Source organism: Heloderma suspectum, chromosome 6 (genome assembly GCF_057233095.1).
Source record: "Heloderma suspectum isolate Gila_16-S chromosome 6, 16-S_ref, whole genome shotgun sequence".
Lineage (NCBI taxonomy): Eukaryota > Metazoa > Chordata > Lepidosauria > Squamata > Helodermatidae > Heloderma > Heloderma suspectum.
This window is the reverse complement of record NC_139463.1, coordinates 59619524-59691074: the sequence shown is the minus strand read 5'-3', so window position 1 is coordinate 59691074 and position 71551 is coordinate 59619524. Positions and strand designations below refer to the sequence as shown.

At 49.1% G+C, this 71551-nt stretch overlaps 1 protein-coding gene and 1 pseudogene across 1 annotated transcript; both read left to right on the top strand.

Moving 5' to 3' along the window:
- The first annotated feature begins 3493 nt into the window (after positions 1–3493).
- Positions 3494–13083, top strand: LOC146340961 (vomeronasal type-2 receptor 26-like; annotated as a pseudogene).
- Positions 13084–20517: 7434 nt separating this feature from the next.
- LOC146340960 (vomeronasal type-2 receptor 26-like) lies at positions 20518–52860 on the top strand. Its single transcript, XM_084807287.1, has 6 exons — positions 20518–20681; positions 33420–33484; positions 39172–39358; positions 41062–41255; positions 50323–51192; positions 52727–52860. Exons 1-6 carry the CDS (start codon positions 20518–20520, stop codon positions 52858–52860), a joined length of 1614 nt encoding a protein of 537 aa, XP_084663413.1.
- Positions 52861–71551: the final 18691 nt, after the last annotated feature.

The window sequence follows — 71551 nt, the reverse complement described above, 5'->3', positions numbered from 1 at the left end:
GTACCTTTTTCCATTTTTAAACGGGTCGCAGATCATGAGCTATCAAATTACCCCGCTGTGTCCCACTTGAGTTCCCTCCGTGAAAAGAGGAAAAGCGGCAAAAAGAGGAGCGAGATCAATGAATGATAATGGAAGACTGACACTGGGAGAAGCACGTGTAAAGGGGGCCAGTTGTGATCCTGCATTTCACACGGAAGCAGATAACCCCGTTTTAAATGCAGGATGTTAGGCTGGTGTAGAGATGCCCTCAGAGTCTGTCACTAATGTACTCTATGTATGTGTGCTTTGCTTGACAAACTCCCTTGATGGTTCTTTACTGGCTATTCCCCCCCCCTCAGCCGAAGGGAGTTAAACGGAAAATGGAGCTCCAAATTGCCTACATGCTATTTCTTGTGGGCCAGTAACTTGAACAGGCAGCTGAAGTAGGCACAAGAAAATTTTACTAATGCACTTGACAATCTTTTAACAGGGAGGGAAAAGATCAGTCCCAAGCCAGCAATATGTCAACTGAACGATCATACATAAACTGTCAAAAGAATCTAGCAGATGAACTGTTCAGCTAACCCAGAAACTTCCATTCGGCCTGCAAGAGAAACAGACATGCATTTAAGCTTAGAAACACAGCTCCCATACTATGGTCGCTCCAAGCATCACTGAGCACGACTCTGCCACACCCAGCTCCTCCCTTTCCCCAGTCACCTATCTGGGCTAATGAACTTTGGCACAAGCTCAGACTCCATCTTGGATTTCGCTCCTCAGCTCCACACAGGCCCAAGGCCGGAACGTGACAACTCAAGCCCGATCTCAGAGCTTGTCTGCCCCACAGAGAAGCAGTTAAAACTCCCTCTCCCCTCCACTTTGCAAAGGGAGCTCAGCGCTGTGGGGCTGTGGCTATTTTGCCACTCTGGAATTGTGGAAATGACAGTAATTTCTGATGAACCCCCGTGGATTTCCGGCCACCCAATCAAGAACAAAGACATCCAGGATAAAACATGCTTCACATAAATATGTCCTGGGCCCTTCCATGTGGGGTGGGGCGGTGTCTGATGACTTGAGGGCTGATTATTTCTGGCTACACTTGAATTCCCTTGCTGGGGCCTGTATATTCAGCTCTTCTTCAAGGTCTGTCTGGTCGCTGACCTAGGAGGGAAGGTCTCTCTGTGCTGCAGATGATCTTGCTGCTGCTGCAGCTGCTGCTGCTGCTCTGGATGGTGCCTCAGGCCACCCAGAGGACAGTGAGAACCACCTGCCTCTTGACCAGGCCTAAGGAACTGCAAGCCTATCACAGCCCCGGAGACCTCATTGTCGGTGGGAATTTACCGGTTGGCATGAATTATTATAAAGAGACTCAGGACTTTAGCGGTTTAGCACCACCAGAACTCCGCAATTCTGGTTTGTAAGTGTCCACAAAAGGGATCTGGGACAGATGTTTGCTGGCTTTGCTTGCAGGTGAGAGGGCGCCTTCCAGGCTGTTCCTAATTTGGCCTCAACCTGTAATGAGAAGCAGAGACCTGGGGGTCCTTCTCCGGCTGCATGGCAACATAGGAAGCTGCAGTATACCGAGTCAGACCCTTGGTCCATCTAGCCCGGTATTGTCAGCACTGACTGGCAGCAGCGGCTCTCCAGGGTTTCAGTCAGGACGTTTTCCTGCCTTTTCTGGAGAAGCCAGGCATTGAACCTGGGGCCTCCTGCATGCAAAGGATGCAAAGTATGTGTTCTGTGGCTCTGAGCTACGTATGGCCCCATTCCAAGCCAGAGTGTAATTCCTCTTTCCTTCTGTGGCAAGAATCAATGGTTCAGTGCTTGTGACACAGAAATTCTGGGAACTATAATGTCCAGAGACTGGGGGAGCCAAGCTCTGCTGTTGCATCTACTGCTGCAAGATGAAATATGTGGAAAGAGGTGTGTGTGTGTGTGTGTGTGTGTAAGGCAGAGAAGGGGCACCTGGAAGCTGGGATTTGTGCATTCAACCAATAGGTTGGGAGGACACTTCATACTTTGTTCCACCAACACTGAAGTCACTGGATTGTGTCCTCCTTGTAACTGAGTCTAGAATAAATAATTTTCGGAGTCTTGAGCCAGAAGCTGGCTTTGCAGTCTCCTCCTCTGAATCAAGCTGAGGGTGGGGGTGACCTGGGGAGGGTTGGCCATCATATATCCACTTCCTTGCGAACTGGGAGAACAGGTGACCTGCCCCTAGAGGCTGTTTGGTGCAAGGAGGGAAGGCAGAGCGAAATAATGGTTGGGCTTCATGTTAAGAGTTTCATAATGACCAAGAAATGCCCACCGTTCCAGCCCCCGCAGACTTCATGTAAGACAGGGGTGGGGAAGGTTGATTTCTGGGTGAGCTGAAGTAGATGAGCAAACATTTCAGACTTGCATTTGGGTAATAAGGGCAATAAATGTCTCCCTCCCACCTGATATTAAATTATATTCTATCTTCACTCGCCTCCCAACATATCTCCCATCATTGCAGGATGATATTCAAGCAGTACCAGCAAGTCCTGGCCTTGGCATTCGCCATAAAGGAGATCAACAAGGACACAATTCTCCTCCCCAACCACACGCTTGGCTTTCGCATCTATGACCACAGCAACATCGCAAGATGGATCCACTTGAACAGTCTGTCTCTGCTCTCCACATGGGGGCAAATGTCTCCTAATTATAAATGTGACAGGCAAGATGAGGTGTTCTCTGTTACTGGGGGTCTTGATTCCAAATCCTCAAGGGAGATTGTTTCCTTAATGGGCATCTTCAAGATACCACAGGTAAGGCGATTCAATTGGGGAAAGATGTGGGGGATCTGCAGAATTTAGGAACTCTGAGATGGAGAGGCCAATCTCTGAAACCATTTCCGCCCATGCAGCGGGTGTGTTGCCTTGATTTTGGACGGGAGGAGTAGGAGTCCTCCCCATGATAGCCTTGGTCGTAGCCAGAAATCTCAGGTCTCTATTGTTTGACTAATCCCAATCAGCAATGGGTCTGTTACATAAGAAAAAGCTTTGGATTGGGAGTAAAAAATGGAGTCTTGCAACACCTTAAAGATTCACAAACAAACCTCCTCCTAAAGGAGAAATAAATGAGGACAAGGATATTGCAGAGAAGCTGCATGAATTCTTTTCATCTGTCTTCACTGCAGAAGATATAGGACAGATACCTGTGCCTGAACTGATGTTTTCAAGAAGGGAGTCTGAGGAATTGGGACAAATAGTGGTGACCAGAGATGAAGTTCTCAACCTTATGGATAAATTGAAAGCAAATAAATTCACCGGGCCCAGATGGTATCCATCCTAGAGTTCTCAAAGAATTCAAGTATGAAATTGCTGATCTTCTAGCCAAAATATGCATCATGTCCCTAAGATCAGCCTCTGTACCAGAGGACTGAGAGATGGCCAATGTAACACCAATTTTTAAAAAGGGATCCAGGGGCGATCCGGGAAATATCAAGCCCGCTAGCTTAACATTTATTCTGGGTAAATTGGTTGAAAGCATTATGAAAGAAAAAATTAGCAAGCCTCTAGAAGGACAAGCCTTGCTGGAAGAGAATAAATGCATCTTCTGCAAAGGTAAGTCCTGTCTCGGTAACCTTTTAGAGTTCTTTGAGAGTTTCATTAGACATGTAGACAGGAGTGATCCAGTAGACATTGTCTACATGTACTTCCAAAAAGCTTTTGACACAGCTGCTCACCAAAGATTCCTGAGCAAACTTGGCAGTCATGAAATAAGAGGACAGGTCCTCTTATGGATCAGTAACTGATTAAAGAACAGAAAGCAGCGAGTAAGAATACATGGTAAATTCTGCCAATGGAGGGATGTAAATAGTGGGGTCCCACAAGGTTCTGTACTGGACCAATGCTTTTTGAATTGTTCATAAATGGTCTGGAATGAGGAGTGTGCAGTGAACTGTCCATGTTTGCCGATGACACCGACTTATTTAGGGTGGTTAAAACAAAAAGGGATTGTGAGGAGCTCCAAAAGGATCTCTCCAAACTGGGAGAATGGGCATCCAAATGGCAAATGAGGTTCAGTGTAGGCAAATGCAAAGTGATGCACGTTGGGACAAAAAAGCCCGACTTCAAGTATAACCTGATGGGATATGAGCTAGTGGTGACTGACCAAGAAAACGTTCTTGAGATTGCGGTGGAGAGCATCATGAAAATGTCATCCTGGTGCAACCAGGCAATAAAAGATATTGTAGAGCTGGGAAAAGTGCAGAAAAGGGCAACTAAGATGATCAAGGGGCTGGAGCATCTCCCCCATGAGGGAAGGTTACAACAACTGGGCTGGTTCAGCTTGGAAAAAAACAACAGTAAGGGGAGACATGATAGAGGTGTACAAAATTATGCATGGTGTGGAGAATGTGGATAGGGAGATATTTTTGTGCCTCTCTCAAAATATTAGAACCTGGTATCATCCCATGAAGCTGATTGGTGGAAGACTCAGGACAGAGAAAAGGAAGGCTTTTTTTTCGCAGAGTGCATAGTTAAATTATGGAATTCACTACCACAGCATGTAGTGATGGCCACCAACTTAGATTGCTTTAAAAGGGGGTTAGATGAATTCCTGGAGGAGAAGGCCACCCATGGCTCCTGGTCCTGATTTCCATGTGCTACCTCCAGGATCAGAGGCAGTATGCCTATGTAGACCTATTGCTGGGAAACATGGCCGGCAGGGTGCTGTTGCACTTGTGTCCTCCTGGGGGGTTCCCAGTTGACAGCTGGTTGGCCACTGTGGGAAAAGAATGGTGGGCTAGATGGCCCCTTGGTGTGAGGCAGCATGGCTCTTCTTCTGAACTTGTGTTCTTGAACAAGGTGACACAAGACTCCTTCTTGATTTTGCTGCAGTCGGTTAATGCATTTCATTAAACCCTCCAGTGATTGTGGGAACCTGAACCCACAACAATATAAAATGTGTCAGTGCTTTATGTATTGGGACACATTTCCATATAAAAGAGCTTCTGTTTCAGCCACACAGCATGGGATGAAAACAGAAATTGTTTGGAGTGGAGGAACTTACGAGGTTTCTGATTAAGACCCACTAACATTATGTTACATTTTCAATTTTGTGTGTCCTAATGGATTTTGACACACAATGGAACTGTTTGACCAAACTATCGTATTTGGGTAGGGACCCTAAATCCCCACCACACTTAGAAAGTGTCCTTTTGCTTCAGGATAGTGACATGGTCCTCTTCAGGACAATGGCTAGAAACTGTGCCAAGGTTACCTCCATGGCAGCCCTGACTTTTAGATTGATATTCACAGTAGGGGGGGGGGGCTTAAAGAGAGCTTCATTTCATATTAGACACCTGTGTTTCAAATGGATGTCTTCCTTCTGGATAGCACTTCATGCATCTGACGCTGGCTGTAGCAGTCCATGGAAGGTTATGCCATTAAAAATGTGTCAGTCCTTAAAGGAGCACAAATTCACTGCAGTAGACTAACAAGAATATTGTCTTTCAGCTCGGTTATGGTTTGGTTGACCCTGTTCCGGGAGAAAAAGCAGAATTTCCTTCCTTCTACCGGATTGATACTAATGGAATTGCTCAATATGTGGGCCTTGCCTGCCTGCTCCTGCATTTTCATTGGAACTGGATTGGACTGGTTGCCTTAACTGAGGAGAGTGGAGAAAACTTCATCCAGACACTGACACCAATGCTCAAGCAGAAGGACATCTGTGTAGCCTTCACTGACATGTTTGAGCCAACAAACCCTCTCCTTCTACAACAAGCACTATCTGGATCTATTCCTAGTGCTTGGTTTGAACCCCAAGTGATAATCGTCTTTGGGGACCCCAACGTTTTACACATGTTAAGAGTCTTCTTGGCTATTCATGACAAAAAGACCAAGACCCCATTTAGGAAAGTTTGGATCCTGACAGCCCATTCGGAAACTTCTGATAAAGGCCAAAATTTAAACCAGGCCAAATTCTTCCATGGTGCTTTGCATTTCAGAGTCCAAAGCAGGGATGTGCCAGAATTCACACATTTTCTCTGGGCCTTAAATCCACACCGACCACAAGGAGATGTCTTTCTCCAAAAATGGTGGGAATTCGCATTTGCCTGTCAGTTTCTGAAATCAGGAGAAATCTCTCCGAGGGGAAGGAGGAGCTGTACTGGGGAGAAGAAGGTACGGGATGTGCCGAGCCATATGCTTGAAATGACCATGTCCAGTTACAGTTACAGTATCTACAATGCTGTCTATTCCATTGCACACACGTTACATGCTGTGTCCTCATCTGGATCCAAGCATACATTGAGAGGGGGAGGCAAGAGGCTGCTGAATCTTCAGCCATGGCAGGTAATGTCCTTGTCGAGAGCTGGCAATCTTATGAAAGGTTCCTTGGTGGTTTCTCAGTGGTCTGATCCTGAAGGCAAAGGTTGTGCCTAGGAGAAGGGCTGTTGTTCCAATCTAAAGATCCCAATAGAGACATTCCCCATAGATATTCTTCCATGCCTATCATTTCCCTGAAAGAGCACTGAGGAAAAAGCAGTTGACAGCAATGGTGCTTCTGTGATAATCCTGAATTTAAAACAGTGACTACTGAGGAGGAAGAACCAAGCAAGCTGTCACCCCAAATACATAGTCTTCTTCGCCCCACCCCTCATCTCCCGGAGCAAACAACAGGCCGCTTCTCCCTAGGGATGTACAAAAGTCACTTACCTTTTCGCGGATTGTGTTCATGGTGGGGGGGAGGCGCTCCACCCCTCCCCCTGTAATCCTCGATGGGGGGGAGGTGATCCTGGGGGGGGGAAACAGCATACGCAAATGGCGGCAGCTATGGCGGCCCCCATTTGTGTTCTCTATTTTTCCCATTTTAGCCTACATAAATATTTACGTAGGCTAAAACAGCAGAAAAAAAGGAATGTAAATAGCACCCACTACGCTATTTGCGTTCCCCTTTTTTTCGCCGTAATAGCCTATGTAAATATTTACGTAGACTAAAACGGCGAAAAATAGGGAATGCAAATGGCAGCCACCGTAGCTGCCACCATTTGCGTACGCCGTTCCCCCCCCCCCCAGCCATGATAGGCTATGTAAATACTATCATGGCAAAGACCAGGACGACAATGGCGGCTGTGGCAGCCGGTCGAAAGACTAGCCGCCGCCGCCGGAGATGCTGCCATCCGGAACATCCCCCCCAGGTAAGCTTCATCCCGGGTGGAATCCATGGGGGTAGCATGGGATGGTAGGCCGTTCCACCATGGATTTTGGGGGGCCGAATGCCAGTGCATTTGGCCTCACTGAAATCCATGGCGGAATTCTCCGCCATCCCTACGTCTCCCCCCTCCCTGCCCCATGTTCATTCTTGCCAGGCAGCATGAGATCTCCTCAGGTGTTGTTCGCCTCGATGGCACCACCCTTCTTCCTCTGGCACAAAGGCAAGGATATGAGGGTGTTTTGCAGAAAGGAGACACCAAAGAAGAAAGGCCAAACCACCTGGCGAGTATATTTGAGCAATTGGCCAATGAACCCATCTTAATGCATCTTCAGTGTTGAACTAAGCAATCAAGTAAAGAAAAAAGAAGTTGTCTCCTAACTAGATGGCAGTCACAGAATGTCAGAAGACACCAGAACTCACTCACAATTACCCTGTTTATAATTCTCTCTTCCATTTCAGATTCTTGCCTCTTTGAGGAATGTCCGGTTTAACAACAGTGCTGGAGATGAAGTCTCTTTCTTTAAAAAGGGAGAGAGATATGATATTGTGAACTGGGTTTTCTTCTCAAATATATCTTTTGCTCACATCAAAGTTGGACAGGTGGATCCAGAAGCTCCACCTGACCAGGACTTCACTGTTCACTCTGATGCAATAGTGTGGGCTACAGAGGTGGGTTTGAAGTGAATGTCATGGGGGCAATAAAGACTGTTGTAGTTCTATCACTTGAGCATGAAAGGTGCCTTCCTAGATGAGACCAAAAGCCTACTGAGAGCAGGGAGGGGTCCTTGTCCAGTGAGAAAGATCCATCTTTGCATGCAAAATCCCAGGTAGAGTCCTTGGCATCTCCAGGTATAGCTGGGAAATGGTCCTTGTCTTAAACCTTGGAGAGGCACTTCCATTCAGTACAGACAATACTGGGCTAGGTAGACCAAGGATCTGATGCAGTAGGAGGCAGCTTCATGCTTTTGTTTCTCTATGAGCATATATATTCACATCAGCTTCCATTAGGATGATTCTAAGTAACCTGCAGAAAAGATTCAGACTTTTTAAATTGGTGATCCTATGCATTGTGTAATGGGAAACTCTTGTTGAGTAACTCTGTCGTATTTTTGTGCGACATCCATTGCATGTAAACCCTCAACCATTTCTCTCTTCCCTTTTAGGTTTCTCCATCTGCAAGGTGTGTGGAACGTTGCTCTCCAGGACACCAGAGAAAAGTTCCAGAGGGGAAGGCGGTTTGCTGCTACAGATGAGATCGTTGTCCAGAAGGGACGATTTCCAACCAGACAGGTAGCTCAAGCATTCAGAGCCTTGTCAAAGTGCAGAGCATACTGGGATTAGCATGGGAAGATCATGGGCAAGGAGAAGACATAGCCATTTAACCTATGCATATTTTCCCCATAAGAACCACTGGGGATTGCATAACTCGGTGGTTTACTCTTTTGCAGACTATTCACAATTTCCTGAAGGAACCTATTTAAATAATAAAGGATAATATTATCCTCAGATAGCTGCATTGGCTCACCTTTCCATGCACAGTGTTTTAAACACCATGTTTCCAATCTCCGTTGTTTGGGCATTAGACATGAAGCTGAGCGGTGATCAGTTGTTGTAGCAACTGGAGCATGATACTACAATGTCAAAGAAACTGCTGTTTAATCTATATTGTTTTCTGCAACCTATATCCCAGCCTCTGCACCAACACATCTCCTCTGAAGAAAGTGCCTCATCTGAAGCAAATGACAGAGAGTTATTTATGTATTTATTTTCCCATTCAGAAGGCACTGCAGGTGAGAAGCTGTGGTGATGTTCTTACACTTAACAGTTTTTAAGTTCTGGTTACAGACTTCTGATTTTTCTTCTTGCAGAATATGGAATGTCTGCTAGCATGGGCTATTCTACACAGGTGAAAAGGAGAATCTTGTACCTTTCCTGACTCTGCTCTTATGCAATATGTTGTTGAAATGTAAAGAGAAAATACTAAAAGGGACATTGCATGCTTATATGTACAGTAAGCTAGGGAACTGATATCTCCATCTCCTTCTTTGTGGGCTGCACTGTCCCCACGTAAAGAACATCTATGTCATGTTTGAGATACTTCTGCTCATTCCAGATGCAGATCACTGTGACCCATGCCCAGAAGATCAACATCCAAACAGCAACCAAGACCACTGTTTCCCCAAGAAGATCCACTTCCTTTCCTACCAAGATACACTGGGGTTCATTTTAGCTTCTCTGACTCTCTTCCTCTCTCTGATTACATCTGTAGTGTTGGCCACCTTCATTCTACACCGTGACACGCCCATCGTCAAAGCCAACAATCGAGACCTCACCTATGTCCTTCTCCTTTCTCTCCTGCTCTGTTTCTTCTGCTGCTTTCTGTTCATCGGTCGCCCCACGAAAGTCATGTGTCTTCTACGTCAAACTGCTTTTGGCATCATCTTCTCCGTTGCCATTTCTTCCGTGTTGGCAAAAACTGTCACAGTGGTTCTGGCCTTCATGGCCACCAAGCCAGGAAACATGGCCAGAAAACTCTTGGGGAGACAACTACCAAACTCCATTGTCCTGGCCTGTCCCCTCATCCAAGCAATTATCTGTGCTTTCTGGCTGGTGACCTCTCCCCCATTCCCAGTCTTGGACTTCCATTCCCTGGCTGGAGAAATCATCGTCGAATGTAATTAAGGCTCAGTCATTATGTTTTACACTGTCCTGGGTTACATGGGTTTTCTGGTTGTCGTCAGCTTCATGGTGGCTTTCCTAGCCAGAAAACTGCCTGACGCCTTCAATGAAGCCAAGTTTATCACCTTCAGCATGCTGGTGTTTTGTAGTGTTTGGGTCTCCTTTGTGCCCACCTACCTGAGCACCAAGGGGAAGTCCATGGTGGCTGTGGAGGTCTTCTCCATCTTGGCCTCTGGGGCTGGTCTCCTGGCTTGCATCTTCCTCCCCAAATGCTACATCATAGTGCTGAGGCCCAGTCTCAACTGTAAAGATCATCTAATAAGGAGAAAGACTTAGGGTGCCTATCACTTCGAAACATGCCCTGCTTCTCTAGTTTCCTGTCAAGTACACCAAACAAAGGCCAATAACATTGTTAAATGTGATGAGTTATTCCTTAAACTACGGGGTCCTTTCCACATCGGGCTTTTGCTCTTCCCCATTCAACTGGAAGTGGACTTAAAAGGTTGTCTGTATGGCTTTATATTTCTCCTAGACGTATTTCAATCATATAATTATTTAAAAAATCACACCATCACAGTATCAGGAATCATTATATAGCATGCATTGGATGTACAACAAAAAGTTGCAGTATGGTTCAGGTTAGGTTCACTTCTGAGATACTCTAAATTGCATGGATCTCACTTCCCCTATAAGGAGAACATTCTTCTCTCCTCCATGCAATTCTCAGTCCTTCTCACTGGATTGGTCTTGGGAGGGGAAGTTTTACTTTATTTTATTGGCCACTGTTGAGGCATCTGGAACTTGAGTTCCTTCCAAGAGGAAACATGGCGGGATATAAATGTGATAATAAATAAAAAAGGATAAAATAAATTGTGTTCAAGTTTCAGTGCTTCTCTCAACCTGTTTCCTTCCAGAATGCTCATCCTTCTCTCTTGTTTCTCAGGAGCCCAATTGTGGCTTGGTTGTTGTTGGCACTTGCCCCCTGAGCTCACTATTAGAGGGGTGATACTAGCAGCAAGAATGCATTATGTTCAGTCATGAAGAATGTCAGCGACACCCATATTTGCAGAGTTGGAATGTAAAACATATGAATACGCTGTTGTGGAAAAAAAGGAAAATTGGGTTGAGAGAAGAGACAACAGTATAACAGATTCCTCCAACATTAGGGACCTTTTATTGAACATTAGAAAAATAACAATGCACATCTCTGTTATAGGAGGAACAGTTGTAGCTCCTTTTAGATAAGGTGTCAGGAAAATCAGGGTCCCGTAAGGTTGAATGGAAATCAGGCAGGTGGGTTGTTCTAAGCTTTATAAAATCGAAAAGATTTCACCATCCCTCCTGAAAAATGCAGATGCCAGGAAGACATGTTTGTTTTACATCACCTGAAAATGTTAAGGAGATTGGTGAAATACTGAAGGAGGAAGGGCAGTTAACAGACAAAAGAAGAAAAACCTTGGTCATGCAAGAGTGTTCCTCAAAACCTGTGTTGGCTCCCTTTGGTGCCCGTCATTTGTGAACAAAAGTATAGGCTCCTTATTTTAGAGTCTGATGTTTTCCTATTCCTTTCCACTGTTGTTGATGGAATTGATTTTTAAAATGCCATTTCCTTCCCTTTTAAAAATATTTTTTATATGCATAATGCAAGTCTGTGGGTGTCTCATCATGTGGACCTCGGAATGTGCAGGTGTGGTGAGGAGGGGAATCACTGCCGTGTGGAGGAGAGGCCCAAGCAGCAGCAGAAGTTTAGTGGTGCATTTCTGGGACCTCTGTGTGTGTGTGAACGTGGTCAAGTGGCACAGTTGCTAAAAGGAAAAGGGTTACAACAGAAATTAAAAAGCACTCTCCAGACATTGTAATTTTGCAAGAGCGCATCTAACTAAGAGACACCAGGCAATATTAAAACACCCATATTATGGACAACAATTTATTGCCTCAAGCTCTTCAGAAGCCCATGGTGTGGCTATTGCGAGTGGACAGGGGGAGAAATGACGAGACGACACCAATCAATTTGGGATAAACAGGGCCACATTTATTGATAGATTATAATGTGCGAAGAAAGCAGTGGCGGGCACACCACCAACAAGACCAACATGACAGGTGTAGAGTGAGGCATTCGTTGTCTGTGGCGAGGCGTCTACCCTCGCCCACCAATCGGACATACCCAGTTCTGGGCTGGGAGACCTTCCCCTGTCACCCCCCCTCGAGCCACAGAACCCGAGTAGGCGAGGAGGGTTGGCCTCAAAGGTAAGCCGTATCTCCCAACAGGGGCCACAAAACCCTGAGCTGGAAGCCTTGGGCCTTACCAGTCACCTGAAACGGTGCCTACGAATGCTCACCTGTCCACTCCCCCAGTGGAGAGCCCACCCGGAGCCGCCACAGGAGGGCAACAAGCCTCTGCTTATTCGCTGTCCCCCCACCTGCACAGTAAACACTCCCAAATGCCCCTTCGTAGATCGGCCAAAAAGACATCATTGCCTAGTTCGGTGAGATCAACACTGTCCGCCCTATAGAGTATCCCCCGAACAGGGGAAATGTCGGGGTGGATGATGGTCCGGTCACCCTGTTTGATCAGGAAGTTCCCAGTCTCTCTGTTGACCTTTTTACGGGCCTTATCCATGGCACGAGAATCCAAACCATCCCTCTAGGCCACTCTAGGCAACAAGTTGGACCAGATAATGGTGATTCCCGGCCAGCGACGCCAAATCAGCTGCAAGTCTTCCTGAGCTTGAAGAATCAGGGCCTTGCCTTTCAGCAGGCCTAAATTGTTCCCCCCTAAGTGCAACACTAGAATCTGTGGGGGAATCTTCACCAGCCCTTGCTGGAATAACGTGGGCAGGAGGCGCTCCCAACGCATCCTGCATCTGCCCAACCACTGAATGGTGGCATAGCGGCTGAGCCCTAGCTGGGATCCGCAGCTGGAGGAGGCCCTCCGACCTGCCCCCAAAAAACATACTGTGCCTGCAGATGAGCACCTTCATTGGATCACTCGCACTCCAGTGATCTAGAAGAACAAGAAAAGTAATGAACGGAAATGTCCACACACGCTAAGGGCCCAGCAGTGGCCTCATGTATGCCCAATACGCCTTGGAGCGCCACCTACCGACCGACTGCACCTTGTCTGATGTGAACCCCAGAGACGCAGCGGTGGAGGCAGCCCCAATCCGGAAGGAATGTGTGCTGAAACGAAGAGCACCCAAACCCAGTGCCTTTAATGCTCGCTGTGTGACTGCCCAAAATTGATATTTGGTTAAAGGAGAAGAGTCTGTATGGCAAAAAAGGGGGCTGGGCAGGTTTCCTCAAACCTTCAGAAAGTCCCTCAATGCCGTGACCGGGCAGAGGTCTGGCACGGAGGCTGGAAACAGAGACACGCTGATGCCCCTTCCCCCCTGGTCAGTCTTGGACCTCCTAAGCTGAATACGGGCCCCCTGTTGAGAAAACTGTAAGTAATTAAACTGCAAGGCTCGTCCTGACAGGTCACCCTTAGCGGACACCACCAACTCCAATATCCTGAATGCCCCAAAGAATGCTGTAAGAGCTGCAGCATGAAACAACGAGGCTTCTTGAGGGGATTTGCACAAGGAAGGCCACACATCCTGCAAGCCCATCAATATGTCTGCTGACAGAGGGCGTCTAGGGTCAGGAGGCACCGGGGACCCCCTGGGCCAGCCCTGAAGCATCCGCTGGACCTGGAAGTCCATGGTGTTATCTGCTACACCCTTCATTTTAGACCAGAAGGCAAGTGCAGCAAGCCTACCCCCGATGGTCTGGGCCACTAGGCCCCACCTGTGGGCATGCATGCAAAACTGCAGTAGGTGATCGACCGGTATTAGCCAGCACTGTGGAAGATGTGCAGCCACCTGGAATGAAAAGAACTCCCTATGTGACCTGGCGTAAGCCGCTCTCGTGCTGGGGGCTAAGGACTGTGTAGCGGGCGCCATTTGCCGGGCCATTTGCGTCCCTTTTTGATTCCCCGTTTTAGCCTACATAAATCTTTATGTAGGCTAAAACGGCGAATCAAAAGGGGACGCAAATAGTGCCTGCTACACTATTTGCGTTCCCCTTTATTTTCGCCGTCATAGTCTACGTAAATATTTATGGAGATTCAGATGGCGAAAAAGAAGGAACGCAAATGGCGGCGGCCATAGCCGCCACCATTTGCGTATGCGGGTTTTTGTTTTTTTAAAACCCACCCAGCCATGGTTACGTAGCTTATCACGTCTTTTTCTTTTTTTTAAAACCCACCCAGCCATGATAGGCTACGTAAATCTTTACGTAGTCTATCACATCTTTTTTTTTTTTTTACCAAGACTGGAAATGGTGACTGCAGCAGCCGGTCGGAAGACCAGCTGCCGCCGCCGCAGCTGCTGCCAGAGCCGCTGCTGCCCGGAAGATCCGCCCCAGGTAGGGATGTATGAAAATAACTTACCTGTTTGCGGATTATGCTGATGGTGGGGGGGAGGTGCTCCGTCCCTCCCCCCGGAATCCTGGACGGGGGGAAGGCGCTCTGTTCCTCCCCTCCCGGAATCCTCCTTGGCCGGCTGTGCCCCGCTGCGGCTCTGCGGAGCAGCCAGCCAGGCCCAGCCAAGCCCAGCCAGGCCAGAGCTGTCCGCAGTCGGATTTCCGGCCATGGAGGGCTCTGGGAAAACAAAAAACCCGCATACGCAAATGGCGGTGGCTACGGCTGCCGCCATTTGCGTTCCTTATTTTTGCCCTCTTAATCTACGTAAATATTTACATAGAATAAGATGGCGAAAATAAGGGGAACGCAAATAGCGTAGTGGATGCTATTTGCGTTCCCCTTATTTTCGCTGTCTTAGTCTACGTAATTACTTATGTAAACTAAGATGGCCCAAAATAAGGAACACAAATGGCGGTGGCTGTAGCTGCCGCCATTTGCTTACGCCTTTTTTTTTTACCCAGACGTTTTAGGCTACGTAAAAACTTTTGTAGCCTATCATGTTGGTGTAAAAAAACCCCCAAAACAACAACCTGCAAATGGCGGCGGCAGCAGCCGGTTGGAAGACCAGCCTCCGCAGCCCCTGCCGCTGCCGCCGGAGCCGCCGCTGCCGCTTGGAAGATCCGCCCCAGGTAAGTCTCATCCCGGGGGGATCCGCGGGGGTGGTGGGGGGGTGGCAGGCCGTTCCGCCACAGATTTCGGGGGGCCGAATGCACTGGCATTCGGCCTCCCTGAGATCCGTGGCGGAATTCTCTGCCATCCCTAGCTGGGCTGCCCACAGGTGTGCGGCAACATATATCGGAAAGAGCTCTAAGAAGGTAAGTTCTCTTCCGATGCCTAGGGCTAACCACTCAGCCCGCCAACGTGCGTGGCACCATCGATTGCGAAACACAACCCCAAAGCCGAGGGCCCCAGATGAATCAGAATTAGGGGTGGACGAAAGTCACTTACCTTTTCTCGCAGCTTGTTCGCGGTGGGGGGGAGCGCTTCGCTGCTCCCCCCGCGAAGTTCAGACCAGGAGGGGAGGCTTCCCACCTCGCCCGGCCGAAATTCAGGCCGGGGAGGAGGCGCCTCGCCTCGCCCAGCCGCGAACGCGGAAGTAAAAACAAAAAACAAAAAACACCCCCTGATAGGCTACGTGACGATTCACGTAGCCTATCACGGCTAGATCTGCAAAGTCAGCCGTGATAGGCTACGTCAATCGTCACGTAGCCTATCACGGGTGACTTTAAAAAAAGAAAAAAAAAAGCGCGTACGCGAATGGCGGCCCCCATAGGGAGCCGCCATTCGCGTTCCTTATTTGGTCGCTGTAGTCTACGTAAATGTTTACGTAGACTACGGAGAAAATAAGGGCAACGCAAATAGCATTGCCCTTATTTTCGCCGTAGTCTACGTAAACATTTACGTAGACTACAGCGACCAAATAAGGAACGCGAATGGCGGCTCCCTATGGGGGCCGCCATTATCCGTACACACTTTTTTTTTTTTAAGTCACCCGTGATAGGCTACGTGACAATTGATGTAGCCTATCACGGCTGACTTTGCAAATCTAGCCGTGATAGGCTACGTGAATCATCACGTAGCCTATCAGGGGACGTTTTTTGTTTTTGTTTTTTCTTTTATTGCAATGGCGGGGGGGGCAGCCGGTCGAAAGACCGGCTGCCACTCCCGCCCCGGTCGAACACCCGACGAACCGCCAGCCGGACCCGCCGCCGGGAGGGACATTCAGGGAAGGTAAGTCCCATCCCGGGGGGGGGGGTGCGGAGGATTTCTCCACGAAACTTGTTCGGGGGGCCGAACACGTTGGCGCTCGGCCCCCCGAAGTTTCGGGGAGAAATTCTCCGCCATCCCTAATCAGAATGTATCTGAAGTTCTGCTTCCAATAGCAAGTCCTTCCTCCAGAAGGAAATGCCACTGAATGCATTAAGGAAATGCAGCCACACAGAAAGATAATCTTCCATGGCTGATGATACCGAATGCGATGGTGCGGCAAGCGCAGGCCCCACATAGTGTTACAAAGGTGTTTAAGGAAGGCCCTGCCAGGGGCAACTACCTGACAGGTGAAATTAAGATGCCCAACAACTTCCTGCAATGCCAACAGCTTGACTTCCTTAGAATGAAGCATGTGCTGTATCCTTTCCTTTAGGACCTGTAATTTGTCGGCCGGGAGCCTACATAACTGATTCACAGAGTCCAGTTCTATGCCCAAAAATTTAATAGTGGGGGAAGGGCCCTCGGTTTTCCCCCCCGCCAAAGGTACACCCAGCTCATTTGTGAGGGCAGAAAATTCCTGCATTAGCCGTGCGCACTGGGGGGTGCCGGATGGACCCGCAAATAGGAAATCGTCAAGGTAGTGCTATGGGACCTGGTTTTATCAATCAGAGCCCATTCCAAAAAGGAACTGAACTTCTCAAACATAGCACAGGACACGGAACATCCCATGGGTAGGGCCCTGTCGACATAGAACTGACCAGAAAAACTGAATCCTAAAAGGTCGAAATTGTTGGGGAAAATTGGCAAGAGGCGGAATGTGGATTTAATGTCGCATTTTCCCATGAGGGCCCCAGGGCCCAGTGCCTTCACCATAGATACTGCCGGGTCAAACAGCATGTACTGAACAGAGCACAGGTGCTCAGGAATGGCATCGTTCACAGACTTTCCCCTGGGGAAGGACACATTGTGGATCAACCGGTATTCACCTGCGGCCTTTTTAGGCACAATGCCCAAAGGGGAGACCCTGAGGTTGAAGAAAGGAGGGGAATCGAATGGACCAATGACCCGCCCTGTGACCACTTCCTTATTGATCTTATCCAAGACTAGGTGTTTGAAACCTGCAATAGATTTCTGATTCCGGCAAATTTGGGCCTGGCGTTGGCCCTGAAACGGAATCCTAAAACCCAGGGAAAATCCTTCTTCCAAGTAGCGGGCATCTTCCCGAAGCAGGTAGCTCTTCAAAAGGCGCCATACGGGCTGCGACTTAATTGGACTGGGCCCCTTTTGGCAGAGGTTGTGTGCTGCCCCCGGGCTTCCTACCACCCTGCCATTCCCGATTTGGGCCCCGCTGACCTTTGGCCTTTGGGCAGCCAATGAAGGCGTGTTGTCCCCTGAAAATGGAGCACGCATGGAGAAATCTGCATGGGTTTTTAAAGCAGACGCCCTTGGAGCCAAACTCCCAACAGAGAGCGCGGTGTTGAACCAGCTGTCCTGCCCCAGCCTTAGGGGCTGAGGCGGGCATAGGCTTAGCTAATATGTGCCCACTATCAGATTGCTCGCCAAAACCCGGCCTGGCAGGGGTCATAAACTGCAGCCAAAGATCCTGATCTTTGGCGTCCCAGTGCAACGTGGGGTCAAATGCCGCCCGCATACAGAAGGATTCATCATAGGCCAGTGTTAGATAAAAATAGTCCTTGCTTTCGGTTTAGAAGGAAAGGATGCCAGGCAGGCAGCAGTGGATCCAACACTATTTTATTGAAACGTTTTGCAAAACGGGTGCAGAGCAGTCTGGACCTCGAGACACGTGTGCAAAAGCCTTTTATACCATATTGCTTCTATTGTTCTTACCAGTAACCAATGAAACAGTTAGTACATCGGCTCACCAAGTCAATAGCCAATAAACAGTCAGTATCAGCTTACCAAACTGTTAGTCATGAGCACGTCAGTATGATTTTCTTTTTGCTCTGCCTACATTTTTCGCCACTCGGGCTTTTATGTAACTTGAGATGCCAACAGTTACGGAGTCTCTTTTTCTAACACCAGCCAGGCTCCACCCTCGTATTCGGTGTAGGCCCTATACATAATATCCAAATACTTAATGAGGACCCAACCACGCTCTGGGTGCTTTTGCTGAATGACACCCATATATATTAAGAAGCCGGGAAGCCAATTTGCCCAAGTGCGTGACACCTTACGCCTGACCCTCTCCTGATCCCTATCGCCAGATTTCTCTAGGGATGTCAGAGAATTTCGCCACGAATCTCAGGGAGGCCGAATGCCAGCGCATTCAGCCCCCTGAAATCGGTGGCAGAACGGTGTGCCCCCCCCCCAGGACGGGACTTATCTTCGGCGAATCTTCCTGGTGGCAGCGGCTCCGGCAGCGGTGTGGCGGCGGTGTGGCAGCGGTGTGGCGGCGGTGCGGCAGCGGCGGCTGTGGCAGCTGGTCTTCCGACCGGCTGCCCCTGTCACCATTTCCAGTTAAAAAAACAAACAAACAAACAAAGTGATAGGCTACGTAAATGTTTACTTAGCCTATCACGGCTGATTTTAAAGAAAAAAACACACGTGTGTACGCAAATGGCGGCACCCATGGGCGCCGCCATTTGCGTTCCTTATTTTGGCACGTCTTAGTCTACGTAAACATTTACGTAGACTAAGATGGCAAAAATAAGGGGAACGCAAATAGCGTAGCATCTACGCTATTTGCGTTCCCCTTATTTTCGCTGTCTTAGTCTACGTAAATGTTTACGTAGACTAAGATGTGCCAAAATAAGGAATGCAAATGGCAGCGCCCATGGGCGCCGCCATTTGCGTATGAGCGTTTTTTTTCTTTTAAATCAGCCGTGATAGGCTATGTAAACATTTACGTAGCCTATCATGGCTGACTGCAGGGACGCAAACAGCGGCGGCTATGGCCGCTGCCATTTGCGGAACCGGCCGGCCAGGGTTCGGGGGGGGGAGGGGCGGAGCCCCTCCCCCCCGGCCAGAATTTCAGGAGGAGGGATGGAGCGCCTCCCCCCCACCACGAATGTCACCCTTCAAAAAGGTAAGTGACATTCGTACATCCCTAGATTTCTCCCCTTCCTTTGTTTCAGACTCACGGAATAACAGGGAGAAGATGTCAACGAATTCTCCCCGGAGTATTTCCTCTTTTGTTGCCGGCAATAGGTGATATCCCAGGGGAGTGGATGTACCCCCGGTTGGGATTGCCCTATTCTCTACCTGGGCATAAGGGTCATTGCTGCCCGCCCCAAGCTCCTTAGAGCTCTCGCCTATGGGGCCTTGCCACACAGCTGGGCAGGCAGCCATGGTGGATGGGGCATGCTGAGGAGCCACTCTGTCACTGGCCGAAGGAAGCTCAGCAGCCAGAGGGGCCGTGGGTGCTCCCCCCCATCAACCCCACCTGCGAGGTTTGGAGCAGGGACGGGGGCCCCCTGGGGTTGGGCAGATGCAGGGATGCCCATCGTAATGGTGGCCCCACCTGGTGTGGCATGGCTTAGTGCCGGGAGTGTGTAACCTGGGCCGAAGCAGTGGGGTGGTACACCTGGATGAGGGAACCCTGGGATGCCCCCTACTGGGGTGTGAAAAGGCCAACTCATCTCCACTGAAAAGGGGAACCACCCGTATGGCAGGAACTGGTTACAGCCAGTCAGTGGCACGGACCCCCCAGGTTCCGGAAGCTCACCTGAACCAAGGTTCTTTGCCATGTCAGGGATCTGGCTGCGCTCCAAAACTGCAGGAGCCAGTGAGACGGGTGCCAGCCACCCTTGCACCGGAGGGGGCTGCTCCGAAGATGAGCATGCGAGCGCTGGGGCTGGTGCAGATGCTGTTTGCCCAGTGACGGTGACGACCTCCTTGGAAGCCTCGATTGCTGCCAGCCTCTCTGAAATAGATATTAATAGATCCTTGCAAGCTTGCCCTCTAGTAACCCTTGAAGTCCGGGGAGCCTGCCTGGCAGGGGTGATTAATGCAGGGATCCCTAAGTCCCGCTCAGCACCCTCCAGTCTGGCCAGAATGAGGGCCATGTCCTGATCCTCATCGTCGGATGAGGAAGAGTCGGCCCTACGGAAGTGGCGCTTAGCTGGGGGGCAGGGGGCTTTAGCTGGGGGGCAAGCGGCTTTGCCCTTGCCTTTTTTCCCTGCCAAACCCTTCTTGGGTGGCATCGCTGTGTGTTGGGAGATCTGCCAAATGTCTTTAAATGGAACCCTGAATGAAATGCGCTTACCTATGGATATATTTGGTATGTTTCCAATTTCTATTTCTGTAATTCTTATATATTTATTTATTGGTAATATTATTGTACGTATTAATTTGTGTGTAAATTAATTTGTTTATTTGTTTGTTTGTTTGCTTTGTCTTTAATTACTGTTATTATTATTTATATTAAATCGCACCCTATACTTTCCAGGCGAAGCCTTGTGCCTTACTTGTGCTCCCCTTAAACAACTGCTCCCTTATTTTTTTAAAATTAATTTATTTTCCCCTCCCTCCCCCTTTCTTTCTTTATGAAGCAAAGGGGGTTGAAGGCACAACAGGCCACTAGGGGGTGGCAGAGTGCTAACGAAAGCCCGGGAAAATCTCTGTACTCCGGGGACGAAAGGAAAGAAGCTGCCGATAGTGCGCTGAAGGCAGCCACAGATAAATGGCCTACGGAGGTGAAAAGGAGGAGGTAAGCCCAGGCACCAGAACCCTTTCCCTTCCCTCACCTTAATAACGGCTACCTGGAAGCTCCAGGAAGCCAAACGGAACCCCCCCCACGCCCACGCCCACACACACCCACAAACTGTGAAGGTGTTATGGAGCGCGAAAGGGGCGAAACAGGAGACTTTCCCCTCCTGAAATCAGCTGGGGGGGGCAGAAACGCGGAGGAAACCAGAGCAGGCACCACTGAAGAAAGGGGGAGGGAAGGGTGAAAAGCCTCTCGCTTGCCGGGGAAGGGGCGCAAACCACGCAGCTCAGTGGCTGCCTTGTCCCGGGAATGCCGCCGCTGCCAATCTGCCACTGCGCCGCCGATCCGCTGACTCGTCCTGGGGGTGCTGCCGCCGCGCCGCCGCCTCGTCCCTGGGGTTGCCGCCACCGCTGTGCCACCGCCGCCGAGATCGAGGACGGACGGAGGACACTGCTGATGTGCTGCCACTTGAAAAGGGTGCAAAAATTCCAGCTGCAATAGCCGGAATGAGGAGGCGGCGGGGCAGCGCGGCCTAAATAGTGGCCGGCTTGACCCACCCCTTGGTGATTCCAGGGGCGAAGTCCAGTGGCCTTCACCCTTGTCCCATCCTCCCCCTGCCACCTGCAAGAGCCCCCCCCCATAGCCAGGCAAGCCGGGCGTGGGGTGAGGGCACTTCCTTTTGAAACCTCCCTTCTTCTTTCCATTGAAAGTACTATGGCAGACCCCAGTGGCAGAGACCTATTTATTAGAAGTGCCATAGGAGGTTCATAGTATACATTTGCGACTTTGTACTCCCCAGATTCAAATCAACATAGTTTTTTACATGACACCTTGCAAAAATTAGTTATTTTGACAAGGTGTAACAATTGTAGGGGGGATTTCCACATAGGAAGTGCTCCAACTCCGGACAGAACTTACTTTGGGGATAAGTGCAGGACCACCACTACCTCATCATTTAGTGACCTTTTGGCTAAATTTAGATTAATAGATTCTTGGCCATTTTAAATATAGGATCCTGAGGTATGCATACTTTGCCCCTCGCTATCAAACATACACTAGAATAGACCATCTATTCATTTCTTCAACTCATGCTTCTTCCATCGTAAGCAGAGAGATCTATCAAAAAAGGGTATCAGATCATTCAGCTATAAGTCTAACCATGAGCCGGATTAGAGATAGGAGCTAGTAGGCCCGTGCCCCTATGTACTTAGCGCCCCTATGTACTTAGTGTTTCTGAGTGATTCTGGGGAGGGCCTGCCTGGGCAGCCAAGCCAGGCCAGCAGCCTGTGTTTAGGCCTGCTGAGAAGGATTCCATCTTCCATCCTCCTGGGCTTTCCAGGATCAATCAATGTGCTTTTCAACTCCAAGAATGATATGCCCCTATGTACTTAGTGTTTCGGAGTGCTTCTGGGGAGGGCCTGCCTGGGCAGCCAGGCCAGGCCAGGCCAGCAGCCTGTGTTTAGGCCTGCTGAGAAGGACTCCATCCCCCAGCATCCTGTGTGTACTGTAGGCTTGTGTTTTTCAGGCCGCATGGATGGACTACATCCTCCATCCTGGGCTTTTCAGCCTAATCTGCTGTAATATGCAATATGCCCCTATTTAGTTAGCATTGGATGGCTGGATGGGTGGGGAACTACTTTTACACTGCACTATATCTGAGAATTGTAGGCTGTTCACATGATTGTAGGCTGTTCACATGATTTCAGCTTTGCCACATGCATTTATGTCTCCTTCTGCCCAGAGAAATGAACATGGAGAAAAGAGAAACCTGTGGTCAATCCAGCACTCAAAAGAGGCGTGGACGCCCCACGAGAACATACACCGCTAAGGTTGCATTTCAACAGTATTTTAAGAATGAGATGGAAGAGGAGGAAGCCCAAGGTGTGACCAGCAGCGACAGCAGCCCCAGCCTCAGTCCACCCCGCACCCGTAAGCAGCACCCACCACCAATTACTGCCACAGAAAGTGGCACAGGCACAGCCAGCCACAACTCCAGAGGAAGTGGAAGAAAGTTCATGGATGGTGAGCTGAAGGGCAGTGTCTCCAAAGTGGATGAAAATGTTCCCAAGGAGACTCTACAGCGGCGGAATGAAAGTCAAGATGTCTACGTCATTCCAAAGGATGAATCTGGTAAGACTCTGTCACCACAGGTGCTTGTAAATATCTGGATACAAATAGATATCTCTGAATATTTGAATAGTCCCTACATTAGCCTTCTGCAACCTGCAGCCTTCCAGATGTTTTGGGCTACCACTCCCAGCATTCTTGACCATTGGTCATGCCGGCTGGGCCTGATGGGAGTTGAAGTCCAAAACCTTTGGAGGGAACCATTTGGGGAAGGGATCTTCTTCTTCAACACCACAAAACATACACGACTGTTTTACATTCATTCATATTCATTGCTGTGAACATATTTCATATTATTAAAATGTTATATGGTACTCCAGTACTAAAGAAAACCCCAACTCTTTAAAAGAATTGCAATAATTTCTCAAACAAAACACATTTTTAGTGGGAAAACACTTCAGTGTTTTGTTCTGGCTTTGGAAACAAAGCCATTCATCATAGTTTGCTGTCTTGTTTGGCCTTGATCTCTTTTAACTAGGGCTGCAATGTGAATGGATTAAGCAATTACATTTTGGAGGATGGTTTTTAAAACAGGGCCTGACTAATCAGGCACTGCTCCCGGGGGACCACAAATGCACCCCGGAAAAAGGCAGTGGGATTTGCCAAGTATGTGCTCAGATCCAGCCCTATCATTAGGTAGCAGCGAGGTGTTGGGGCACATGACTGTGGGTGCTCCTCAGACTGCCTTGTACCTCCTCAGCCAGCTTGTTGTCCTCTGGTGTGGTGGAAGAAGCTCCCGCATTGTCACTGTTCAAGTAAGATTCAGCTATCGCTGTATGTGGGATGGAGGGGTGCCATTTTATCCTTTGCCTCAGGAAGCAAAATGCTTTGGGCCAGCCCTGTAGATGCTGAGTCTCACACAGTGGTATAATAGAGCTGATGCAAAGGAGTGGACCTTGCAAGGGAGCCAGATATCTCCTCACCCATGCTTTTCAGACTTTTACCAGTGAGGACATGTTTAGATAATTCTCGTGGAGTTTTTAATTCTGTACAGTACTTTTTTTTTGCACCTTGTCTTATGTGTTGTTTTCTCAGTGCTAGCTAGGGTTGGCGGAGAATTTCTCCCCGAAACTTCGGGGGGCCGAGCGCCAACGTGTTCGGCCCCCCGAACAAGTTTCGGGGAGAAATCCTCCGAACTCCCCCGCCCCCCGCACCCCCCCGGGACGGGACTTACCTTCGCCGAATGTCCCTCCTGGCGGCCGGTCTGGCCAGCGGTTCGGCGGGTGTTCGAGCGGGGCGGGAGCAGCAGCCGGTCTTTCGACCGGCTGCCGCCGCCGCCATTGCAATCAAAGAAAAAAAAACAAAAACGCCCCCTGATAGGCTACGTGACGATTCACGTAGCCTATCACGGCTAGATTTGCAAAGTCAGCCGTGATAGGCTACGTCAATCGTCATGTAGCCTATCACGGGTGACTTTAAAAAAAAAAAAAACTGTGTACGGATAATGGCGGCCCCCATAGGGAGCCGCCATTCCCATTCCTTATTTGGTCGCTGTAGTCTACGTAAACATTTACGTAGACTACGGCGAAAAGAAGGGCAACGCTATTTGCGTTGTAATGGCGGCGGTGGCGGCAGCCGGTCGAAAGACCGGCTGCCACCCCTGCCCCTGATGAAGACCCGACGAACCGCCGCCGGGACCCGCCGCCAGGAGGGACATTCGTGAAAGGTAAGTCCCATCCCGGGGGGGGGGGGTGGCAGGGGGTGGCGGAGAATTTCACCGCCGATTTCGGTGGGCCGAATGCGTTGGCACTCGGCCCCCTGAAGTTTCGGGGAGAAATTCTCCCCCATCCCTAGGAAAAACCCACTGTGTCTGGGCTTGCCGAGGAAGGACTTCCCTGGATTCAAACCACGTGTCTGCCATGTAAATGCTTGAGCACATTTCTCGACGGAGGGAGAAGAGGGTCAAATTCCGCCCTGCAACGGAGGGAGACAAATCTGACCCCACACCCCACTGAGCTCAGAATCAAGGTCCTCTGTTGATTCAGAGCACCCCATTGAGTTCAATGGGGTTTACTTCGAGGTAAGTGTGCCGAGGGTTGCAGACTTACAGCCAGCTCTTATGTCTACTCAGAAGTAAGTCATAGCTTTCCTGGGTCCTGCGAGGAAACAGTATGGCACAAGTTAAGCAAGGAAAACAAGATGGCCCTGCCCCTGCTCCTTTGCAGACGTGCCAGGGAGGGGAGGCGCTCCTTTGATTCAAACCATGTCTTCTGAGTGGCCACCATCTCGGAGGGCAGGGAAGAAGGTGAGGCAGACACCTGCGCAGGGTTGGTGTGTACGTGCACCCAGCCTTTGAATGGACTTGCACTCATGCCTGTGAAAACATCCGTTAGGGATGTACGAATCCCTTACCTGGCTCTCTGCAGGGGCATCCGTGGTGGGGGGGAGGTGCTCCATCCCTCCCCCTGGAATCCTCAATGGGGGGGGAGGCGCTCTGTCCCTCCCCCCAGAATCCTGCTTGGCTGGCTCCGCTCCGCGGCCAAGCCGCAGAGCCACCGGCCGGCTCTGGCCGCCCGCAGCCAGACATCCGGCTGCTGGGCAGCCCTGCAGGGATGCAAATGGCAGCTGTTGTAGCTGCTGCCATTTGCGTCCCTGTATTGAGCTGTGATAGGCTACGTAAATATTTACGTATTGTGCCGGAATACGAAATACGAAATACGAATTGTAATTCCAGTATTGTAGAGCTGGGAAAAGTGCAGAAAAGGGCAATTAAGATGATCAAGGGGCTGGAGCATCTCCCCCTGTCCCCCATGAAGGAAGGATACAACAGCTGGGATTGTTTAGCTTGGAAAAAAGGAGGGTAAGGGGAGACATGATAGAAGTGTACAAAATTATGCATGGTGTGGAGAACATGGAGAGGGAGCTATTTTTCGGCCTCTCTCAAAATATTACAACCTGGGGTCATCCCATGAAGCTGGTTGGTTGGAGACTCAGGACAGAGAAAAGGAAGACCTTTTGGCAGAGTGCGTAGTGAAACTATGAAATTCGCTACCACAACATGTAGTGATGGCCACCAACTTGGATGGCTTTAAAAGGGGGTTAGATGAATTCCTGGAGGAAAAGGCTCTCAATGGCTCATAGTCCTGATGGCTATGTGCTACGTCCAGAACCAGAGGCAGTATGCCTAAGTAGACCTGTTGCTGGGAAACATGGGCGGGACGGTGCTGTTGCACTTCTGACCTCCTGGAGGCTTCCCGGTTGACAGCTAGTTGGCCACTGTGGGAAAGGAATGGTGGGCTTGATGGACCCTTGGTGTGATGCAGCATGGCGCTTCTTCTGTACGTGTGTTCTTGAACAAGGTGACACAAGACTCCTTCTTGATTTTGCTGCAGTCGGTTGATGAATTTAATTAATTCCTCCAGTGATTGTGGGAACCTGAACCCACCATAATATAACATTTGTCAGTGTTGTATGTATTGGGACACATTTCCATATAAAGAGCTTCTGTTTCAGCCACACATCTTGGGATGGAAACGGAAAGTGTTCCGAGTAGAGGAACTTATGGGGTTTCTGATTAAGACCTCCTATCATTATGTCACGTTTTCCATTTTGTGTGTCCTAATGGATTTTGACACACAATGGAACTGTTTGACCAAAGTGTCCTATTGGACGGGGACCCTAAATCCCCACCACACTGACAAAGAGTCCTATTGCTTCAGTATAGTGACATGGGCCTCTTCAGGACAATGGCAAGAAACTGTGCCAAGGTTACCTCCAGGGCAGCCCTGACTTTTGGGTTGATAGCCACAGTGGGGGGGGGGGGCTTAAAGAGAGCTTCATTTCATATTAGATGTCCATATTTCAAATGGATGTCTTCCTTCTGGATAGCACTTCATGCATCTGAAGCTGGCTGTAGCAGTCCATGGAAGATTATGCCATTAAAAATGTGTCAGTCTTGAAAGGAGCACAAAATTCACTGCACTAGACTCACAAGAAAATCCTTCTTTCAGCTCGGTTATGGTTTGGCTGACCCTGTTCAGGGAGAAAAAACAGAGTTTCCTTCCTTTTACCGGATTGATACTAACGAACTTGCTCAATATGTGGGCCTTGTCCAGCTGCTCCTGCATTTCCATTGGAACTGGATTGGGCTGGTTGCCTTAACTGAGGAGAGAGGTGAAAATTTCATCCAGACACTGACACCAATGCTCAAGCAGAAGGACATCTGTGTGGCCTTCACTGACATGTTCGAACCAACAAGCCCTCTCCTTTTACAGCAAGCATATCTTGGATCTATTCCTAGTGCTTGGTTATAATAATCCCCAAGTGATTATTGTCTTTGGGGACACCAACGTTGTACTCATATTAAGAGTGTTCTTGGCTATTCATGAAGAAAAGACCAAGATCCCATTTAGGAAGGTTTGGATCATGACAGCCCATCGGGAAACTTCTGCGGAAAGAAAAAATTTATACAAGGCCAAAGACTTCCATGGTGCTTTGCACTTCAGAGTCCACAGGAAGGATGTGCCAGAATTCACACATTTTCTCTGGGCCTTAAATCCACACCGACCACAAGGAGATGTATTTCTCCAACAATGGTGGGGACTCACATTTAAATGTGACTTTCTGAAACCAGGAGAAATCTCTCCGTGGGGATGGAGGAACTGCACTGGGGAGGAGAAGGTACAGGACCTGCAGAGCCATATCCTTGCAGTGACCATGTCCAGTTACAGCTACAGTATCTACAATGCTGTCTATTCTGTTGCACACACATTACATGCTGTGTCCTCCTCTGGATCCAAACATGCATTGAGAGGGGGAGGCAAGAGGCTGCTGAATCTTCAGCCATGGCAGGTAACGTCCTCGTTGAGAGTTGACAATCTTATAATAGGTTCCTTGGTGGTTTCTCGGTGGTCTGATCCTGGAAGCAAAGGTTGAGCCTAGGAGAAGGGTTGTTTGTCCAATCTAAAGTTCCCAATAGACACATTCCCCATAGATATTCTTTCATGGCCATCGTTTCCCTTAAAGAGCACTAGGAAGTGAATAAAAAGCAGTGGAGACCAATGGTGCTTCTGTGATAATCATGTATTTAAAACTGTGGCTACTGAGGAGGAAGAACCAAGCAAGCTGTCACCCCAAATACATACTATTCTTCTCCCCACCCCTCATCTCCAGGAGCAAAAAACAGGCAGCTTCTCGCCCCCCCCCCTGCCCCATTCATTCTTGCCAGGCAGCATGAGGACATCTCAGGTGTTGTTCGCCTTGATGGCACCACCCTACTACTTCTGGTACACACACAAAGATAGGAGCATGGCTTGTAGCAAGTAGCCACCAAAGAAAAATGGGCAAACCACTGGGCAAGCATATTTGAGCAATTGCCCAATGAAGCCATCTGAATGCACCTTCAGTGTTCATCAAAACAATGCAGTAAATAAAGGAAGAAGTCTCTAACTTGATGGCAGTCACAGAATGTCAGAAGACACCAGAACTCACTCACCATTACCCTGTTTATAATTCTCTCTTCCATTTCAGATTCTTGCCTCTTTGAGGAATGTCTGGTTTAACAACAGTGCTGGAGATGAAGTCTCTTTCTTTAAAAAGGGAGAGAGATACGATATTGTGAATGTGATTTTCTTCCCAAATGAATCTTTAGCTCACACCAAAGTTGGACAGGTGGATCCGGAAGCTCCACCTGACCAGGACTTCACCATTCATGCTGATGCAATCATGTGGGCTACAGAGGTGGGTTTGAAGTGTAACTCATGGGGGCAATACAGAATGCTGCAGTTCTATATCTTGAGAACAGAAGGTGTCTTACTAGATGAGACCAAAGTCCTATTGAGTGCAGGAAGGGGTCCTTCTCCAGTGAGAAAGAACCATCTTTGCATGCAAATTCCCAGTTTGAGTCCTTGGCATCTCCAGGTATGGCTGGAAAAAGGCCCCGGCCTTAAAGCTTGGAGAGTGACTTCCACTCAGTGCAGACAATAGTGGGTGAGATATAGGGATGTAAAAATCCCTTACCTTGCTGTCCGTGGGGGGGGGGCGCCATGTAGGGGTGCACGAAAGCCACTTACGTGGTCTCGCAGCTTGCTTCACGGTGGGGGGGAGGCGCTTCGCTGCTCCCCCCGAAGTTCAGGCCGGGGGGGAGGCTTCCCGCCTCGCCCGGCCGAAATTCAGGCCGGGGAGGAGGCGCCTCGCCTCACCCGACCGCGAAATAAAAAGTTAAAAGAAAAAAAAAAAATGCCCCCGTGATAGGCTACGTGATGATTAACGTAGCCTATCACGGCTAGATCTGCAAAGTCAGCCATGATAGGCTACGTTAATCGTCACGTAGCCTATCACGGGTGACTTAAAAAAAAAGAAAAAAAGCGCGTACGCAAATGGCGGCCCCCATAGGGAGCCGCCATTCGCGTTCCTTATTTGGTCGCTGTAGTCTACGTAAATCTTTACGTAGACTACGGTGAAAAAAAGGGCAACGCAAATAGTGTTGCCCTTATTTTCGCCGTAGTCTACGTAATCTTTACGTAGACTACAGCCAGCGACCAAATTAGGAACGCGAATGGCGGCTCCCTACGGGGGCTGCCATTAGCCGTACGTGTTTTTTTTTTTTAAGTCACTTTTTTTAAAAAAGTTTTTTTTTAAAGCTGACTTTGCAAATCTAGCCGTGATAGGCTACGTTAATCGTCACGTAGCCTATCACGGGGGCTTTTTTTTTTTTTTACTTTTATTGGAATGGCGGCGGCGGCAGCCGGTCGAAACACCGGCAGCCGCCTCTGCCCCTGTTGAAGACCTGCCGAACCGCCGCCGGGACCTGCCGCCGGGACGGACATTCGGGAAAGGTAAGTCCCATCCCGGGGGGGGGTGCGGGGTGTGGGGGGGTGCGGAGAATTTCTCCTCGAAACTACTTTGGGGGGACGAATATGTTGGCATTCGGCCCCCTGAAGTTTAAGGGAGAAATCCTCCCCCATCCCTAGCACCGTGGGGGGGAAGCGATCCGTTCCTCCCCCACCGGAATTCTTGTCAGCTGCCCCACTCTGCATTGATTCTGGGGAGCCGCAGGCCAGCTCCAAAACCACAGCAGGGACTTTGGAGCTGGGATGCAAATACACCGTTTGTGTCCCTGTTTTTTCACACAATAGGCTACGTAAGATTAACATAGCCTATCATGTCAAATAGCAGGGACACAAGTGGTGTAGGGGACCCCTCACTGGGGTCTGTGGAGGATTTCTCCAGCATCCCTAGAGAGGCAGAGATAGGGTCTGATACAGTAGGAGGCAGCTTCATGTTTTTGCATCTGTATGAGCATGTATATCTCCATCAGCTTCCATTACGATGATTCTAAGTAACCTGCAGAAATCCAGAAAAGATTCAGACTTTCTCAACTGGTGATCCTATCCATTGTGTATTGGGAAACTCTGTTGAGTAACTCTGTCCTATTTTGGTGCAACATCCCTTGCATGTAAAACCTCAATTATTTCTGTCTCCCCTTTTAGGTGCCTCCCTCTGTGAGGTGTGTGGAACGGTGCTCTCCAGGGCACCAGAGAAAAGTTCCAGAGGGGAAGCCGGTTTGCTGCTACAGATGTGATTGTTGCCCAGAAGGTACGATTTCTAACCGGACAGGTATCTCAAGCATTCAGAGCCTTGTTCAATTTCAGAGCATACCGGGGTTAGCATGGGAAGATCATGTGCAAGGAGAAGACACAGCCATTTAACCTATGAACAGTTTCTCCATGAAAACCATTGGGGATTCATAACTCAGTGGTTTACTGTTTTGCAAACTATTCACAATTTTCTGAAGAAACCTTTTGTTAAAATAATAAAGAATAATAATATCCTTAAATACTTGCCTTGGCTCACCTCTCCATGCATAGTGTTTTAAACACCATGTTTCCAATCTCAGTTGTTTGGGCATTAAACATGAAGCTGAATGGTGATTAGTTGTTGTAGCAATGGGAGCATGATACTCCAATGTCAAGGAAACTGCTGTTTAATCTATATTGATTCCTGTCAGCTATTTCCAAGCCTCTGCACCAACACATCTCCCCTGAAGAAAGTGCGTCATCTGAAGCAAATGCCTTATTTATTTATTTGCCCATTCGGAAGGCGCTGCATGTGACAGGCTGTGGTGATGTTCTTACCCTTAACAGTTTTCAATTTCTAGTTACACACTTCAGGTTTTTCTTCTTGCAGAATATGGAACATGGGTCTGCTAGCGTGGGCTATCCTACACAGGTGAAAACGAGTGTTTTGTACCCTTCCTGACTCTGCTCTTATGCAATATGTTGTTGAAACGTAAAGAGAAAATATGAAACGGGAGGCTGCACACTTATATGGACAGTATGCTAGGGAACTGACATTTCTGTCTCCTTCTTTGTGGCCTGCACTGTCTGTACAAAAACAACAAGTATGCCAAGTTGAGATACTTTTGCTCATTCCAGATGCAGATCACTGTGTCCCATGCCCAGAAGATCAACATCCAAACAGCAACCAAAACCATTGTTTCCCCAAGAAGACCCACTTCCTTTCCTATCAGGAGGCACTGGGGTTCATTTTAGCTTCTCTGGCTCTTTTCCTCTCTCTGATTGCATCTGTAATGTTGGCCACCTTCATTCTACACCGTGACACGCCCATCGTCAAAGCCAACAACCGAGACCTCACCTATGTCCTCCTTCTTTCTCTCTTGCTCTGTTTCTTCAGCCGCTTTCTGTTCATTGGTCGCCCCATGAAGGTCACGTGTCTTCTACGTCAAACTGCTTTTGGCATCATTTTCTCCATTGCCATTTCTTCTGTGCTTGCAAAAACTGTCACAGTGGTTCTGGCCTTCATGGCCACCAAGCCAGGAAACATGGCTAGAAAACTCTTGGGGAGACAACTACCATACTCCATTGTCCTGGCCTGTCCCCTTATCCAAGCAATTATCTGTGCTTTGTGGCTGGTGACCTCTCCCCCATTCCCAGTCTTGGACTTCCATTCTCTGGCTGGAGAAATCATTGTCGAATGTAATGAAGGCTCAGTGACTATGTTTTACACTGTCCTGGGTTACATGGGTTTACTGGCTGTCGCCAGCTTCATGGTGGCTTTCCTAGCCAGAAAACTGCCTGACACCTTCAACGAAGCCAAGTTTATCACCTTCAGCATGCTGGTGCTTTGCAGTGTTTGGGTCTCCTTTGTGCCCACCTACCTGAGCACCAAGGGGAAGTCCATGGTGGCTGTGGAGGTCTTCTCCATCTTGGCCTCTGGGGCTGGTCTCCTGGTTTGCATCTTCCTCCCCAAATGCTACATCATAGTGCTGAGGCCCAGTCTCAATTGTAAAGATCATCTAATAAGGAGAAGGACTTAGGTTGTGTATCACTTTGAAACATGCCCTGCTACTCTAGTTTCCTGTCAAGTACAGGTGTAAGAAGGCCAAAAACATTGTTAAATGTGCTGAGTTATTCCTCAAACTACAGGGTCCTTTCCACACTGGGCTTTTGCTCTTTCCCACTCAACTGGAAGTGGACTTAAAGGTTGTCTGTATGGCATTATATATATTTTTTTAAAAAAAATCACACCATCACACTATCAGGAGTTAGTGTTACTTATCATGAATTATAGGTACAACAGAGAGTTGCAGTATGGTTCAGGGTTAGGCTCACTTCAAAGATACTCTAAATTGTACTGATCTCACTTCCCCTACAAGGAGAACATTCTTCTCTCCTCCATGCCATTCTCCGTTCTGCTCACTGGATTGGTCTTGGGGAGGATAGGTTTCATTTCATTTTATTGGCCACTGTTGAGGCATTTGAAACTTGAGTTCCTTCAAAGAGGAAACATGGCGGGATATAAATGTAATACTAAATGAAAATGAATAAAATAAATTGTGTTCATGTTTCAGTACTTCTGCAAACCTGTTTCCTTCCAGAATGCTCATCCTTCTCCCTTGTTTCTCAGGAGCCCCATTGTGGCTTGGTTGGTGTTGGCACTTGCCCCCTGAGCTCACTTTTAGAGGGAGTGATACTAGCAGCAAGAACACATTATGGTCAGTCATGAAGAATGTCAGCGAGACCCATATTTGCAGAGCTGGAATGTAAAATGTATGAATATGCTGTTGTGGAAAAATGGAAAGGTAGGGTGAGAGAGGAGACAACAGTGTAACAGATTCCTTCAAAATCAGGGACCTTTTATTGAACACTGGAAAAATAACAATGCACCTCTTCATTATAGCAGGCCTGGTTGTGGCTCCCGTTAGATAAGGTGTCAGGGACAAAACAGGGTTCCGTAATGTGGAATGGAAATCAGGCAGGTGGGTTGTTCTAAGCTTTATAAAATCTCAAAGATTTCACCATCCTTCCTGAAATTTGCAGGTGCCAGAAAGACATGCTTGTTTTACATCACCGGAAAATTTCAGGGAGATTGGTTAAATATTGCAGGAGAAAGGGCAGTTAACAGAGAAAAGACGAAAAAACTCAGTCATGCAAGAGTGTTCCTCAAAGCCTTTGTTGGCTCCCTTTGGTGCCCATCATTTGTGAACAAAAGTATAGGCTCCTTATTTTAGAGACTGATATTTTCCTATTCCTCTCCACTGTCATTGATGGAACTGATTTTTAAAATGCCATGTCCTTATTTCAAAAATATTTTTTATTTGCATAATGCAAGTCTGTGGGTCTCATATCATGTGGACCGTGGAATGTGCAGGTGTGGTGGGGAGGGGAATCACTGCCGTGTGGAGGAGAGTCCCAAGCAGCAGCAGAGGTTTACTGGTGCGTTTCTGGGACCTCTGTGTGTGTGTGAACATGGTCAAGCAGCACAGTTGTTAAAAGGAAAAGGGTTACAACAAAAATTACAAAGCACTCTCCAGAGGTCGTATTTTTGCCAGAGACGCATCTAACTAAGAAATATAAGGCAGTATTCAAACACCCATATTTTGGACACCAATTTACTGCCTCAGGCTCTAGCTGCCAAATTGGAGCTGAACTTAACACAGAAGTCTCCGGTCAGTGACAGGGGTGGAGGAGGGGGAGATCAGCCTGCGTTCGGTTCATTGTGTGAGAGAGAGCTGGTTAGAGTTGGTTACAAAAGAAGATGGCGCATGAGTTGCAGCGTTCATTTTGGGCACCACTGTTTGTTTTAATTCTTCAATTAATTTTGTCATTTTTGTCACCTCGCTTGACATCTCACTCAGCAGTTTCAACACCTCGCTAGACTCTCAAATTATGGAGTTTGTATTGGAAAAGTTACACTTGGGGTTTACTTAGAGGTCCCCCACCCTGCTTACAGGTTGGATCCAGCACTGCAGCTTGGGTGATCCCTCAACCATTTGGAAAACAGAAGTGCTCTTCTGTTTCCTCACAACAGCACTGAGAAGAGAAGAGAACCTCATACGAAAGAATGGATGACATTACTGACTAAGTCTTCTGACATTGTCATAATATCAACACATCACTGCATGGGATTTTTATTTTTGCAAAGAGAGGCTGATTCTCCCCTGCAGAGAATATGACTGACTAAGCCCAACTTGGGCTCAACGAGAGGGGATTAAAAGCTTTACACTGGATATTGTACTCTCAATTTTTATCATTGTGGGAAAGGAATCTCCTAGTGGTGTTTGAGGCGGACTGGTAAAAATAATTTTATTCCGAGCTTTTAGACACTGATTTTTAGTTTTTCTTTTGTTTTCAATTTTTACTCGTTATTGATATTGATAATTGTCTTAACATTTTAGAAACATTTTTTTCCAGCTAGTTGTATCATTTTACAATTCTAACTTGACAGATCATTTGTCTTATTTTTAAATGAGAAATTCTAAATGAATCAGTCATCCTGGAGATCATGATCTCTTGCCCACCTCCAAACAGAGTAAGATTGTGAGTTCTTTTTCACCACTGGAGAATCAGCTTCGAACGTTAGTTGTTTGTCAAGATCTGCCTTCTGCTAGGCACTCTCCGCGTCTCCAAGCCATTCAGTTGATATTCAAGACCAGGAGACCTTTCGGTCCTCCAAGGAGCTAGTTACTTTGAAGCTGTCAATTGGTTTTGCTTAGGGATGGCAGAGAATTCTGCCACGGATCATGGTGAGGTCAAATGACAGTGCGTTCGGCCCCCTGAACTCCGTGGCGGAATGGCCTGCCCCCCACCTCCCTGCGGATCCCCCCCGGGACGAGACTTACCTGGGGGGATCTTCCGGGCTGCGGCGGCTGCGGCGGCTGGTCTTCCGACCGGCTGCCACTGCCGCCATTTGCAGTCTTGTAAAAAAACGCACAAAAAACCCGACGTGATAGGCTATGGAAAGATTTACGTAGCCTATCATGGCTCGGTTATAAAAAAACAAACAAACCCGCTTACGCAAATGGCAGCGGCTACGGCCACCGCCATTTGCGTTCCTTATTTTTGGCCGTCTTAGTCTACGTAAATATTTATGTAGACTATGACGGCGAAAATAAAGGGGAACGCAAATTGCGTAGTGGGTGCTATTTGCATCCCTTTTTGATTCGCCGTTTTAGCCTACATAAATATTTACAAATATTTAGCCGCTGACATTTGTGTGTGCGGGTTTGTTTGTTTTTTCCCCCAGAGCCCTCCACGGCCGGAAATCTGGCTGCGGATGGCTCTGGCCTTGATGGGCCTGGCTGGCTGCTCCGTGGAGCTACCGCGGAGCACAGCCGGCTGTGGAGGATTCCTCAGGGGAGGAACGGAGTGCCTCCCACCCGTCAAGGATTCCGGGGGAAGGGATGGAACGCCTCCCCTCCCACCATCAACATAATCCGTGGAAAGGTAAGTGACTTTTGTACATTCCTAGTTTTGCTCCAAAACCCCCCTCAGTCCTCTGCTTGGTTACTACCAAAGCAAAGCCCTGAAGACTGGCAGGCCTTTAGGTATTTAAATATCAAATTAATTTTGTTCTCCTTAAACAACTGCTATCCACCTACATAGCAGAGCATTATTGAAGCCTGAAGTAAATTTAGTCACTCAGGATTGGGTAAAGAACCCCTTGTCAGTAGGTCCTAACACTAGGCAGCTACAGGCAGCAATTAACATACTGGCCCCCAAAGAGAATCTATATTTAAAAAGGAAGATCCATTGTATGGGTTCAAATGGGGCACTTGCCTCCTCTAGTGATAGATTACAGTTGATGTCTCCAATATAAGGCTGTGCTGTAAATCTGTGTTTTTTTATTGGATGGTGATGCATTGTGAATTGGCAAATTAATCCCTTTTTGAGGAGCTTTCTCTCAGGGATTGTGAAGGATTGCTGGTTTCACCCCAACAACACAGCAAGGTAGACAAGGCCAAACACGGCCACCAGATTCTCCTAAATTGACCCAGGAGCTCCCTTCCCGACCAATAGGCACTGTATTCAGCACTGAAGTTATTCAGGACACACCACACCAACTGGAAGTTGGGTAAAAATGTTTTTGGGGGAAGGAACAAAGAGGAAGGAATAGGGAGAGGTGGTCAGTTGTCCAAGAAATTACAAGCAGGGTACAAAACTCTAAGCAACACCAGAAACACTAAACACCAAGCCACACATCTCATGAGCTAAACAGTAAAGCTAGCTGGGCCATCCTACACATACGAAAGTATGGGCCTCCCAGGATCGCCATCGACCAGCACCATACCCTAATACTGTCAGGGCTAAGAAGAGATGCCGCCCCTTCTCTAGCCCCCTTTTATTGCCCAGCCCTAGCAACCCAAGGCATGTTCAAGGCACCCAGTCCAAACCCAGGCCCGGGACACCCCACTCCACCCTCCAAAGATGTTGCATCTTCCCACCAGGCACGGCTGTTATCATTTTCCCAACTAGCCAGGCACATCATGGCCTTGGACTGCAGGATGAGACACAGCTGAAAACAACCAACCTCCAGGGGCCTTCTGCATACCAGACCACCCCAGCGGCCATCATGGCTCCTACTCTATTAACCCATTCTTGACAGGGATCATTGCTGGTAGAATTTATAGAGTTGCGCGTCTTTGTCAAAAGTGTCATTTATTTCAAGTCTACTTGTTTGGTCATCACTTGTAGCCATTTTGGACCTTCTTAGATAGTTTCAAAAGAAACACTTATGTCAGAAATAAAACTTCTGGAAATGAAACACAAAAAATCAAGTGGGGCAAAAAAATTACCGTCTTCTTTCACAAAAAGGAATGGAACGTAACGCCCCTGAAGTAGGTAAGGTTTCAACATCACTCGTTTGCCTTCAACAAAAATACCATGTATTTGGGGATAGAAGCTCTAAATTGCTAGCCTATGAGCTGAAACACCGCAACCTAAGAAATGTTATTTGCTCAATTAAAGACAATCAAAATTCATTGGTTTTTGGGACTATACAGATCAGTAATGAATTTGTGCAATTTTATTCAGAACTGTATTCTAATCCAGATCCTGATGTCACTAAGGGTGCAATCCTATGGCCACTAGTCAGCGGCTAGGTGGCCAGGGATAGGTCGGCTCCCAGGAACCGACCTCTGAGCCTGCACTCCAAGGTTGGTTCCCTGAGAACTGACCTCCACCCCTTCCCACACATCCTCATAGGCAGCGCAGAGGAGCCCTGCGTTCTGCCCTTGGAAGAGGAGCACAGAGCAGTAAAAACAGGGTGTTCCTGGGGCCGTACCAGGGCGGGGAAGTCAGAAATGCCAGTATGACACATCCTACATGTCGTCTGGCTGCCACTTCCCCCTCTCCGAGGTCCCATGGCTAGAGAGCCGAAATCGGCTGTCTAGCCGCAAATGCAGGGCACGAGAAGCAAGACGGAATGATCCCCCCGTGTCGCTCCTGCCCTGCATTGCATTGAGGGAACCAGGTTGGGGAAGATGTGTCCACACTGACTGGCAGTGACTTTCCGGAGACTTAGACAAGAGCCATTCCCAGCCCTAGCTGGAGATCCCAGGGATCAAACTTGGGACCTTCTGAATGAAGACTGTGTGCTCTAGCCCTGAACTCCGGCCCTTCTCTGCCTGCCTCTCCTGCTAGCTCAGCTCCTCCATTCTCGCCTCCTGCATGACGGGATGTAGACTTGAAATACTGGTTGAACAATCAATGGCTCAGGCTGAGCCTGCATTTCATCCACAGCTTTGGAACCAGAATGAAACTTCCAGAGCCTTCACCAGGGGAACCCTGGAACCCCTCAGAGTGTCACAAGGAATTCTTATTCATTTTATGACTCCTTTATTATTTCTAAAGGAGCTTAAAGGCTCTACTGCTGTTGCTCTTGGAGACACTCCCTTGAACCCTCAGGGTTCGGAAGAGAGGGGCCGCTTCCTGACAGAACTGCTCCCCCATTATGGCAGCTTCAGAGGGAAAGGCAGGAAGTCCTAGGCTAGGAGGGAACTCCCTTGTCTCAGACTGGAGACATGGTGGCCCCTTCTGTTTCTGAGGTCTGTGTGTATGAAACGCTCCACAGAGGAAAAAAATGGTTTCTGATACTCTGATGTGTCCTCACCAGAGAGCTCAGCCCTCCTTTCTTCTGAGGGATGACCGAGTCTAATAGTCTCATCAAAAATAAGTACTGGAACTCTTTGGCTTCCTCACTAGAAAGTTTGCCACCCCTTCCGTTTCTGAGGTGGGGAGAGGTGTGGCATAGTTAACCTCTTGATGTCCTGAGGTAAAGCCCCCTCCCCCCCATCTTGGACTGACTGACATGTCTTGAGGGGTCATTATAACTCCAGAACTTTGTGGAGACAGTGCACGGAGCAAAGGGTAAGAGATCTATGTTTGTGCTTGCTCCTTTTGTACCCCATTTCTGCTCCTAACTCAGTGGTGGAGCCCTTTTTTCCTTTTCCCTGTGTGTCTCACACATACCCAGGTGTAAGGCCCCAGGCCTGTAATGAAGTTGCCAGTAGTTTTAGAGAGACTTAGCGATCCATAGGGCTTTTTGCTTTGGTTCATTAGCTGCAGTTTTCTTGCTAGTGGGCATCTCAGCTTGTAAGGTGAGTCAAAGGGCGATATCTCCGCATCAGCACATTCCATGCTAATGACCTCTGGCACCGTTTATCTTATCAGAGCCTAGGATGTGCCTGAGAAGGGAGGCCATATTTATGCTCAGCTAGACTCCATCTTGGATGTAAGTGCTCACACTGACACAGGTGAAAGGGGAAGAACCTGACAACTCAGGTCAAGTCCACGTGGCCCACAAAGAAGCAAAGAGTGATGCACATCAGTTTTTCTCCCTCCAAAGTGCAAAGGAGGCCCAGTGTTATTGGGATGTGGTGATTTCTCTTGCCTGGAATTATCAAAATGACAATAATTCTTGATGAATCCTCCAAGGATTTCCCTCCAGCAAGTCAACAACAAAGAAATTCTGGAGAAAACATGCTTAATATAAGTATGCCATGAGCTCGTCAACGTGGGGCTGGGGTGGTGTCTGGTCATTTGTAATCTGCTCTCTTCTTGCTGTGATCTAATTCCCCTGCCAGGGCATCTTTTTCTCATTCTCTTTGTCTCTGACCTAGCAGGGAAGGTCTCCCTCCCTGTGCTGCTGATGATTTGGCTGCTGCTGTTTTGGCTCCTGCCTCAGGCCACCCAGACGATGCTGAGGACCACGTGCCCCCTGACCAGGCCGTCTAACCTGGAAGATTATTACAGGCTGGGAGACCTCATTGTCAGTGGGAATTTACACCTTGGCATTTATTATTTCCATAAGTCAGAAGGCTTCCGTAGATTCCCCCGATTATACATATCCAGTTTTCTCCGGTAAGTGTCCACCAGAGGGATCTGGGAGAGGGGCTTGCCTGCTTTGCTCTCAGATGGGAAAGCTCCTTCCAGGGAAATGCATCAGCAATGCTGCTGATGTTTAAAATGTCTTGGTTTGAGATGATGCTCTCAGAGGCCTGTCAGAATTGGCTTTGACCTGCAAGGAGAGTCGTAGACTTGAGGGTTCTTTTTTTTTTATGTAATCATTTTATTTTATTTTTAAAGAAAACAGCTGCAACAACAACAACATAAACACACAATACACATATACTAACGTATCTCTTAAGATTGTAAGATATCTACCTTTGACTCCCCTTACACAACGAATCCTTATTATTATTCTCTACTTCTTATCTTAGTTGTATATCATACACTGAGTCCACAGACTTTATCTCATTTCTCTCCTAATTTTTAACAACAACAACAAAAGAAAAAAAAGAAAAGAGAGCCAACCATCTCAAAGTTCAAAATCTACATACATAGATATCATTTTTCTCTATTTCTTGTACAAATTCTATAAAAGGTTTCCAATCTGACATAAATACACCTTCAAGAGTCATAAAAGAACAAGGCGCCTCAAGACTCCTTGTTGTTATTGCTGTGATCAACTAAGGCAGCTACCCCTCCAGGGCTTGGGGGAGGCCACTTTTGTGGGGTGAGGGGGCAGGGGGGCTTCATTCTGCCATGGGCTTTGGGGGGCCGAATGCACTGGCATTCAGCCTCACCGAGATCTGTGGTGGAATTCTCTGACATCCCTACCCTCTTCCAATACGTTTTCCCTTGATTTTAACTTATATTCCCCTTGTGACAATTCCAGTAAATCATTAGATCTTATCCATTTATGTGTGCTATCAAATTGTCTTATCTGCATTGCTTCTTGGGAAGATATCCAACATGGTGTTTCTTGATAAAACCTTAATTTATATTTATTCCAAATTCTTCATACACTCCTTCTTATATAATGATTATTAAAATCTGCATTCACTTTTGTTTTATCATACCACAAATAACCATGCCACCCATATCTCAATTCATTTCCTCTTAGTTCTAAAAGTCTTCTATTTTTCAACGTCACCCATTCCTTCATCCACATCAAGCAGCAGACAGAAAAATAGGTTTTCAAATCTGGTAATCCCAAGCTACCTCTTTCCTTTGCATCTTGGAAAATTTGTATTTGAACTCTTGGGTTTTTTCCTTGCCATATCCACTTTGTTATATCTCTCTGCCACTGCTTAAAAGGTAAATCCGATGTAATAATGGGTATCATTTGAAACAAAAATAACATTCTAGGTAATACATTCATTTTAATCGTTGTAATTCTTCCCAAAAGTGATAGCTGTAATTTTTACCATTTTCGGAGGTAGCAGCAGCTCTCCAGGGTGTTAGACAGGGTCTCTCTCTCTCTCTCTCTCTCTCTCTCTGTCTCCCAGGATAGCCTGTATATGCCAAGGATGGATCCTGGGACCAGAAACCTTCAGAGGAGGCATTCTATCCCTGAATTATGCTCCTTCCTCTAAAAATAACACTATTTTCATGTCCTCATGATTCTGAATAATAGGCTAGTTTAAAGCAGAAGCTGTTTTAACACTGCACTTCTCATCAGTTCTGTTGGGATCCTCACCCACCTCCCAATGTCCCTCCCTCCACTGCAGGTCGATAGTCACGAACTACCAGCACTTCCTGGCCTTGGCGTTTGCCATCACAGAGGTCAACAAGGATCCGGCTCTCCTTCCCAACACAATGCTTGGCTTCCACATGTATAAACACAAGGACCTTGCCAGATGGATGAATCAGAACAGCCTCTCTCTGCTGTCCACTCGGGGGCGAATGATGCCCAATTATAAATGTGACCGGCAGGATAAACTGCTCTCCATTCTTGGGGGTCTTGACTCCAAATCTTCCAGAGAAATAGCATCCCTAACAGGCATGTACAAGATCCCACAGGTAAGGGGATCCATAAGGGATGGATATGAGAGGCCTGCAGATCGCAGGATCACCAAGATGGACAGGGCAATCTCTGAAACAGATTTGCCCCTGCAGTGTCTGAGTTGCCTGTATTCTGGATTGGAGGAATCGGGCGCCCTGGCCCTGTTCTTGCTGTGATCAACTAAGGCAGCTACCCCCCCAGGGCTTGGGGGAGGCCCCACTCCCATGACAAGGTGACATTTGTCTGAAGTTTACGTATAGGGCTATCGATGCCTACTAGTCCTGAGGGAGACATGCGACCTCCAGCAGTATCAGAGGCAGCAAGCCAATGTACACCAGTTGGAGGGGAACATGACCATGGAGGTGCATAAGGAAATCATGCTGTGATTGTGGGCTTCCCACAGGCAGCTGCTTGGCTACTGTGTGAACAGAATGCTGGACTAGATGGACCTTTGGTCTGATCTGGCAGAGCTCTTCTTATATTCATATTTCCATTTAAAATGGCCCATGTTTCAGCCACACACCATGGGATGTCAACAGAAAGTGTTTCAAGTGGGGGCACTTCAGGGATGTCTTTTTCAGCCCCACTAACATTGCCTCCCATTTTCTATCTTGCGTGTCTCGATGCCTTTCCATGAAGAATGGATCCAGTTTGATCAAATGCAGTTCAGTGTAAGCAAGTGTAATGTGATGCACCTTGGGGCAAAAAATCCCAACTTCACCTACGTGTTGATGTGATCTGAGCTAGCAGTGACTGACCATGAATGAGGTCTCGGGGTTGCGGTGAACAGCTCAATCAAAATGTCAACCCAGTGTGTGGCTGCTGTGAAAAAGGAAAATTCCATGTGTGGCATAATTAGCAAAGTAGCTGAAAATAAAACTTCCATGATCAAACTCCACTTATACAAATCTAGGGTGCAACCACACTTAGAATCCTGTGTACAGTTCTGGTCACCACACCAAGGAAGGACATTGCAGAGATGGCAAAAGTGCCGAACAGGGCAACTGAAATGATCAAGGGGCTGGAACAACTCCCCTATGAGGAGAGTCACAACATCTGGGATTGTTTATCTTTGGAAAGAAGGTGAATAAGGGGAGAAAGGATAGAGGTGTACACAATGACGCATGGCCTGGAGAAAGTGGCTAGGGTGGCATTTTCTCCATCTCTCATAGTACTAGAACCTGGGGTCATCCCATGAGGATGAACAGTGGGAGCCTCAGGAGAGATAAAACGAAGGACTTCCTCACACGGCGCATAGTTAAACTGTGGAACTCAGTTCCGCAACATGCAGTGATGGCCACCAATTGGGATGTTTTAAGAGGGGATTGGACACATTCCTGGAGGAGAAGGCTATTACTGGCTACCAGTCCTGATGCCTGAATGCTGCCTTCAGTATCGTAGGGACGATGCGTCTGTATGCCTGTTGTGGGGAACAAGGGCAGGAGTTGTTATTGCACTCATGTCCTGCCTGTGAGTTTCCCACGAGCATCTGGTTTGCAGCTCTGGGAACAGAATGCTGGATGAGATGAACCCTTGGTCTGATTCAGCAGGACTCTTCTTAGGTTGCTATGACCAAACTATTATATATGGGGAGGGCCAGAAAGCCCCCAATACATTTCTAGAATTTAGACACAAGAGCCCATTCACTGGACTGCTACGAAATTCTTTAAGGTTACATGCATGCTCACTCTGACTTTTGGGGGTGATATCCACACCTGGGGAAGACTTAACAACATCACAGTCCTTCACTTTATTTTTATATATGTATTTTTAACATGTCCATCTTCCTTCTGGATAGCACTTTATGCATCCACGGTCAGCTTTAGTAGTCCATAGAAACTCATGCCATTAAAACTGTGCTAGATGCCCAAACATTCTGCTACAACATAGGAAATTCCTTCCTTCAGCTCGGTTATGGCTTTTTGGACCCTGCTCAGGGAGGGGAAGGGCCATTCCCTTCCTTCTATCGGATTGATCCCAGTGAAATTCCTCAGTATGTGGGCTTAGTCCGGCTGCTCCTGTATTTCCACTGGAACTGGATTGGGCTCCTTGCTCCCGAGGGTGACAGCGCTGAACATTTCATCCAGACACTGACCCCAATGCTCAAGCAAAATGACATCTGTGTGGGCATCTCTGAAACATTCAATCCAACGGACCCACTTTATCGGCGTCGGATAGAAAGTAGATCTAGTTCTTGGTTTGAGCCCCAAGTGATGATTTTCTTTGGGGAGTCCAGTACTCTATGACAATTAGCACTGTTGTTGGAGAATCATGAAAGAAAGACCAGGAGCCCATTTAGGAAGGTTTGGATCCTGACATCCTATTGGGAAATGGCTGCAGCAGGAGCCCCCTCAGGTGGGGAGTATCTAAAAATCTTCTATGATGCTTTGCACCTCAAAGTCCACACAAGGGATGTGCCAGAATTCCAGCATTTTCTTGGGGCATTAGATCCACTCCAACTGCAAGAAGTCCTTCTCCGTTTTTGGTGGAAAAGGGCATTTAGATGTCAGTTTCTGAAATCAGGCGAAAAAACCTCTCCACGAGGAAAGAGAATCTGTACTGGGAAAGAGAAGGCAGAGGACCTGCCACACTACCTGTTCAAAATGAGCATGACAAGTCACAGCTACAGGATCTACAATGGTGTTTATTCTGTGGCACACGCATTACATGCTGTGTCTGGATCCAAACGTGGACTGATGGGGGGAGGCAGGAGGCTCCTGGACATCCAGCCGTGTCAGGTAACATCCTCTTTCACCCTGGGCAAGTGTATGAAAGCACCTCAGTGATTTCTCAGTGGTCTGATCCTGGAAGCAAATGGGGGGCCTGGGAGAAGTGGAGTCAGCCTTTCTTAAGCCCTGAAGAAAGACGTGTCCCCATGGAAATGCTTCTGTGGCCGTCCTTTGCATTAAAGAGCACTGGAAAGGGAGGCGGGGATAGAGGAGATTCATGGCACTTGCAGAATAATTTTACAGTTGCAACTATGAATAGTGAGGAGGGAGGAATTCTTATCCATAAAGTGGCACTGTTCCCCAGCACACCCCTGAGAAGCAAACAGTAGGCAGCTCCCCCCATCTATGTTCCATCTTGACAGCCAGCTGCAAAACCCCAGATGTTGCTCTCTTTGCTGCCATGAGTAAAACCTCTCCAGCTCCCACTCAAAGATAGGAGGGTGTGTTGTAGCAAGTAGGCACCAGCCAAAAAAGCCTGAACTATTCCACAAGCATAGCCGAGCAGAGATGCCAAAATAAGATGCATCTTAGGCAGTAATTTACTAATGGAGTCCAGGGAAAAAAACAGTCTCCTAACTTGATGGCAGTTACAGAGTGTTAGAAGATGCCAGAACTCATTCACAATTTCCCCCATTTTCTAAGTATCTCTTGCTTTTCAGATTCTTGCCTCTTTGAGGAGCATCCGCTTTAACAACAGCGCTGGAGATGAAGTCTCTTTCACGGAAAATGGCAAGAGATGGGATATCCTGAAGTGGATCGTCTTCCCAAATGGATCTTTTTATTCTGTGAAAGTTGGGGGAGTGGATTCAGGGGCTCCCCCAGGCCAAGACTTCACCATTCACCCTGAGGTGATTGCATGGGCGACAGAGGTGGGGTTGAAGGGAATGTTCTGGTGTCAGCCTTACACCCCAGTTGGAACATGAACGCGGCAGGACAGGGGCACCCACCCAGTTCAGGTAGAGCTGCAGGACGAGGTCGCCTTCTCTGTACAGAGAGAGGTATGGAGCTCCGTCTCTCTCTCTCTGCACTGAGGGGGAAAGTGGATGGGATGATCTTGCTGATATAATGGGAAAGGGAAGGGATTTGCTGGGTGGAGGCTCCCTGTCCCCTTAGCCTCGTCTGGATACAGCTGGTTCTGGCGGTAGAATTGATGTCTTGCAGAGGAGCCTCTCTTACAACGGTGCTGAGAGATTCAGCCCTCCTGTTGAGGATAGTGCAACGTCGTCTGCAAGTTAAAGGGAGGGGGCAGTTTGGCATTAAGCTAGTCAAAGCATTGACATAGCTGGCCCTAGGACTCTGTAGCCCACCGTGGCCTCCTGTTTCTTCCTCCCCTACCCCCCGCCTTTCTCCATTGCTGGGAGTGCACCTGGCTTGCTCTCTCTCCTGCCTGAACACAGAGAAACTGACTCAATGAATTCTTGTTTTGAAACTGCAAGCTGTGCATCCATTATATGCAGGATGATGTGTGAGCAAAGCTGTTCTATTTCTTAACTAAAGGAAAAGTATGGCCACTATACTAGGGTTGGCGGAGAATTTCTCCCCGAAACTTCGGGGGGCCGAGCGCCAACGTGTTCGGCCCCCCGAACAAGTTTCGGGGAGAAATCCTCCGAACCCCCCCGCCCCCTGCACCCCCCCTGGGACGGGACTTACCTTCACCGAATGTCCCTCCCGGTGGCGGGTCCGGCCGGCGGTTCGGCGGGTGTTCGAGCGGGGCGGGAGCGGCAGCCGGTCTTTCAACCGGCTGCCGCCGCTGCCATTGCAATCAAAGAAAAAAAAAAGCCCCCTGATAGGCTACGTGATGATTCACGTAGCCTATCACGGCTAGATTTGCAAAGTCAGCCATGATAGGCTACGTCAATCGTCACGTAGCCTATCACGGGTGACTTTAAAAAAACAAACAAACGTGTACGGATAATGGTGGCCCCCATAGGGAGCCGCCATTCCCGTTCCTTATTTGGTCGCTGTAGTCTACGTAAACATTTACGTAGACTACAGCGACTAAATAAGGAACGCAAATGGCGGCTCCCTATGGGGGCCGCCATTAGCGTACGTGCTTTTTTTTTTTTTAAACTCACCCGTGATAGGCTACGTGACGATTGACGTAGCCTATCATGGCTGACTTTGCAGATCTAGCCGTGATAGGCTACGTGAATCGTCACGTAGCCTATCAGGGGGCGTTTTTTTTTTTAAAAAAAAACTTTTGTGTTCGCGGCCGGGCGAGGCGGGAAGCCTCCTCCCCGGCCTGAATTTCGGCCGGGGCGAGGCGGGAAGCCTCCCCCCGGCCTTAATTTTGGCCGGGGTGAGGCGGGAAGCCTCCCCCCCCGGCCTGAACTTTGCGGGGGGAGCAGCAAAGCGCCTCCCCCCCACTGCGAACGTCCTTCGACGACAGGTAAAGGACTTTCGTCTACCCCTACACTATACATGTGAATGTGGGACTTGCAAATCCTCACTCTGCTAACCTGCCTTTCTAATAAGAGGCAGCGATACCACGTATTTCCGATCACCTTGCAATCCCCTCCATCATGCAATGGGAGACTCTGTTGAGTAGCTGCATTCAGTGCAATTGTTGCCAGGTGGAAATCCTCCGCTGTTTGCCTTTTTCCTTTCAGGAGGTGTCCGTCGCGAGGTGTGTGGAGAAGTGTTCTCCAGGGCACCAGAGAAGAGTTCCAGAGGGGAAGCCGGTTTGCTGCTACAGATGTGACCGTTGTCCAGCAGGGACAATTTCTAACTCCACAGGTACCTCTGACTTTGAGAGCCACATAAAAGTGCAGACCACACTGGGCTAAGAGTGAAGTGCGGACAGGGGGAGGTCATGGACAAGGGGACGTGTGCCATTTGCCCTAGGAAATGTTTTTGTATAAATACCATTCTGGATGGCGTACCTCTGTTATTTATTTATAGAATCATAGAATCATAGAATCATAGAATAGTAGGGTTGGAAGGGGCCCACAAGGCCATCGAGTCCAACCCCCTGCTCAATGCAGGAATCCAAGTCAGAGCATCCCTGACAAATGGCTGTCCAGCCTCATCTTGAAGGCCTCCAGTGTGGGAGAGCCCGTCACCTCCCCAGGTAATTGGTTCCATTGTCGTATTGCTCTTACAGTCAGGAACGTTTTCCTGTTGTTCAGCCGGAATCTGGCTTCCTGTCACTTGAGCCCATTATTCCGTGTCCTGCACTCTGGGATGATCAAGAAGAGATCCTGGCCTTCTTCTCTGTGACAACCTTTCAAGTACTTGAAGAGTGCTATCATATCTCCCCTCAGTCTTCTCTTCACAAGGCTAAACATGCCTAGTTCTTTCAGTCTCTCTTCATAGGGCTTTGTTTCCAGTCCCCTGATCATTTTTGTTGCCCTCCTGTGAACCCTCTCCAGCTTGTCTGCATCCTTCTTAAAGTGTGGTGCCCAGAACTGGACACAGTACTCCAGATGAGGCCTAACCAGTGCTGAGTAGAGGGGAACTAGTACTTCCCGGGATTTGGAAGCTATGCTTCTATTAAAAAAAAGTAAAGGTAAAGGTGTCCCCTACCAGTCGTGTCCGACTCTAGGGTGCGGTGCTCATCCCTGTTTCTAAGCTGAAGAGCCAGCGCTGTCCGAAGACGCTTCCGTGGTCATGTGGCCGGCATGACTGAACACCGAGGTGCACGGAACGCTGTTACGTTTCCTGCCGAGGCGGTACCTATTTATCTACTTGCAATGTCTTGCTTTCAAACTGCTAGGTTGGCAAAAGCTTCGACTGAAGATGGGAGCTCACTCCGTCACGCAGCACTCGGGTCTCGAACTGCTGACCTGCAGACCTTCCAGTCTGAAGTTCAGCGTCTTAACCACTAAGCCACCGCGGCCCCCATGCTTCTATTAATGCAGCCCAAAATAGCATTTGCCTTTTTTGCAGCCACATCACATTGTTGGCTCATATTCAGCTTGTGATCGACAACAATGCCAAGATCCTTCTCGCTTGTACTGTAGTTGAGCCACGTATCCCCCATCTTGTAACTGTGCATTTGTTTTCTTTTTCCTAGGTGCAGAACTTGGCATTTATCTCTATTAAATGTCATTCTGTTGTTGTCTGCCCAGTGCTCCAGTCTATCCAGATCACTTTGAATTTTGTTTCTGTCTTCCAAAGTATTAGCTATCCCACCCAATTTTGTGTCATCTGCAAATTTGATCAGCATTCCCTGCACCTCCTCCTCCAAGTCATTAATGACAATGTTGAAGAGCACTGGGCCCAGGACTGAGCCCTGCGGTACCCCACTCGTTACCTCTGCCCAGTTTGAGAAGGATAAGCACACTTTGAGTCTGATTCTGTAGCCAACTGTGGATCCACCAGATCGTTGTTTCATCTAGTCCACTTTGAGCTAGTTTGCTCATCAGGATATCATGGGGAACTTTGTCGAAAGCGTTGCTGAAGTCGAGGTATATGATGTCTACGGCATTCCCACGGTCTACAAGGGAGATTACTTGATCAAAAAATGAGATCAGTTTGTCTGGCAGGACTTGTTTTTGACAAATCCATGTTATGTGCAAAGTATTCCTGACTTCCTTAAGAAATCTATTCAAATAATAAAATAAAGCCTATGGATGTCAGAGAATTCCGGCATGGATCTCAGTGAGGCCAAATGCCAGTGCATTCGGCCCCCCGAAATCTGTGGCGGAACGAAGTCCCGCCCCAGCCCACCCCGAAAGGCATGCGAAATGGGACACTTCCCTGGTGCCGTTCGCGCTGCTTTGCGAATGGCGGCCACATCTGCGGCCGCCATTCGCTTCCCTATTTTTGCTGTGATAGGCTACATAAATACTTACGTAGCCTATAACGGCTAATGCAGGGACGCCATTTGCTTCCCCGTAGAGGCCATGATAGGCTACGTAAATATTTACGTAGCCCATCACGGCAAAATACAGAGGCGCAAATGGCATAGCGGCTGCCATTATTGCGCATGTTTGTTTTTCCGTGATAGGCTACATAAATATTTACATAGCCTATTACTGCCAGAAAGCAGGAACGCAAATAGTAGGCACCATAGCCGCTGCCATTTCCATCCACAGGCTCCACACGGCATCTGCAAATGCACCTGGCCTGTGGCTCTGTGGAGTTGCTGCAGAGTGGAGCCGGCCAGGTTATGATTTCGGGGAGAGGTGTGGAGCGCCTCCCCACCCCCGTGAATCACCCCACCGAAAAGGTAAGTGACTTTCGTACATCCCTAATAAAGTCTCCCAAGAAATTACTAATACTCAAAACTGCAGAATATGTCCTGGCTCCACTTTTCATGTATATTTATTCTAGAACCATGGGCAGAACATTGACCAGGGCAGGTGGTTGGTCATCCATATGCCAACTGGAGGACATTACTCCAATGCAGGGATACTGCGGGTGCCCAACTGGGTCTGAGAGTCTGTTGTACTCCCCCTGCCCCACTCGCCCCCGACCTTGGCTTGGCGAGCCCCTGGGATGTGCCGGACCCACCTGCTTGTGCCCAGGGGCTTCCTGTTCTCCAAGCAAATTGCCATTTTAATGCAAGATGTGGGATCTAGTGTTTCGTATATGTAATGTTGCGCACAATGGTGGCTGGAAAGGGCCATTTCCACAACATTAGAGGCCTATCCTGTTGTAGAAATGGCCCTTTACAGACACCGTTGTGCACAACACTACATATATGGAAACTAGAGCCCCTGTCTTGCATCAAAATGGTGGCTCACATGGGGGAATGGGCAGCTGCAGGGCTCTCCTGGACCAGGGCTCATGCGGCCAGGCTTGGGTGGGTGGGCAGCAGGGGCAGCGGCTCCTGCATCCAGCAAACTTGGACTCAGTGAGTCCATCCACCCCTAATCCAATGTCAAACAATTTCCCCCTTTTATCTAGGGATGTCAGAGATTTCCGCCACGGATCTCAGTGAAGCTGAATGCCAGTGCATTCGCCCCCCCAAAATCCATGGCGGAACGAAGCCCTCTCCCCCCAACCCCCAAAAGGCATGCAAAATGGAGCACTTACCTGCTGCCATCTGCACTGATTTGCGAATGGCGGCTGCCGTGCAGCTGCCATTCGCTTCTTCATCCTAGCCGTGATAGCTATCAAGGCTAATGCAGGGATGCCTTTTGAGTCCCTGCGTTATCCTGATGGCCAAAACTTAAACAAAAAATGATCAGAGGTGTACATTAAGTTTGAGAATGGCTATTTCCATCCCTGTCCTTGAGGGCTGAACAAGGCTCCACTTAATGAACATCGTGTCATGATTGCGATATTTCAATCATTGTTGCTCATTCCAGATGCAGCTCGCTGTACCCCATGCCCAGAAGATCAACACCCAAACAAAAACCAAGACCAGTGTATCTCCAAGAAGATCCATTTCCTTTCCTATCAAGAGACACTGGGGCAAATTTTAGCTTCTCTAGCTCTTTTCCTCTCCTTGATCACATCTCTAGTACTGGCAACCTTCATTCAACACCGTAACGCACCAATCGTCAAAGCCAACAACCGAGACCTCGCTTATGTCCTCCTCATCTCCCTCCTGCTCTGCTTCCCCTGCTCCTTCCTGTTCATTGGCCAACCCACAAAGCTCACCTGCCTTCTGCGACAAAGTATTTTCAGCATCATCTTCTCTGTTGCGATTTCTTCCATTTTGGCAAAAACTGTCATGGTAGTTCTGGCCTTCATGGCCACCAAGCCAGGAAACATGGCCAGAAAACTCTTGGGGAGACAACTGACAAACGCCATTATCCTGGCCTGCCCCCTCATCCAAGCTGTGATCTGTGCTTTCTGGCTGATGACCTCACCACCATTCCTTAACGTAAACTTCCATTCCCTGCCTGGAGAGATCGTCATGGAATGCAACGAAGGCTCAGTCACCATGTTTTACACTGTCTTGGGTTACATGGGTTTCCTGTCTCTTGTTAGCTTCATGGTGGCTTTCCTAGCAAAGAAACTGCCCGACAGCTTCAATGAAGCCAAGTTTATCACCTTCAGCATGCTGGTGCATTGCAGTGTTTGGGTCTCCTTTGTGCCCACCTACCTGAGCACCAAGGGGAAGTCCATGGTGGCTGTGGAAATCTTCTCCATCTTGGCCTCTGGGACTGGTCTGCTGGCTTGCATCTTCCTTCCCAAATGTTACATTATTCTCCTGAGGCCCAGTTTCAATTGTAAAGATCACCTAAGAAGGAGAGGAAACTGTGATTTCAATACATTGTTAAAAAAAAACACTCCCTGCTAATTCATTTGCCCATCAATCACTCACAATTCAGCTACCTATTTGTTCTCACAGGATTTATTGTGATCCCAATTTCTTTGATTTTAAAATAAAACCACCTAGTTCACTTCTGTATTGCTGTATATTTTTATACTGACTGGGAGGAATGGTGTTTTGTCTGTTAGCTTAAAGTTCTGGAAGGCTTTAATCTTATCTATAGGGTTGGGGATGGTCTGAATGACCTTTGAGGGCACTTCACAGACCAAAGACTCTGAGCGCAAAGAGATTCAAACTCCCTCCCAACTGTGTAATTCTTGGTTCTAAGATTTCCTTAGGTAGAGTAGATGCCTGAAAGTAGGGATGTCAGAGGATTCCGCCACGGATCTCGGTGAGACCCAGTGCTAGTGCATTCGGCCCCCTGAACTCCGTGGTGGAATGGCCTGCCACCCCCCCCTCGTGGATCCCTCCTGGGATGAGACTTACCTGGGGCAGATGTTCCAGGAGGCGGCGGCTCCGGCGGCGGCTCCGGCGGTAGCGGCTGTGGTGGCTGGTCTTCCGACCGGCTGCCGCCGCCGCCATTTGCAGTCTTGTCATTTTTGTTTTTGTTTTACAACATGTGATAGGCTACATAAAGATTTACATAGACTATCATGGCTGGGTAAAAAACAACAACAAAAAAACCCATCTATGGCTGCCACCATTTGCGTTCCTTATTTTTGGCCATCTTAGTCTACGAAAATAGTTACGTAGGCTAAAACGGTGAATCAAAAAGGGACGCAAATAGCGCCCGCTACGCTATCTGCGTTGCCCTTTATTTTCGTCGTCATAGTCTACATAAATATTTACGTAGACTAAGATGGCCAAAGATAAGGAACGCAAATGGCGGCGGCTGTAGCCGCCACCATTTGCAAATACAATTTTTTTTTCTTTTTTACGCAGAGCCCTCCATGGCCAAAAATCCGGCTGCAGATGGCTCTGGCCTGGGCCTGGCCAGCTGCTCCGCAGAGCTGCTGCGGAGCACCGCCAGCCGTGGAGGATTCCAGGGGGGAGGAACAGATCGCCTCCCCCCCGTTGAGGATTCCGGGGGGAGGGACAGAACACCTCCCCCCCCATCAACATAATCTGCGGAAAGGTAAGTGACTTTTGTACATCCCTACCTGAAAGCAACCCCTCTTAATGACACGACAAGGGACAGATGATAGCCTGCAGCCTTCTGTTGGTGTGTTTCAATGGGAGATGGGATGGGTCAAGACATTGTTGGTGGGCAGAGGTGGCACGACTCATCTTTTCTTTCCCCTCACTGGACTCTTCTGGGGGAGGGTGACTGTTCTCTTTCTCTCTCCCTGAGGAATATCCTGATTGCCTTTGGCGTGAGAATAGAAACCAGCGAAGCTCCTGTGTGTCTTGGACAGTCTGTGCCATAAGTGGATCTGAAAAGGAGGTAGAGGGTTGTCTTTGCTCTCTGCAGTAAATCTTGTTGGACTCAGGGGTTCCCCTGGACATTGGAAGTGGAACAGGGCCCTGTTGGAGCACTAATGTTGTGGTTCATCACCTTATGCTCACCCTGTATTTAGGCAGAAATAACATGTCAATCACAGAGGTCTCCTTCTACGGAAAATGAACCATACCTAAGAGCTGGAACTCCTGAAATGTCTCACTGCTCAGAGTTGGGGTGGCTGCACATAAAAATGCTGCAGCCCAATTTATTACATGGATTAACCACTTGCTAGAATGTTTTTTTTAATAGACAAATTGTTAAAAGACAATTTAAGGCATTTGACTGAGTGGAATGTTTTCTTGTTTCTTTGTTGGTTTATTTCATGTTATGGGAACTGCATCCCAATTTGTTAAAGATGAATATTCAGCACCAGATATTTTAATGAACAAAGAACCAACAAGAAGACAGGATTGTCCCCTTTTACCATTATTGGTTTCCCTGGGCATCAGACCACCTGCTATTGCAATCCGCCTCTAACCCCACATACACGGTACCAAGATAAATACGAGTCAGATAAAAGCCAAATTGTCTGCAGATCACGTTCTGACAGATCTGACCCAGCCAGACCGTTCTTCATCAAAACAGTTTGAGGAGATTTGAAAATACAGCTCGATCTTATATTATCAAATGAACAGATCAACAACAGAACTTATCTCTATAAAGTGATAGGACCGTGAAGAGAACCGAATTCTATCGAATCAGGGTCCTCAAACTGCCACTCAAGAAGGCTTTCAGTACACAATTACCAGGCCTCATTCACAGGGTTTGAGAAGGTTTTCAGACATCGCCATCTTCCACTTTTAATCCTCTTGTAGGGGTGTATGAAACCTTGCTTACCTGGCTCCGCCAGGCTCCGCCAGGCTCCGCAGGTGGGGGAAGTGCTCCGTCCCTCCCCCCGGAATCCTCGCTGGGGGGGAGGTGCTCCGTGCCTCCTCCTGGAATCCTGGCTGGCCGGCTCCGCTCCGCTGCCGGATATCTGGCCACTGGGCAGCCCCGCAGGGACGCAAATGGAGGCTGTCGTAGCCACCGTCATTTGCGTCCCTGTAGTGAGCCATGATAGGCTATGTAAATATTTATGTAGCCTATCATGGCAGGGGGAAAAAAACCTCAGTGTACACAAATGGCGGTAGCCGCCGCCATTTGAGTAGGCTGGGGTTCCTTCCCCCCGCCGTGATAGTCTACGTAAATACTTACGTAGCCTATCACCGCCTCCACAGGGACGCAAATGGTGTCCCTGCATTAGCCATGATAGGCTACGTAAGTATTTACGTAGCCTATCACGGTTGAAGAAGGAGGAAGCGAATGGTGGCTGCAGGACAGCCGCCATTCACACAGCAATGCGGATGGGAGCACGTAAGTGCTCCGTTTTGCGTGCCTTTCATGGGGTGGGGGCAGTGGACACTTCCTCCCATGAGCCTTTCGTGGGTTGGGGGGCGGGGCCTTCGTTCCACGACGGTTTTCAGGGGGCTGAATGCGCTGGCATTCGGCCTCACCAAGATCTGTCACGGAATTCTCTGAAATCTGTATCCTCTTGTGTTTCCCAGCGCTGCGTCGGTCTTGTTTTTCCCTCCACAAAATCCCATTCTGGAGGAAAGAACCAAGTAGCTGCACGAGGCCTTTGGACTGATGGTGCCAGGAGCCGTCCATCTGGAGAGCACCCCCTCTCCTGACAGCGGGTGAAACCACTTCCTCTAACATGTGGGTGGTGGAGCAATGAGGGGCAGGTGGAGAACGGTGTGCCTGTGACAAGCCCTCCGCTGATCCAGATGCACAGTGCCCCCCGGAGCATCTTGCGTGTCTCGATGCCTTCCATGAGGAATGGATCTTATGAGGAAAGTTACGACATCTGGGACTGTGTAGCTTTGAAAAAATGGTGAGTAAGGGGAGAAATGATAGAGGTGTACACAATGACGCATGATGTGGAGAATGTGGATAGTGAGATATTTCTCTCCCTCTCTCAAAATACTAGAACCCGGGGTCATCCTGTGAAGCTGATTGGTGGGAGATTCAGGATACATAGCCTTCTTCACACAGCACATCATTCAGCTATGGAATTCGCTAGCACAGGATGTAGTGATGGCCACCAAGTTGGATGGCTTTAAATGGTGGTTAGAGAAATTTCTGAAAGGAAGGCTATCAATGGCTACCAGTCTGGAGGGCTATGTGCTACCTCTGGAACGAGAGGCAGTGAGCCTATGTACACCAGTGGTTGGGAACATGGGCGGGAGGGTGCTGTTGCACTCCTGTCCTGTTTGTGGGTTCCTGGTCGACAGCTGGGTGGCCACTATGTGAACAGAATGCTGGACTAGATGAACTCTTGGTCTGATCCAGTATGGCTCTTATGTTCTTATGATCTTATCTCTCTTCTTTGTCCTCCAAAATGTGAACAACAGTTTAATCCCTTTTCTTGAATAGACTGACTGGTTTCAAACACCTTGGGGTTTTGAGGTGGAAGTTGTTGTTGTTGTCCAGTCGTTAAGTTGTTTCAGACGCTTCATGACCCCATGGACCATAGCACGCCAGGCCTTCCAGTCCTCCGCTCTCTCCCGGAGTGTGCTCAAGTCCATATTCATTGCATCGGTGATGCTATCTAGCCATCTCATCCTCTGCCATCCCCTTCTCCTTTTGCCTTCAATACAGGGATGCAAATGGCGATGGCTACGACAACCGCCATTTGCATCCCTGCAGGGCTGCCCAGCAGCTGGATGTCTGACTGTGGGCGGCCGGAGCCAGCTGGCTGCTCCGCGGCTTGGCCGCAGAGTGGAGGCGGCTGAGCAGGATTCCGGGGGAGGGACGGAGCGCCTCCCCCCCGTCAAGGATTCCGGGGGGAGGGACGGAGCACTTCCCCCCACCTGCGGAACCCGGCGGAGCAAGGTAAACGGGGTTTCGTACACCCCTATATCTTTTAGCCTTGTGATACGTTCCATGGGGTTTTCATGGCAGGAATACTGGAGTGGGTTGCCATTTCCTTCTCCAGTGGACCACATTTTGTCAGAACTCTCCGCCATGACCTGTCAATCTTGGGTGGCCCTGCACAGCATCGCTTATGGCTTCACTGAGTTACACAAGCCCCTTCGCCACAACAAGGCTGTGATCCATACCGTTAATTACTTACGTAGCCTATCACGGCTGGCCACCATGCAAATGGCGGCCGGCATAGCAGCGGCTGGAATTCTGGCTGCGGCCGGCCCTGGCCAGCGGCTCTGCAGAGTTGCCACGGAGTGGAGCTGGCCAGGGAGGATTCCAGTGTGAGTGGCGAATCGCCTCCCCTCCCACCGTGGATGGCCCCAGCGGAATCAGGTAAGTGTTTCGTACACACCTAGGAACTAGAACTTCCCTGGATTTGGAAGCTATGCTTCTATTAATGCGGGCCAAAATAGCATTGGCCTTTTTTGCAGCCACATCACATCATTCGCTCAACAATTCCAAGATCCTTCTCGCTCGTAGCATTTTTGAGCCATGTATTCCCCATCTTGTAAATGTGCATTTGGTTTCTTTTTCCTAGTTGCAGGACTTGGCATTTATCCCTATTAAATGTTGTGCTGTTGTTTTCTGCCCAGGACTCCAGCCTATCAAGATCATTTTGAATGTTGTTTCTGTCTTCCAAGATATTAGCTATCCCGCCCAATTTTGTGTCATCTGCAAATCTGATCAGCATTCCCTGCATCCAAGTCATTAATAACCATGTTAAAGAGCACTGGGCTCAGGACTGAGCCCTGTGGTACCCCAGTCATTACCTCTCCCCAGTTTGAGAAGCTCCCATTGATCAGCACTCTTTGACTCTGATAGTGTAACCAGCTGTGGATCCATCTGAATCATTGCTTCATCTAGCCCACTTTGAGCTAGTTTGCTCATCAGGAGATCATGGGGCACTTTGTCGAAGGCTTTGCTGAAGTCAAGGTATATGATGTCAACAGCATTCCCACGGTCTACAAGGGAGGTGACCTGACCAAAAAATGAGATCAGATTCATCTGGCTGGGTTTGTTCTTGACAAATCCATGTTGGCTTTGAGTAATCACTGCATTGTTTTCAAGGTGCTTACAGATGGATTACTTTATCATCTGCTCCAGAATTTTCCCTGGGATTGATGTCAGACTGACTGGTCTGTGGTTCCCAGGTACTGCCTTTTCACCCTTTTTGAAGATAGGGACAACATTAGCCCTCCTCCAGTCATCTGGCCCTTCAGCCATCCTCCATGATTTCTCAAAGAGAATAGACAGCGGTTCTGAGAGTTCTTCTGCCAGTTCCTTTATTACTCTAGGATGCAGTTCATCTGGCCCTGGAGATTTGAACTCATTCAAAGTCATTAGGTGTTCCCTGTCCATATGCCTAGCGATCTCAAGCTGCATTCCTGCCCCTTCAGCCTATACTTCGCCTTTGCCTGGGGGGTCATAGACCCTCTTCTGGGAGAAGACTGAGCCAAAGTAGGAATTGAGCACCTCTGCCTTTTCTTTGTCATCTGTGGGGATATTGGAGAAATCCGCCACAGACTCCAGTGAGGAGTGCAGATAAAGTTTTCCTGGGGAGACTTCCGCGCCGCTCTCATCGCCGCGAATGCTGTCCCTTCTCCAAGAGTGCCCCTGTGTACTGTGCAAGGTGGCTGCATCTCCTCCTCACTGCCTTCCCCAGAGTTTTCTGGGTGTTATTCCCCCGCACACGAGGGGTGTATTTCCCCGCCCTCCCCGCGACCGTTGAGGCACACCCGTGGTTTTGAAAACAATGCGGGCTGAGCCGGCTGGTCTTGCATTACGGGGATTGTGTGCTGAATGGCTGACCGGGCTGTGGAGGACACGTCACGTATCTGGGCACACGGCGCTGGGGGATGGCATTTTCCCTGGCTGCTGAGTCAGGGCGGCTTCCCCCACTTCTCCTCCCCTGGAAAAGGCTGCAAAGCCCACCTGCTCCTCTGTCGTGTGACCCCACCTAGGCAGTGGGCTCGGTCTCACTTTCGCGGTCCACCATGAGAGGCCCCAGCCACTAATGGGGGGGGCTGGAGCTGCACGGAAGGGGCTCCAAATCCAGCCCGTGACATGCTGCCCTGTGATGCCCCCCTGGACTGTGACGACTATGGTGGCCAGTCCCCACTCTGATATTTACTTCCCCGTGTTCTTAGGCTCTTACAATGTGGAGCACCGGGTGACCCTTGACTGCAGGGAGATCCCACTGCTGCTGCTCGAAACCCCAACGCGTGCCATTCTTGGAAAGATCTGCTGCATCGGGGCCCCCTTCTTTCAACCATTCACGCCAACAGAGGATGGCGTCAACTAGCAAGTGACAGGGGTGTTTTGGAGGCACACGGAGATAGTGGACTTCCTGGACATTTGGGGGGAGCAGAAGATCCAGGAGCAGCTTTGTAGCAGCCACAGGCACCTGGACTTCTTTGAGGAGATCTCCAGGCAGGTGACTGAGCAGGGCCACCACCGTAGTGCCATTGAGTGCAGAGGGAAGACCAAGTCTATGTGCCAGGAGTACAGGAGGGTGGTTAACCGTAACTCCAGGTCAGGGAACAACACTACAACCTGCCTGTATTATGCGGAGCTCCACAGCATTCTCCGGGCGGATGCCACCATTTGCCCTAAGCCCGTGGCTGGAAGTTTGCTAATCACACATGGCGCTGTGTGTGTGGATTCCCTGGAGACAGGCCCTCAGGAAGGACCACCATCGGAGATGTCCGAGGGATTGCAGGAAGAGGGGAATCACCTTCCCTTGGAGGCGCATGACGTGGGTAGGTGCTGGGGTGGTGTGCGCAGAGCATTGGCTGTCCTCCAGGGGCATGGCCACATACACCACTCTGCACGGTCCTGGGGTAGCCACACACATGCAGCCCCACAACCTACAACCATAGGCTGCACCATCGGCCACCCTGGACCGGACCCACCCGCATACTTGACATCACCACCTGGCTGTGGGTTGGGGAGAAGTCAGGGGGCATGTTGGGAGTGGGCCAGGAACCAAAAGGGGGGGTCTCTGGTTCCATCAATGGCTACATGCCCAAGGACACCGCAGCCAACATGAAACACATGTTTTTACAGGGCTGGTCAGCATGGAGCAGGACGGAGACGGGCCATCCTAGGAACAGCACGCCTCCTCCCGGGGGGAGTGGTGAGTTGGGGGGCGCACCCAAGCGTTTCCGTGCACTAGACGTCCACTGTGGGCAGTGGTTGAGGTGGCCACGCTCCGTTGCCGTAGCTCCTCGAGCAGTTCCCATTAGGGGTGTACAAAACCCAGCTCACCTGGCTCCGCTGGGTTCTGCAGGTGGGGGGAGGTGCTCCGTCCCTCCCCCCAGAATCCTTGAAGGGGGGGAGGTGCTCCATGCCTCCCCCTGGAATCCTGCTCAGCCGGCTCCACTCCGCAGCCAAGCCGCGGAGCCACCAGCTGGCTCCAGCTGCCCGCAGCCGAACATCCGGCCCACTGGGAAGCCCTGCAGGGATGCAAATGGCGGCTGTTGTAGCCACCACCATTTGCGTCCCTGTATTGAGCTGTGATAGGCTACATAAATATTTATGTAGCCTATCATGGCAGGGGGGAAAACCCCAGCGTACGCAAATGGCGGTAGCCGCCGCCATTTGCATATGCTGGGGTTTCCCCCCTCCACCATGATAGGCTACGTAAATACTTAGGTAGCCTATCACGGCCTCTGCAGGGATGCAAATGGCGTCCCTGCATTAGCCATGATAGGCTATTTAAGTATTTACATAGCCTATCATGGCTGAAGAAGGAGGAAGTGAATGGTGGCTGCAGGACGGCTGCCATTCGCAAAGCAGCGCGGACGGGAGCAGGTAAGTGCTCTGTTTTACGCACCTTTCGTGGGGTAGGGATGGCGGGGACTTCCTCATGGACAACGCTGGGGGCCGACTGCGGTCTTCCTTCACCACCGGGTAGGGTGGGTAGCTAGCAGGAACTCTGAAAGTTTGAGCGAGCTCTACCTGCCCGGGGTCCTAAGCAGGGGGGAATCTTCCCCCCTGCTCTCCACTCAGAAATTTGCCTGCATCACCACCTGCAACACCTCTCACATCCCCGGGCTTTACCTGGGGCGGGGATGGCTGTTGGCGGGATACAAGCATGCGTTGGGCGAGAAGCCTTTCACACGCAACTCCCGTGCGCAGCCATCATTTTATGCTGGCCACCAGAGGCTACACTGCGCTGCATCCTTAACCCCTTTCAAATCTCTCTGACTGAGCATCTAGTAACCAACAGGCAGGCCACTTTATCCCCTGCTACGCACCTGTCACAGATCAAAAGTAGAAAGAGCCATAGAGCGGCCAACGAGATTGCTGAACGCATCATGCGTCATGCTACTGAGGAGAATGATCGTGTCCTGGCAGTCATGGAAGGAGATGCGGACGTTTTTAGGGAATATGTGAGAAGATCTGCTCTGGACGAGGTGGCGGCAAGCAGGGATAGGAGGGCACTCATCGCCTCCATAGATGCCCATGTGGTCATTCTCCGGGCCATGCTAGATAAGGTGCCCCATCAATGCTCCGGGCGGGAAACTTTGACCACGGGGGAGGAGGGAGTGCAGCGTGGGCATACCCAAGAAGATCTGGGACCAGCCCCATGCTTGCACACCCGGGGACACCCCGAGTCCCAAGAACCTGACCGCAGCCCGATGAGCCCAGGGGTGGCCACCACGGGAAGCTCCTTCCAGCCGGGTGCAGAAGTTCTCTCCCCATGAACATCTACACCAAGGCATGTTGTGGGTGCTCAGATAAGGCCTGCATGGCTGCCCAAGCGCCCCCTACAATTCTCCCCATGAGAGACTCCCCGGGAAAGTTCCATGCTTCCCACCTCTGTTCAGGCCACCACCCAATTTTCGGATGTGATTGCCCCAGGTGGTGACCCATCCTACCGTCTCCCACCATTGTTTGCCCCATTCCATGTTCTGCCCCTATGTTGTGATTATGTTTTCTTTGTGGTTCAGGGGAATGCTGAGACAGAAGTTGTCTGAAGCTGGCTTGAATTGCATCTTGGATGGCGGGATAGGCTCTGCGCTGGAGAGAGGCCCCAGCGAGACTCAATTGGCCAAAGAGAAGTCCCCCGCACTGCTCTGAAGGACCCTGTTCAAGCATCTCCCTTGTGTGTTCCCCATCATCCCAAAAGTAAAGTTCCCAGAAAGAAAACCCATCTCTCCCACAGTTTGTGCGACGTGATGAAAGCAGTGGGGCACCACAATAGCGGGTGTACGAAAAATATTTATTTAAGTGCTGGTGTGGGAAAGAAGGGCTATTTACAGAGGAAGCAACCCCCCCCCCCGCTGCTACCAACCCAACCCTAATGTTGACTCCCCCTTCCCCGAGCCTCCTCCTGACAGCTTCCCTTGGCGTCCCATGCTTCCTTCTCCAGGCGGGACAGCAGCGTCTGCATCTTGCCCACTGAAAAAAGGGAGAAATCCCGATCAGGTCCTCCATGGAGAACCATCAGTGTACTGCCCAAACACAGAAGCCACCAGCCAGAGGTACTCACTGGTCTTCTTCATGGACCCCTCGAGGCGGAGGACACCTCCGAGCACGGTGGTGGTTGTCCCGGCTGTGCTGCAGATGCTCCGCTGGGCCCCGCAACCGCAGCCCCTGCAGATAGTGGGGCAGGCTGCCCCACCGCCCTCCACATGGCTGCACCTGTGGTGGGGGAAGGGAAAATGGCATGAGTGCGGCTCTAGTGATAGGACGCCCGCACAGGGCGTGATACAACACCAGTGGGTGGCTCTTGGCGGAATTTGGCATGTGAGCGGAGCAGGGAGACAGCGTAGAAACGCACACAGGATGGTGGCCTCACCATGAGGCGGGCCAGGAACCCGTTCACCTGTTATGCTCATTCCTGTGGCATGTGGCAAAGGGCTGCTCCTGGGCAGCTGGGTGTTGCCCCACATGAATTCCACTGTCCGTGTGGCATCAGTGGCTGGGGACTGCTCCAGGAGCGTGGTCCCCCAGGCAAGGCCATGCTGGGAAGAGATTCGCTGGTGCTCTTGTCAGGCTTACCTGCTGGCCTCTTGGTGGCTGTGACCTGACCCGCGGTAGCTGCTGCAGGGGCAGCTTGGCTCCCACTCCACATCACCCCCCCTTGGCCTGGTGTCCCCGGGCAGAGGCCCCCCCTAGTGGAGACAGAACAGTGGAGGCTTCCATCCGGGCTGTGGCAGAGTGGGGTGCGCCGCCAGGTCAGCACAGGACAGGGGGTGCCACTGTGTCAAATGTGGGCAAGGGGGGTTTTATAGCACCATGCCCGGCTAGAGTCAGCCCCGTGGCTTAACCCAGGCCATCATTGCCCTGCCTGGGCTCATCGCCAACCCTTCCCCTGGGATGACCATGACCCACTCCTTCCGGGACACCCACCTGCAAAACATTCCATAGGTGCAGCCCCAAAGACAAAGTTGCAGAAACAACCCATGGCTGACCTGCACTGCACCTGTCGGCAGGACTTGGCTGCCTGGCGCACACCCATATCGCATGCAGCTCCCTATAGTAGGCAGCTCTGCTGCAGGAGGAGGCGGCCCTGAGTGCTGCTCCAGGGCCTCGAAAAAAATGGGGCTTCAAGGCCTCAAACTCTGTGCAGGCCTGCGGGGCAGTGCAAGAGAACCCCGCCTGTGAGAGCCCCTCGAAAGTGCCTTGTAGACCACCTCATTCCCATGCGTGGAGCTTCTCATCACTGGCCCTGAAGCAGCAGCTGTAGCATTAGCTGCACCTCCCTCTCCTGCCAATACTCCAACCGCCTCGGTGCCATTTTGCTGGCAGGAGAATGACAGTGGGGCAGTTCTGACAAGAGCATAGAGCAGTCCTCCTCCCCTGTTTCCACACAGCGCCACCTGCTGATGAAGCTCCGAATCTCTGATTCTTCGACGATCCCGGTAGCGAGGGGGGGGGGAGCTGCTGTCTCTTACACCATGAAGGAGAGACGGGTGGGGAGTCAGTTATGGTTCTTAGAACAGTTTTAATCATAGAAAAAACTTGAGCCAAAGGTCGATATCGCCACCTCAGCACATTCCATGCTAATGAGCTCTGGTACCATTTATCTTATCAGATCCTAGGATGTGCCTGAGGCTATGTTCATGCCAAACTTAGGGATGTCAGGGAATTCCGCCACAGACTGAAATGGGATTATTGATGTACAAAAGTGACTTACCTTTCGCGATTATGTTGATGGAGGGGGGGAGGCATTCTGTCCCTCCCCCCGGAATCCTCGAACGGCTGGCTGTGCTCCGCGGCAGCTCCGCGGAGCAGCCGGCCATGCCCAGCCCGGCCAGGCCAGAGCTGTCCACTGCTGGATTTCTGGCTGCGGAGGGCTCTGGGTAAAAAACAAACACAACCTTGTACGCAAATGGCGGCGGCTACGGCTGCCACCATTTGCATTCCTTATTTTTGGCCATCTTAATCTATGTAAATATTTACGTAGACTATAATGGCAAAAATTAAGGGGAACACAAATAGCGTAGTGGGCGCTATTTGCGTCCTTTTTCATTCACCGTTTTAGCCTACGTAAATCTTTACGTAGGCTAAAACAGCGAATCAAAATGGGAAGGAAATAGCACCCGCTACGCTATTTGCGTTCCCCTTTATTTTCGCTGTCATAGTCTACGTAAATATTTACGTCGATTAAGATGGTAAAAAGAAGGAACGCTAATGGTGGCGGCCATAGCCGCCGCCATTTGTGTAGGCGTTTTTTTTTTAAACCCACCCCCAACCATGATAGGCTACATAAAGATTTACATAGCCTATCATGTCTTTTTTCTTTTTTAAAAAAACCCTAGCCATGATAGGCTACGTAAATCTTTATGTAGCCTATCACATCTTTTTTTTTCCCCACAAGCCTGGAAATAGCGGTGGCGGCGGCCGGTCAGAAGATCCGCCCCAGGTAAGTCTCATCCCGGGGGGGATCTGCGGGGGGGTGGGGGGGTGGCAGGCCATTCCACCACAGATTTTGGGGGGCTGAATGCACTGGCATTCAGCCTCACCGAGATCTGTGGCAGAAGTCTCTGACATCCCTAAATGGGATCGAATTCCCTTCAGTCTGTGCCATGGAATCCTCTGCGGAACGGTACCACAAGGTCCTGCGGAGCGAGCAGTCATGTGGCTTTTTTTTGGTCATCCGCACAGAGTCGCGAAATTTTTGTAAATAAAAATGCAAGGTAGTATACTGCAATAATAAATATGTAAGTTTTTTTAAAAAAAAAAATGAATTGTGCTCACCGCCTTGTTTGTGGGCGTTCTTTTTCAATTGAAATCCTCCTTCTCCGTTTACTTTCAGCCAAAACACTTCCTCCTCCTTGGGGCTTCCCAAAACAACGCTGCCCTAGGTGTGCCTGAGTGATGCACTCTTGGTTTAAAGCAACGCTGTTGGAAAGAAAGAAAGAAAGAAAGAAAGAAAGAAAGAAAGAAAGAAAGAAAGAAAGAAAGAACCTTTTAAAATGACCATGCTGGTCTGGAGCCCTGCATGAGTATGATTCCCCCTGCTAGGCTTTCTATTTCCACATCCAGCCTTGTTGGTGACGTTGTGAGGCTAAAATGGAGAGGCGAACCAACTCTGCGCATGTCTACTCAGAAGTAAGTCTTACTGAGTTCAATGCAACTTACTCCTACACATGTCAGCACCCCACTTGCCTCCAGCTCAGCTTTGTATTTCCACATCCAGCTCATTATCAAACCTCCTGTTAGTTATCTCAGAAGACCATTGGGTAAATGGGGGGGGGTTTTCCAGGGAACAGCTGGATGGAGGGAGATTACACACACACACACACACACATACACACACACACACACAAAGAATATAGTTCTTCATATTCCCTGGTATGTTTATTCCTCATTTTGTCCATTCCCTGAGCATGTGCAGAGTATGCTTTTTATTTAAACAAAGAGGAGGTTGCCGATCTTTCCCTTCATGCTGCATTTGTACTAGGGATGTACCAATTGTGCTCATACCATTCCGCTTGACTTCCACAGTTGGCGTCCTCTGTCCCATCCCGCTGTCCGCAAATCCCCGAAATACTGTGTTTTTTTTCCCCGCCTCGAAAGTTATGTAAAGAAAATCGCAGCAAACGTCGAAAAATCCTCCACGCCCAACAGCCGCCCGTCCCGTTCCGCCATTCTGCGAAAGACTATTCGTCGCAAATATTTATGTAGTTTCTGTCGGCCAGAATTGACCCTATGTAACTTCCGCCGCACTCTCCCTTGTTGTGATTGCTTACGTATTTCCTCCCTAGGGGGGAATCCCCCCGTAGCTTCCGCCGCACTCCCGCCATTGTTGGGATTGCCTTGGCCAGAACGTTCCCACTATTTTCGTAATTATTTACGCATTTTTTTTCATTGCCGACCGGAATGTTTCCCGCCCTCTGTGCGATCCCCCGCTGTCTTGTTTTCTCGGACAGGGACAGGGACTGTGATTTTATTAATTTCTGTGTATTTGTGCTTCATGATCCTCGCGTTTACTGGTCTTGTTAACCTAACCGCCTCACAAATAAAAAAAAAAATGGGGCTGCAGCTCCACTTCCGCAAAATCTGTCGTCACCTTCCTGCTAACTTCCTGAATGTCATCTGCATTTGCGCTTGCGTCTGCATGGTGATTTGTGGGTGGAGTTCTGTTCTGTGGTGGTGGTGGTGTGTCAGTGGTGGTGCTTAGTGGATTTCCTTGTATCAGTGTTGTTTGTGCATTGTGGTGGTTTTGTCTGGTCTGTGTGTGTGTGTGTGTAGTTGTGCATTGTGGTGGTTTTGTCTGGTCTCTGTGTGTGCGTAGTTGTGCAGTGTGGTGTTTTTGTCTGGTTTGGTCTGTGTGTGTGTTGTTAAGTGGTGGTTGTGCATGGTTGTGCGTGGCTGTCTGGTGTGTGTGTGTGTGTATAGTTGTGCATTGTGGTGTTTTTGTCCAGTGTGGTCTGTGTGTGTGTCATTAAGTGGTGGTTGTGCGTGGCTGTCTGGTGTGTGTGTGTGTGTGTGTGTGTGTAGTTGTGCATTGTTGTGTTTTTGTCCGGTTTGGTCTGTGTGTGTGTAGTTAAGTGGTGGTTAGGGATGTCGGAGAATTTCTCCATGAATCTCCGGGAGGCCGAATGCCAATGCATTCGGCCTCCCGAAATTGGTGCGGAAATTCTCCGACACCCCCCCGGGATGGGACTTACCTCGTGCGAATGTCCCTTGCGGCGGCGGGTCCTGGCGGCGGTGCGGTGGCGGCCGGTCGGAAGACCGGCCGCCGCCGCCACCATTTCCAAGTAAAGTAAAAAAAAAGAAAAAAAAAGTGATAGGCTATGTAAAGATTTACGTAGCCTATCATGGCTAGATTTTCAAAGTCAGCCGTGATAGGCTACATAAATCTTTATGTAGCCTATCATGGCTGACTTTGAAGAAAAAAAAAAGCAGGACGCAAATGGCGGCACCCATGGGCACTGCCATTTGCGTTCCTTATTTGGGCATGGGTAGTCTATGTAAAGATTTACGTAGACTACAGCGAAAATAAGGGCAATGCAATAGTGAAAATAAGGGCAACACAATAGCGAAATAGCGAAATAAGGGAAACCTATTGCGTTGCCCTTATTTTCGCCATAGTCTACGTAAATCTTTACATTGCCTATCACGTTTTGTTTTGTTTTTTTACTTTACTTTTTTCTTTTGCGGCCAGGGAGACGGGGTGCTCTCCCCCGGCCAGAATTTCGGCGGGGAGGGACGGGGCGCCTCCCTCCAGCCAGAATTTCGGCAGGGAGGGACGGGGCACCGCCCCCCCGCCAAGAATTTCAGGGGGAGAAATGGAGCGCCTCCCCCCCACCGGGAAGCAAGCTGCGGGACCAGGTAAGGGACTTTCGTCCATCGCTAGTTGTGAGGTGTGTGGAGCGGTGCTCTGTTGGGCACCGGAGAAAAGTTCCAGAGGGGAAGCCAGTTTGCTGCTACAGATGTGACCGTTGTCCAGAAGGGACAATTTCTACCTCGACGGGTACCTCCGAATTTGAGAGCCATATAAAAGTGCGGATCATACTGGGGTAAGAGTGAAGAGGGGACAGGGGGAGGTCATAGACAAGGGGACGTGTGCCATTGGACCTAGGAATATTTTCTCTATAAATACCATTTTGGAGGGTGTAAGTCTGTTATTTACTTCTGTTCAAAGTATTCATGACTTCCAAAAGAAATCTATTCAAATAATAAAATAAGGACTCCCAGGAAATTAGTAATACTCAAAACTACAGAATCTGTCCTGGCTCCACTTTTCATGTATGGTTTTTTTAGAACCATGTTCCCAACCACGGATGTTTTGGCATCATACCTGAAGTGTTTGGGGGAGAACATTGACTAGGACAGGTGGTTGGTCATCCTTATGTCAACTGGAGGATGTTACTCCAATGCAGGGATACTGCAGGTGCCCAACTGAGTCTGAGAGTCTGTTGTACTCCCCCCACCCAAACTCCCCTCCAAACCCAGGTTGGCGAGCCCCTAGGACGTGGCGGACCTATCTGATTGTGCCCAGGAGCTTTTGTCCTCCAAGTGAACTGCCATTTTAGTGTAGGATGTGGGCTGCAGTCTTTCGTATACCTAATGTTGCACACAACCATGGCAGGAAAGGGCCATTTCCAACATTAGATGCCTGTCATGTTGTGGAAATAGCCCTTTACAGCCACCGTTGTGCACAACACTAGATATATGGAAACTAGAGCCCCCGTCTTGCATCAATATGGTGGTTCACATTGGGGACTCGGCAGCAAGATATCTAAGAAGAAGACAAGTTCACAGGACAGGATGATATACAAGGAACCTTTCAAGATCACTATGAATTCTGTTCCTGTCTTCCAGGGCATTAGCTATCCAGCCCAATTTTGTGTCGTCTGCAAATGTGATCAGCATTCCCTGTACCTCCTCCTCCAAGTCATTAATGACAATGTTGAAGAGCACTGGGCCCAGGACAGAGCCCTGCGGTATCCCACTCATTACCTCTTACCAGTTGGAGAGGGTCCCATTGATAAGCACTCTTTGAGTCCGATCCTGTAGCCAACTGTGGATCCACTGGACAGTTGTTTCATCTAGCCTTAGGGAAGTCAGAGAATTCCATGATGGATCTCGGTGAGGCCGAATGCCAGTGCATTCAGCCCCCCGAAATCTATCGCGGAATGGCCTGCCACCCCCCCGCCCCCCGCGGATCCCCCCCGGGACGAGACTAACCTGGGGCAGATAATCTGGATGGTGGTGGGCGCAGTGGCGGCTTTGGCGGTGGTGATTAGCTAGTTTGCTAATCAGGCTATCATGGGGCATTTTGTCGAAAGCTTTGCTGAAGTCGAGGTATATGATGTCCACAGCATTCCCACAGTCCACAAGGGAGGTTACCGGATCAAAAAATGAGATCAGATTCGTCTGGCAGGATTTGTTCTTGACAAATCCATGTTGGCTTCAAGTAATCACTGCATTGTTTTCAAGGTTCTTACAGATGGATTGCTTTAGCATCTGCTCCAGAATTTTCCCAGGGATTGATGTGAGGCTGACTGGTCTGTAGTTCCCATGATGTTGGATACTTGCGATGTTTGAATTCATGCATGCAGAAGCTCTTGTATTTAGTGCTGTTTACCTTTGGAGTAAAAAGACAAAAGAAGACAAATTCTTGTCTGAGATGTTCCTTAAGAAATAGAATCCTGTATCACCCATCTTGCGAGTGAGGGATTAAGCTTGCTCTAAGATGGTTTTGAGAGCATTCCCTGTATGTATGGTTCACCCGGTAACACAGCATTGCCTTCATACTGGTAACATATCTTGAGATAACCTCGGAACCAGGGCATATGCCACAGAACCGGGGGTGTGAGATGGGGTGGGATCATATGGGGAGAAAAAGTAGCATTTTGTACCTTTTCTGTTTCTAGTATTCTGATGGCCAAAGCTTAAACAGAAAATTATCGAAGGTGTAAAGTAAGGTAGAGAATGGCTATTTCCATCCCTGTCTTTGAGGACTGAACAAGACTCCATATAATGAACATCCTGTCATGATTGCGATATTTCAATCGTTCTTGCTCATTCCAGATGCAGCTCGCTGTGCCCCGTGCCCAGAAGATCAACACCCAAACAAGAACCAAGACCAGTGTATCTCCAAGAAGATCCACTTCCTTTCCTATGAAGAGACACTGGGGCAAATTTTAGCTTCTCTAGCTCTTTTCCTCTCCTTGATCACATCTCTAGTACTGGCAACCTTCACGCAACACCGTAACACACCAATCATCAAAAGCCAACAACCGAGAGCTCACTTATGTCCTCCTCATCTCCCTCCTGCTCTGCTTCCCCTGCTCCTTCCTGTTCATTGGCCAACCCACAAAGCTCACCTGTCTTCTGCGACAAAGTGTTTTCAGCATCATCTTCTCTGTTGCGATTTCTTCCATTTTGGCAAAAACTGGCAAAAACTGACATTTTGAGACAACTGATGAACTCCATTGTCCCGGCCTGCCCCCTCATCCAAGCTGTGATCTGCACTTTCTGGCTGATGACCTCTCCACCATTCCTAAATGTCAACTTCCATTCCCTGCCTGGAGAGATCATCGTGGAATGCAATGAAGACTCAGTCACCATGTTTCACACCGTCTTGGGTTACATGGGTTTCCAGTCTCTTGTTAGCTTCATGGTGGCTTTCATAGCAAGGAAACTGCCCGACAGCTTCAATGAAGCCCAGTTTATCACCTTCAGCATGCTGGGGTTTTGCAGTGTTTGGGTCTCCTTTGTGCCCGCCTACCTGAGCACCAAGGGGAAGTCCATGGTGGCTGTGGAAATCTTCTCCATCTTGGCCTCCGGGACTGGTCTCCTCAGTTGCATCTTCCTTCCCAAATGCTACATTATTCTCCTGAGGCCCAGTCTCAATTGTAAAGATCACCTAATAAGGAGAGGAACCTGTGATTTCAATACATTGTTTACAAAAATCCCTGCTAATTCATTTTCCATTCCATCAATCACAATTCAGCTTGATATTTGTTCTTAAAGGATTTTTTGTGATCCCAAATTGTTTTATTTTAAAATGAAACCTTCTGGTTCACTTCTGTATTGCTGTATATTTTTATACTGACTGGGAGGAATGGTGTTTTGTATGTTAGCGTAACATTCTGGAAGGCTTTAATATTATTTATAGGGTTTGGGTTGGTCTGAATGACCTTTGGGGGTACTTTATTGCCCAAAGACTCTGAGCACAAAGAGATTCAAAATCCTTCCCAACTTTGTAAGTCTTGGTTCTAAGATTTCCTTAGGCAGAGTAGATGTCTGAAAGCAACCCCTCTTAATGACACGACAAGGGACAGATGATAGCCCACAGCCTTCTGTTGGTGTGTTTCAATGTGAGATGGGATGGGTCAAGACATTGTTGGTGGGCAGAGGTGGTGTGACTCATCCTTTCTTTCCCCTCACTGGACTCCTCTGGAGATGGGTGACTGTTCTCTTTCTCTCTCCCTGAGGAATATCCTGATTGCCTTTGGTGTGAGAATAGAAACCAGTGAAGCTCATATGTGTCTTGGACAGTCTGTGCCATAAGTGGATCTGAAAAGGAGGTGGAGGGTTGACTTTGCTCTCTGCAGTAAATCCTGTTGGACTCAGGGGTCCCTCTGGACATTGGAAGGGGAACAGGGCCCTGTTGGAGTGCTAATGTTGTGGTTCATCACCTTATGCTCACCCTGTATTTAGTAGGGATGTACGAAAGTCACTTACCTTTCACGGATTATGTTGATGGTGGGGGGGGAGGCATTCCGTCCCTCCCCCCGGAATCCTCGCTGGGGGTGGAGGCGCTCTGTTCCTCCCCCCCGGAATCCTCTGCGGCTGTCTGTGCTCCGCAGCAGCTCCGCGGAGCAGCCGGCCGGGCCCAGCCAGACCAGAGCCATCCACAGCTGGATTTCCGGCCGCGGAGGGCTCTGGGTAAAAACAAAACAAAAAAACCAAGTACGCAAATGCCGGAGACTACAGCTGCCGCCATTTATGTTCCTTATTTTTGCCGTCTTAATCTACGTAAATATTTATGTAGACTATGACGGCGAAAATAAAGGGGAATGCAAATATCGTAGCGGGCGGTATTTGCGTCCCTTTTTGATTCACAGTTTTAGCCTACGTAAATATTTACGTAGGCTAAAACGGCGAATCAAAAAGGGACGCAAATAGCATCCGCTACGGTATTTGCATTCTCCTTTATTTTCGCTGTCACACGTAAATATTTACATAGATTAAGAAGGCAAAAATAAGGAAGGCAAATGGCGACGGCCGTAGCCGCCTCCATTTGCGTACGTAGTTGTTTTTTTTTTTAAACCCACCGAACCGTGATAGGCTACGTAAAGATTTACGTAGCCTATCACGTCATGTGTTTTTTTAACCTAGCCATGGTAGGCTATGTAAATCTTTATGTAGCCTTTCACGTCTTTTTTTTTTTTTTTTTACATGCCTGGAAATGGTGGCAGTGGTAGCCGGTAAGAAGACCAGCCACCGCCACCGCCACCGCCGCCGCTGCAGGAGCCACCGCCGCCCGGAAGATCCGCCACAGGTAAGTCTCGTTCCTGGAGGGATCCTTGGGGGGGCAGGGGGGGGCAGGATGTTCCGCCACGGAGTTTGGGGGGCTGAATGCACTGGCATTCAGCCTCACCAAGATCCGTGGCGGAATTCTCTGACATCCCTAGTATTTAGGCAGAAATAAAATGTAAATCACGGAGGTCTGCTTCTACGGATTATGAACCATGCCTAAGTGCTGGAACCCCTGAAACTTCTCACTGTTCAGAGTTGGGGGGCCTGCACCTAAAAATGTTGCAGCCCCATTTTTAACATGGATTAACACTTGCTAGAATGTTTTATTAATAGACAAATTGTTAAAAGACAATTTACAGCATTTGACTGAGTTCAGTGTTTTCTTGTTTCTTTG

What these genes read in the sequence shown, in the direction of transcription:
- LOC146340960 (XM_084807287.1), top strand. Translation starts at nt 20,518, where the DNA reads ATGAAGCAAAGGGGGTTGAAGGCACAACAGGCCACTAGGGGGTGGCAG. An exon ending in ACGGAGGTGAAAAGGAGGAG is followed by an intron (nt 20,682 to 33,419) that starts GTAAGCCCAGGC and finishes TGGAATGTGCAG; the next exon opens with GTGTGGTGGGGAGGGGAATC. An exon ending in GGCATTTATTATTTCCATAA is followed by an intron (nt 39,359 to 41,061) that starts GTCAGAAGGCTT and finishes CCTCCACTGCAG; the next exon opens with GTCGATAGTCACGAACTACC.